Source organism: Acipenser ruthenus, chromosome 18 (assembly GCF_902713425.1).
Source record: "Acipenser ruthenus chromosome 18, fAciRut3.2 maternal haplotype, whole genome shotgun sequence".
Lineage (NCBI taxonomy): Eukaryota > Metazoa > Chordata > Actinopteri > Acipenseriformes > Acipenseridae > Acipenser > Acipenser ruthenus.
This window is the reverse complement of record NC_081206.1, coordinates 22518579-22590667: the sequence shown is the minus strand read 5'-3', so window position 1 is coordinate 22590667 and position 72089 is coordinate 22518579. Positions and strand designations below refer to the sequence as shown.

Below are 72089 nucleotides of genomic sequence, written 5' to 3'. Positions count from 1 at the left end.
AGTGTGTCGATCGATGGCTTCAGAATGTGCAAGACGTTAGGTGACTGAAGGTAAAGTTCAGATACCAAAAACATTTTGACTTTCATGGACCAGACTATGAACTAGCTTTAACTTAACTAGCCTGTTTGTAATTAAACTTGTCCTGACAACAATAATGATAAGAAATGGGATCCATGGGAAATATTTCACACTAGTACGTAACCAAATAATTATTGCATTTTTAATTTTACTTCTCCAACCAGTAAATTGTATGCTGTCACATAAAAGTCTATGGGAACTAAAGCTGATATTTACTGCATCTAAATTTTAAAACAGGCTTGGATACATAAAAAATGAAACAAAATAACCGCTGATTTTAAGCTATAAAAAAAAATGTATGCAAACCTTAGATGTTTAAGCAATTCTAAATTAGCAAAAAAGCTCGATCAAACTTTCTTTATGGATATTGCTATGCAGAGAACAAGGAAGAGATTTATTTGGTTTCACCTTGCAGGGGTGAAACGGGCAAAATTTACTTGAAAATTCCACTTCCTCTGAAAATGTTACATTTGAAAATAGGAGACAGTTAAATACCATGTTGCCATGGTATTTCATGTTGGTGTTTTTTTTTTTTTTTTTTTTTCCCCCATTAACTTTACTGAGAATTAACACATTGCATAGATTTTGGTTCAATGTGCTAGCAGTGTTATGGAAATAAATATCTGTTTTTGGTATTCCTTACTTTTCTTTGTCCATTACACAGAAGGAAAATGGGAAGCTAGCAGCAATCTTCTCAAAGTCCTCTTGAGAAATGTAGCCATTCTGGTCATGGTCATAATTTTTAAACACTGACTGCAAAATAATAAAAATAGAGAGCTTTAAAAAGACCCAATTCCCTCATTATAAAGAGGCCCTTTATACTGCAGAACCAGTTCTCAGGTGGTACGGTCAGAGCTCCTATTTGCCCCATTATGGATTTCAACTGGCATCTTGCACCCAAAATATTGCATGGCTTCAAAATAGGTTTCTTTTCTTAATTTTTTTTCAGTATAACTATGGCTCCTGACCACAGCGTTATGGGAGAGGGAGCACTGTATCTTATTTATATGTCTGTAGCATTATTATAAAATGGTTCTGAGGAATAGTAATACATTTCATACTAAGGTGTACAGTATTGAAAAAACCTAAAACTATATATTTCCTAGATGTTAAATATATATATATATATATATATATATATATATATATATATATATATAATATATATATTATCATTTTGTTTTTTTAAAAAGGGACGCACAACAGAAAGCAGGTGCTATTTAATGGAAACACAATATATTGTAAAGTATAAAGAAAGTGAAAAACTAAAATGGTGAAAAACATACATCCACCATCCTCTGGACATGTTTACTGATGGTCTTCGGATCCGGTTTGGGTGCCACCCCAGGTGCCCAGTCTGACACTACTGGGGGCCTGGCTGGAGTCCCTGGCTGTAGAAAACATGTAAAAAATGTCATTTGCTCAGTAAGTCTTGTCATTAATGAAAAAAGGGCTTGTTTAGGCACCAGATAGCCTTTTAAGAGAGCAAGCCTTAAATGCAAACAATAAACTTCTTGTCACAGTTTTAAAATAGTAAGAAAGTTTTTTTTATTATTATTATTATTATTCTGGATTAGCCGAGCAATTAAGAAAAAAATAAGAAAAAATAATGATTAAACACATCCAGCTCAGTGCTAGAGTAGATTAATGGTTTCATCTACTCTATCAATTGTATTATTAATTGTACTGTGATACTTGAAGTGTATTTGCTTTTGATTGTAAGTCGCCCTGGATAAGGGCGTCTGCTAAGAAATAAATAATAACAATAATAATAATTTCACAAAGTTGTTTTCAATGGGAAGTATATTAGTAAGATAATATGTTGATAAAAGCTATAAACGTACACACACCTTATTCTTTTTGGATTATCTATATATATATATATATATATATTGGTGTACACAGTTTTAGGAATGCAGAAATCACACAGGCAATGATCTTTACACTGTTGTTTCTCTACACCAGAAATCGATTACTTGGAAGAAGTATTTAGAACGGATTAACTTGCAGTAAATGGCTCGAATACTCAAGTTTGATATTTAAACAGCTCAATGTCAGTCTTGGTGGATTAGATATTCTACATATGCTTGAAGATCTTGAAAAGAAAATATACACTTAAATTATCCTATTTAACAGAATAATTAAAATATGTTGCTAAAATCTGCAACCAGCAGCCATGCAGTACTCAAGTACACCCTAAAAGATGCAATCTGAATTTTAAACACTTAAGATAAATTTGTTAAAGTTTGTGTATATATTTGTATGTACTGTTTGTTGGAAAGTTTATTTTTAGACATGCTTTTTGCTGCTAACATGCAAGTCATTTAAAGTGTTACTCATTCTAAGATTGCTCACGTAGACTGCTTAAATTGATCCGAAACCACTTTTTCCTAGCAATTCAATCATCAACAGCAGTTCTGTACAGTTTAAGTGGTTTGCTGTGTTGTTTATTATTTAGCTAAGCAAAAACAAGTTATGTTAAAACCTACCTTTTTGTCTTTTAAATATCCATTAAAGCACATTCAATGTCAATTGAGTACCATGCCTCTTGCTTGTAAACCTGTGTTTACTAGAACATTACAAAACAGATCAGCTAGATCATTCACTAGAGTGAATGCTTAAACACTCACATGTATCCTGTGGAGGACTGATAAGATTACTGATAAAAACTTAAACCTTAAAGTTCCCCACCTCGGTACCCTTGAGATAAAATTCAAGCTCTAAAGACTGATAAACGGAATAGTTTGACCAAAGCATACGATAGAATCAAAAGAATGTCTGGGTAACTAAAAATAAAAACACATCTGCAGAATTCTTATTTTTACAATCCCAAATCAAGTTAAATTAAAGTACAGTATTGTTATCTTTTTTTTTTTTTTTTTTTATTGTACACCTGCATGTAAACATTTACCCTGGCATTCAGTTTCCCTCATCTGTGTTGCTGGGCCTATTTCCTGCTTGTGAGATATATGGCCAGTTTAATTGGTTTAATCTGACATGTTGAAACAGCAAAGTGACGGTTTTGTTAACCTTGAGTTCAGCTGTTTCGTGGTGGTATTTCTAAGCAGTAATGAACCAATGAACCCCCCTACCCCAGAGCACAGGTGTGAAATGTCTTCCACTCAGCAAAATGAAAGCGAGAGAGACTATTTTAACATAGACAATATATACAGGTAAAATATATTGTAGTAACCTTTTGAATACAATGAAAAGATGAATGAACTACCGGACTGGATATATATATTTTTTTTAATGTATGTAAAGATTTAAAAAGAGTCATAAACCACTAGATTGCCCATCAATATATGTGTGTGTTTGTGGCTCTGAGAACAGAGGCTGAGATGAATTCTCACCGGTGCTTTGCTGTTTCTTGGCTCACGCCCGTAGGACAGCTCGTAAATCTCATCTTCGCTGTAGTAAAGGTCCAGTGACAGCTACAGGTAAAAAGAAAGTGAAATCACACATGCATGTTTTAATTTGGTAAACTTAACACATTAACAAGGAACTGAGTAACAAAATGTGAAATCTGTGCACAGCAGTGCTCAGGTTTAAGGTACGCAAGTGGCATACCGTATTAGCACATAACATTGACTGTGGTCTGTTTTTCTGTTAAAGCCAAGATACTAGTGGTTTTCAAGGGATTTAGTTCACCAGTTCTTATCAGTTTATAAATGCATGCACCACAGCTGCTATTTTTAGCCATTTTACTCGGTGGAGTAGCAGTTGACTGCAACAATTGTGGGTTACGTGTTCTGTTCTGATGCCTGCCTTTAGACACAGACAACATACAGTACCATACTTGTGCAATATGGGCTTTTTTATGTGTCCGAGTTAGGTAATAGTGTTTGTTTGCTTTTTTTCCTTAACAACCAATAGTCACATTTTATTCCTTGCAAAATGACCTGGAATGTGGTGAATATGCCCAATCAAGAAAAATAAATAAAATGAACAGGCCACCAGATTAGAATCTCATGGAGATTCATGTACCCGGTGATAAAGGGCCACCACCACACGTTGTACTATTGAGATTCTTTCAATGGAAACAGACAGTATCCTTGACAAAAGGCAACAAGCCACAAAGCTTCTGTATTGGTAATTTTCCACTCACCGTTAGCAAATGGACAAGGTCCTTGTTAGCATCCAGGCGAGGGGCCAGCTGCTGCAGCACTATCAGTTCATGGATATGGTTATAAAGTGTCTGAAGTTTCTGTACATTAATCTTCTTGTCTTCCACATAATCTGGCATCGCCTCATGCACTGAGATGAGGTCCTTCAGGTGAACCCCCAGGATGGGGATCTTAAAGCCTGTGCACTCACTGTACACACGCCTGTAGTTGTCATAGTTTCTACAGGAGGAGAGCAGCTCCGTCATCTCATTCAGTACCTGTGGGAGACCAAGCACAACAAAAAACAGTTTTCTACATTCAGAAATATATATTTTTAAAACATTTAAATATGACTCAATTTTTCAGCCAGTACAGTGCATATTCAGTTCACATACACAATTTAAAATGAGAGAAACTGAAGAATCTGCTCCCCGACTATCTAGGTATTCTCAAGTGTCCTGCTCACTCTTTTGAATTCTCTTCTGATCAGTGTTCCTTTAGCAAACAGACAGCATTTCAATTCCATAAAAGGGCATGTATTCATTGTATGATATTTTATTAAAAATATGAATTCTTCCTTAGTCAGAACCATCCAAACGTCAGGAGGTTACATATTTAATATGTTCTTTGTATTTTGTGAGTAACACATAGGAACAGATTGACCTGCAAAAGCAACTGTCATACACAAGTAAAGTGTGTCTCTTCCAGTACTTTATTTACTGAAACAAACAGACTCCATTCAATAACTGAAGGCCTGGATTAGAATGGACAAAGACCAAGTGAGTTCCACTGTACTAGTGGACCAGGATTACATCACCTTCCATACATGCTCGGAGGGCTGCCTGAATACATTTTACACATAAAAGATGCTAAAGTTGAAAATGTGTTTAATGTTACCTTGTTGACCTCATTTGGTACATGTGAACTGGTTTCCTTGAGTCTGGAGATTGAGCTGTGGCATAAACCCCCAACCACCGCCATTAGTGTGTTAAAGTTCTGGACTTCATGGAGTTTCTGTAAAAAGAGAATGGAAAACATACAAGATGTGAGACATTAAGAGCACAGCTGTATTTCAGGGATGGTTACTGTATTGGGTCTGACTGCAACGCATGCTCCTCAACAAGTCAATGTCAGTAACCTGAATATAAAAGCATGTGGTGCTGGTGGTGTTCTTAATCAGCTTGACTCAGCAAGAGAATGATTGTGAAGTTATGCTAGACCGGAAGGTCTTCCAGTATTCTGGAGAGCTAAACAATTGGAGACGCGTCATCATGATACAACCAAAGTAATAGGCAAATAATAATTTAAATATTTCTTAATATGAACAGAATTTTAAAGATGAATATGGGGATATAAATAGCACCCAGGGCTCTTACCTGAGCTACATTAATGAACTTGGTGAAGACCTCTGCCCGCAGCTGTGCTGTGGGTCTGCTCAGCACCATCAGCTGAACCCATTGGGAGATGCCATTGCACAGCGCTATGGAGCGTTCCATTGCTGGGTTTTCCTTCACACAGCCATTGACAACATAATTCTGGTAGTCTGCAAACTGATCGAATGAAAGTGTAAGTACACCACAAACAAAAAAAAATCATCTGTTTCTATTTATAGAGAATATCTAAGCTATAGGAATTTTGATTTAAAAAAAAATAGAACCAAACTGTTCTGTGGTTTTATCATATGGGGCTGAGGTTTAGTTTAGAATGAACATAATATGACTATCATATTTACTCTAGAGTATGTGGGCCTTATCAACAGTGTATCATCCACACTATTTAATGATTAAGATTCGATTAGGTTGAGGTTAAATATCTGGGGCATCACACCATGATAAGATACCACCCATTTATTAATATTATTTATTTATTTTTAAACAAAATTATGTTAAAAAGTTCCAAATAAATAACTCTGAAGGTTAAGAGCTCCTACATTTACATTAGTCATGTCTTGCTAGTTCTGGAAAATCAGCAGTTAGTTTTTAATTTTTACAAAAAATGGTGCAAACTGAACATAGTGGTAAATGTTTTGTGAATATTGGCCCTGGACAGTTTTGGTCAACCAGTACTTTTCTGTGGACTTACTGTTATCCTACGGAAGGACTTGAACTCCAGATAGGTGAGGTGCTCTGCCAACTCCTCAGGCTCCAGGTGATCAAACAGCAGGGAAACTTTTCTCTTCTTACTGCTGTTAGCTTTTATTCTCTGGGTGATCTTCCGGGACCATTCTCTGGCATTTCTAAAAACAAGCAACCCAACAGGGGTGTGCAAGACGCACATTAAACCATTTGGTTGATTTAGCTTGCGGTACATTAAATGTTTTTTGATTAGCATGCAGTAACAACCAGTGGTCAAAAATGGACTGTACAACATAAAGAGAAATGTCCTTTTTAGGTTACTTCTGGGCTTTTCTGGTGCTTGAAAAAACTTTATAATGCAAAGTTAAATGTTCAATTTCATATGCAGAAGCGCAGTATTTTTCAGCACCTAGACCTTGAAACACTGTAAAGCCATACGTAAGAAAAAAAAATGTTGATGACTCACAGTGATGACTATTCACAATCTCTAATTACTGCCTCTGAATGCGTCTGACAGCCCATGCTAGTGTGATATCACAAAAGGCTGTTATCTAAATGGCCAGCTTTTTTTGTAGGAACATATTTCAAGTGGGTAAAGTGGGTTCCATTGTAACATTTTACTTTGACAAGCTAATAGAGTAAAACAAAAGAAAAGCCCTCTATTAGCGGATGTCTGTCTGTAAACCTAAAATGCACTGTGATTTCCACGGAATGGTAGGCTCCCCGCCTCCAAAATCGGAGGCGTACATTTTCAATTTCTCCATGACTCATTCCAAGTGGTACATTGTTAAAAGTGCTGTTACAAATCCTCAAATGTTCCTTTAAGTACAAAGTTGAAAAATGTAGTTGTGCTAGTGCAGATGAAACCAGAGTTGAGTCTCAAACTATGCCTAGTAATCAGGATTCTAGACAACACTGCTTTAAAACTACAGAGACTAGTTAAACTTATTAGAAACTAAAAACCCTCAAACGACTGCAAGCATTATAGGTAACAGAATGTTATTTAAGCAATAACATCCTGATTAGAGGGCATTGCTGTCTGGTAGTTGACCACGTTGGGAAGGTTAACATACAGACAAGGAAATTGCCAAGGTAATAACCAGGGTTTTATTGTGTTTAGAAACTGGTAAACAGTGTCTTTATTGGTATTTTAAACATATTCAGTCTTTCATTTACTGATTTATTTTACGGTGTGGTAGTGCCCTGCAATGGAGCTTGCTAGATGAAAAACCTTGTCAGTCTGTCCCCCAAACCTTTTTCTATTAAATGATCAAAAATAAAACTATGACCTCAAATGATTTCAAATACATCGTCACATCACATATCCCTGGAGAAGTGGGCATATCAAGGCAATTTGTTATTCTATATATACTGTACATGGGGGAGTGAAATTTGGCAGTATGAAATTTAAATCTGCATTCGGCTCAATGAGTCACTTCATGACAACCAAGTGAACAAAGTCTTGAAACTGAGATACTTACATCTGCGTTGTATCAATCAACCGGCAGTGTCTTTCCTCCCTGTTTTCCCTGACCAGTTCTTGAAACTGCTCCATCGTGTCAGTTAGGTTGGAATCCAATTGAAACATTATCCAAAACTCAGTGATCCAATACCTAAACCAAATTTAAAATAAACAAAAAAATAAACCCTTTGTTCTCGTGCTTTTAATTGTGTTTTCGTGCTTTTAATATTAGCTTACCTGATCACATAACAGATTTTTAGACAATCTGTGGGGCTCTGACTTCCAAAAGCATTTTTATAAGTAGAACGCTGTTAAGAAAAACCCTTTGATTGGCAAACCAAGCTCCTACAAAATACAAGTGGCTGAGATGTTAATTAGCTGAGATTTTCTTCGAGAGCTTTGATGGAGATTCTTCTTTATCAACATAATTATAACTAATTATTATTCCTGTTTTTTCCATTTCTATGTCTCTAAAAAGTTACTTAGTTTACATATTAGACACATCTTAATACAATTCTACTGTTTTTTGTTCCATCTCTAAAGGCTGCATTCATAAATGCCACATATACACATGGTGCTAAAAGGCTGATACTAACGACTCTGTAGATAATCATAAAACTAATTATCGGGGCAATGCACGTTAGTTTTGCTGTGCATCAAGACCCACAACAAATGATGTATTGTTACCACTTGTCTTGCTCACATATACTGTAGTACTGAATGTTTTTTGCTTCACATTTTTAGATTTTGGTCACATTTGACTAGAATAAGGGGCTAGATTCTCAAAGCTATTAATTCTAAATTGTTATAAACACAGTTGTTTTGGGTATGGCAACTTTATTGTGTTGGTTTTTCGCTTCTGATAATATTGTGTTTGTTACAATTCCGTGTAATCTGAAACTGCTCTGAGGCTATACAGAGGCTATTGTAGGGAGGAAGAGGATGTTAAATCTGGGACCAGGAAGATACAGCAGCAGTACCCACCTCTGAAAACTTTCCTCGGAAGAAAAAATGTATAAAGGGGGATTTCCAAAAAGAAAAAACAAAAACAAATAGCCGTAGGATGCAAATAAAGTCGTGGGAGGAAACAGACAAAAATAAACTATGCGGATAAGAATTGCTAACTGTTTATCAGGCGGGTTTGTCATTACAGCAGTGGGGACACTGCTGCTGTACCCTTGAGCAAGGTACTTTACCTAGATTACTCCAGTTAAAACCCCAACTGTATAAATGGGTAATTGTATGTGAAAATAATGTGATATCTTGTAAAAATTGTAAGTCGCCCTGGATAAGGGCGTCTGTTACGAAATAAATAATAGAGGTATTCACCAAACAGACATCTTAATTTGAGGCCTGTGAATCTCTCAAACACAAAGTGTTGTTGTATGTTTTTGTCATTTTTGGAAAACCTTTGGTATGTTAGTAAATTGTAAACAACATTACACAGGGTGTTGCTTGAACATATTTTATTATGAAGTGATCCACTACTTGTAGTTACAAGTACTTTGTTTTTGTACATATCAGGGTTTATTAATTTCTGAGCTATTAATAGCACTTTATAAAAAAAAACTACAACCCCACAGCCTGCCACTATAGTATTAAAAATGTAGAATGGAAAATATTCCCAGCAGATAACAGAGAACTTGAAAGGGACATGTTTTGAGTTCACATTAGGAGTAGGTCACTATACAAATGCAAATCCGATCCTTTTCTTAAATATAACTCCTCTTTCTATTCTCAACAAAGACATGCTGCTAAATAAAGTTGCCCACAGATAGAAGAAAGGCGTCATATAGGCTGAAGTGGCTCCAGCCCACAGAAGCCAGGGGAACCTGGTATTAATAACTGCAAGGTATTAATGAATATGCTGTTCTGTTGACCATATTTTACATTGTTTGATGTGCCACTTAATTTATAAGCAAGATTCAAAATAGTCAAAGGAGACTAAAATAAGAAGGACATATCTAGTGTACTGTGTAACCTGCAGTCCTAGTAAATGCCTCATTAGCACATGGCATATATTTATTTAAAACCGAAGACCTTTTTTACAGCAGAGGATAATTAACACCTTGAGTTTTTCCTGAAAGGAATACACATACATGGATTACATTGGTGAACTGTTAAACTATTTCTTTCCACATACAGAGACGGATACCACTTCCACATAAAACATTCTGCACAGGCAGTACTGTATATGCCCAGATTTGGCAAACGCCATCATTATGAATGATTCTGTAATGTCAATGTTAGCTCCTCTCTTTAGATGCAAAGCAGTTAAAGGATATAGAGTGACAAGTTTCTCCAGCAGGTCAGATGATGACATGATCAGCCGGTGCATTGTCAATGTTATCTGCAGCAGGTGACCACTTCGACACAAGCTTCCATCTGCATCTGAAATGAAACAGCAAAGCTTTAAGGCAAATATAAATATCAAGCATTTTGTTTTTCCTTTTAAATATAAACTTAACACAGTAGTTGTAATACAATAATATTGACACTACTGGCGCAGGTGCTAGCATTCCATGCTGTTACTAAAGGAAAAGCTAAGCCCTTCAGGTCTTTAATGGTGAGTCTAGCTTCTTAAACCCACCAAGCAAGAATTCCAAATAAGATATTTTAGTGATCAAAAATAGATTTGAATCAAAGTTTGTACTGCACTTGGTGACATTAGTGAGGAGGTCAATATATCAAGCCTAGAAAACAACAATTGAGGGTACTGCGATACATTCTGGGACCTCATACTGCTTATTTATTTATGGTGGTTTACTTATCAAAATTAATTGATTGACAGTGAAGAATCATATTACACACAGTGTCTGAACCTTGTAACATCTTTTCAGTACGGTGCAGTACCACCCTGAATCTAGACTGGATGACCTCTGTTCAAAAATCTCTTCTTATGACCCTGGTGTTGGTGACTTACACTGCATCTGTGCAATGGGATTAATTAGAATGCAACCAGTTACTGCAATTCATCCCATGATTAGATTTTGAGCTTTTTATAACAGTATTATCAACGCCGTTTCGTGCATGTAACATAACAATCCATTTACTGTCCTACTATCTACATACAACATATTATCATTGCTTTGTGACCTACTTTATCTATGTATCTCAGATCTTAATCTCTTAAAAATTAAACTGCACCAACTTAAACAAAAGAACAAGGTTCAGCTTCCTGCTTCCTCCAAACTGTTTTGCATAATGTCTTGTGTGGTATTTTTCTAGGTATTCTTGGTATGTGATGTGACAGTATATATTTTTTTATTGAATAAGGTTAATTAAGTTGTAGGGGTAGTACTGATTTACTATAGAATAGCTAAAACTGGCTCTTATGGCAGCCTTTCTTATATCATTATTTTGCTGTAACTCTCTCTCTCTCTCTCTCTCTCTCTCTCTCTCTCTCTCTCTCTCTCTCTCTCTCTCTCTCTCTCTCTCTCTCTCTCTCTCTCTCTCTCTCATTATGATATTTGTACAACCTGGAGGGAATGGATCTGTGCACTCCAGATCTAAGGATTTAGAAACCAATACAGGCTCCCCACAAGCAAATGTTTTTCTTAGATATGTTTCAGTCAGTTAAGATAACTGCACTAATGAGGCTGACAACACCACAGTGAAGTTTCAAACTCACGTTTCTAATCCAGTATTTGAGTCTGTCTACCCAGTCTTTGAATCTGCCAGGCTAACATGCATACTGTAACCTAGGATACTTCACGATCACATAAACAGGCACCAGGTAGAGCATTTCAAACTTTGTGGAATTCTCCCACTGCCCGGCTTCTTTCATGCTTCTAAGTGCTTCAGAGAAGCACTTTTCATGTTAATTGTTGCTAAGGCTCCCGTCATACTGGTGTGAGAGCTTCATTTGCTATATGTTCTTACAGTGGTTTTGTCAACATTAATAGGAGGTGGCTACTACTGTTTAGATGGATATGATGGGTTTAGAGCAGATAGTATCACACATTGATTTGGCTTATCTAAAAGGTCAAGGGTTTCTGAATAAAACCAAATGTTTATCAGTCAAATCAAGCTGTGCATCCTCTCTTGTGGTTTAGTGATGATGACTTGCTAAACGGTTCTGCTTTACACTTTTGGAGGTTTTGAGGAAGCAGGAAGTTGTTGTTTTGACCTATATATATATATATATATATATATATATATATATATATATATATATATATATATATATATATATATATATTTTTTTTTTTGTACTGTCCCCTTACTGTATCCAAGTGCCAGTCCAGTACCATCTACTTCACAGCACTGGCTCTAACCACACCACTAACCCTACTGGGGCTGCCACCACAGACAAAAAGGACTAATATCAAATGCAGATAAATGGATGCTATTCACTCATGTTATAAGCTATTAATTATTTTTAATTAATTAAATTAAGTTTTATATTCTTTAAAAAGTGTTCTAGATTGTTGCTTTTTTATGTAATATATATAACCAAATATTGTAAGAAAACTCACAAGTTAAATCTTTATGAATGTATAGTATGTATGTGATATGGACTACCCCCAATCACAGTAATATGTGATGCTTATACTCCAAATAGATACATTATTCCTTGTGTGTGAAATAAATACTATTTTTGATACATGCTTTATTCATGTTTTCTTGTAGTCACTATCATACAGTTTATCATACATCATCTGTCCTTAACGAGCAGGTAACATTGATTATACTTCTAAACAAAGGAAGGAATTAAAATCCACGTATCATACATAGACTGAGATATTGGCCAACCACAAAACTTAATTAGTATTTATGGCATTAAAAAAACATTAACCACACATCATTACCAATAAGCTGAGCTAAGCTGATTTTGAAAATAGATTTTTCAATGGCTAAAGTATTTCTGGAGTTTTCAAAGCACAAGCATAAAATCAGTTCTGAAAAGACATAAACCTATGCTGATCCCATGTCTACTTTGAAAAACATACTAATGAGAAGAGAATTGTTAAAATGTGATGAGCGTGAATGCTGTCACAGTTGTTCATCAAACTTCAACAAAGTGCTCAAAACCTACTAAGAATGTGAAGGGTCAGACCAGACTGCCTTGGGTTGTTCTTAATAAATGTTTTAAACTTCCATATTGTAACCATATGATTGCATCTCATAAGCAGATGTTTGTAATATTAAAGTTTAAAGGGTGAAAAAGACCTAGGAGTTTATGTTGACTAAGAAATGTCTTCATCTAGACAATGTGGGGAAGCTATAAAAAAGACCAACAAGATGCTCGGATATATTGTGAAAAGTGTCGAATTTAAATCAAGGGAAGTAATGTTAAAACTTTACAATGCATTAGTAAGACCTTGTCTAGAATATTGTGTTCAGTTCTGGTCACCTCGTTACAAAAAGGATATTGCTGCTCTAGAAAGAGTGCAAAGAAGAATGACCAGAATTATCCCAGGTTTAAAAGGCATGTTGTATGCAGACAGGCTAAAAGAATTTAATCTATTCAGTCTTGAACAAAGAAGACTACAAAATTCAAAAAGGTATTGACAATGTCGACCCAGGGGACATTTTCGTCCTGAAAAAAGAAACAAGGACCAGGGGTCACAAATGGAGATGAGATCATGGGGCATTCAGAACAGAAAATAGGAGGCACTTTTTTACACAGAGAATTGAGGGTCTGGAACCAACTCCCCAGTAATGTTGTTGAAGCTGACACCCTGGGATCCTTCAAGAAGCTGCCTGATGAGATTCTGGGATCAATAAGCTACTAACAACCAAATGAGCAAGATGGGCCGACTGGCCTCCTCTCGTTTGTAAACTTTCTTATGTTCTTATGTTCTTATATGTGTTCTTGATACAGCAGGGTAGTAACACCATACATTCTTAGTAAAGAGGGATATTGCATATTGTGGGAGTTTAAATGTTAAAAAAGGCGTACACTGACCTGCACTGTTAGTGGTTGGGGAAAATTGCAGACTCATATTTCCTACCGTCTTACATTTTGAAATCTCCTTTAAAGATTTACGGAACTTCATTCAGAAGGTCTCACAATATGACAAGCGTCATTTTTTTTTTAAAGACTTAATCAAATACATTTTGACTCGCAGAGCAAATTAAAATCCGTTTTTCTTACCTCCTCAAAAAATATGAAATGTGAATAGGTCTGGGTCCCATTAGTATTTGTGGTGAAACAACCTTTTTTATTCTTCACACACTGGCAATGTGTCTCCCGAGAGAATATTATCAGATACAGTAATATAATAACTTCCTCTTGTATGCAGTCTACTGTAAGTAAATCTATCCTGAGCTATAACCAGGTTGGGATTTAATCAGATTTAGATCCATAGGCTGTAAATAAGAGTAACCTTTACTTTAAATCCAAGACATAGAACAAGCCGAGTTTGGAGTCTGGTGTTGTCCATACTATGGACATACTTGTCCATATTAAAAGTGTGCATTATAAAATACATTAGATTCCCTCCAAACTAACCAATGTTGCAGTCATAAGCATTCTGAGAGTAAAGGAGCATCTTGGTATGGGTGGGAAATATGTTACCTTAACTAATGTAAGGCTTATGAATCCAGACCATTGTTGGCTACACCTTGCTGTTCCAGACACATACTTGAGTTACGATAGGTGCGTTATTTGACTCCGTCTATATATTTTGCATATTTCCTTTTAAGTGTAGTGTTTTGAATTGCTGCTGTTTCTTGTTTGCTGTCATCTTTGCACATTCCTGGGAAGTCCCTGCAGTGTTTTCATAAACACACCTGGCTTCCAGGAAGAAAAGTGAATGTGGGGTGCTATGAAATGTTGCTTGTACTTCACAATGCTGAATGCTTTCAGTCCTGGCAGGAGCTCAAGGTCCTGCATTATCTTAGTGCCGTTTAGAGTTCTTACAGTATTGACGAGACTTTAAAGTTCCATTTACCAAAATATATGTAAAAATATTTTTTTGGTCCTGCTCTCATGTATCTAATAAAGGAGTTCCTTTTTTTAATTGGATAACTTAATTTCGCATTCTTCAGCTGGACAAAAATATTCAGGACTGAAAGGGTTAAACGCCTCATCATGCTTTTTGCACCCTGTGGCAAAGTGCCCCGCCCCTGTGTGCATTTGTGTGTTGTGTGTATGTTGCGTGTGTAAATGTTGGTGTATAGTCATTGGTACACGGGATATAAACGGGTCTGTGTTTCACGTGTATTTAAATAGTGTATATTTGTATTTAGGCACGGGATTGCACATCACGCACGTGCATTTAAAATATAATATGTGAACACGGGGTTTCACGTAATGAATTCACGTGCTGGGATTCAAGTGAGTAATTAATTAGTAATTGAATCCCAGCACAACAGTATATATAGATGCACGTTTCTTGCACTAGGGGTTAGGTGTTCAGAGAGTGGAGAACGGGTGAGAGAGAAGGAGAGTTAAAAGCGTAATTATAAATATAATAAAGTGTTTTGTTTGTACTCACCGTGTTTGTTTGTCTCCGTGCACCGTTTGTGTTTAGTGCGTTTTGTTTGTCTTTTTACTTTGGCGTATAGTGCCGTGTCCCGTGTTTTGTGCTGTTTTCAACCCTTTTATTTGTTAATAAACGCTGAGTGCAGCCATTGCACTCAGCTCATCATCAACCACTGTCTTTGTTTTGAATTCCTGTCTGGTCTGACGCCACCCACTCTGGCCGTCTTTGTGACAACCCCTATATTGAATCCTAACTATTGCGACAAAAACTGAGCCATGAAGTTATTTTAGAAATGTTGTTGTTGTGTTTCGAAATATAAAATCGGATACATCATGGAAGCATGCTATTTGAGACCTAACGTATTTCCAAATAGTGTGTGAATGTGTGAGTGTGCAAAGAGACTGGGGAACAGTACAATATATAGGCAGGTATCTGTTTCTGCCTTGAACCTTAAGAACACAAGCTTTCTTTTTGCTCAGTGACACAGACTCATATGCGTTCCCGGTATTATAGCGGTAGGTTAGTGTGTGCCTTTTCATTTTATACATTATTCCTTGTGTGTGAAAAGTAAATACATATATATAAACCACCTTTTATTCATGTACAATTATTTTAGGTAATTTCACTTTACATGGCTGCTAATAGCAGACATTGAAAACAAAAGCCTGGGGATTCACAGTATAAAATACTTTCAGGTTTGTGTTTGCTTCTCTGGTGCTCTAGTCTGTGCTATAACTTTAAAACCTGAAACTGTAAAATCTTTGATTGGTACACCAGGGGCAAATGACAATGATAGAAAATGATAAATGAACAGACAATCTAGAATGAAATGTAGTGGAGCAGTGCATACGCAATTTAATTCAACAGAAGTATCTTATAACCCTTGTTGTGCAAACACTATTATTCTGCCTAGTTTGTCAGTGTCTATGTGTTAGCAGTGCGGTGATCATCCTGTACACCAAAGTCCCTGTTAGAGTAAGGCAAGCCCTGCCAAGGGCTGTTTTGCAAATTTAGCTAGAACACACCCTTCCCGTTTTCACACGAGATGTATAAATATACCAAGTGCAGTGCTAAGGGAGACAGCAGTAAAAAAAAAAAAGTTAATTAAATAATGTATTATTTTTTGCAGGAAATTCTATCTTATGCAGTAAAATGGTGAGCTGAGAAACAAAAAAAAATTATAAGGCTGAAAATATTTGTGGTGACAATTTAGAATCAGCCAGTACTGTATGAGCTTACACTGTTTACACTGAATTAAAATAGTTACAAATGGAACTTGAACAAGTGCAGTTAAAAATGAAATAATGCTTTGCCATCATCTTTGCTATTTATATCACCAATAAGTATCTATAATGGGAGCTTCGATAATGTACAGTCATTTATGATTGTTTTTTGTGACTTAGGTAACAGTCTTCGGTTTAGCCAGCGGTGCTCATAATGATTCAGTTTCTGTCAGTCCATCTGTTTTCTCATAGCAGAGGTCTCGGCAGTATTTCACATGCTCAGTTACTCCAGGAAAACTATAAATTGGTGCCATCTCATTGCCAACAGAAAGAATGGCAGCCTGATCTCTGGGCACCCAGCTTCCAAATAATACTCGCCTAAAAACTGCATTAGGACTGACTCGTCATCCTTGACCAAAGTAAAATGTGAAACATGACAACCCCTGCCACTCCAAAAAAAGTCTAAACATTTGCCATTGAATTTCAGTTACTTTTAGTATTTACTAAATATAGTACATGTGTTTTCTTGAAGTCATCTTCATTCCTCCACCTGGTGTGCACCACATTCTCTGCAAAGTAAAAACCACCATCCTGCTTAGAATAAAAAACATGTGCATGTGTGGTTTAAATTTGATCTCTCTTTCTCTCTCTTAAACAAACTTTAATATTCTCTGTACAACACTCTGAGAAACCATATTTTACTGATGATGTTTTTTCATCTTATAATTTGAGCTACAAATACAATTCCTATGATAAAGTAGTTCCTTAAACTAAAGGTGAAGACTTTGTATGTACCATTGAATTTTGATGTATTACCTCTAATGGTAAATGTTGGGATTTGCAGTTATATGGAATTTATATTACTTGTCACTGTAAGAAGCCTCTGCATATCCAAGTCTAGTAAAAGTAAAGCATTTTTATATTGGAATTCTCATGAACAACAAGATATTGCATTTTTAAAAGAAATGACGCTAACATGTAAGCCAATGTTATAGCCAAGGTGAGAAAGATCAGAACAGCAGCAGTGATGGCTTGTGATGTCACACTATATTGATCCACACCTCAGAGAATTTCACATTTCAAAGAGGAGCAATCTACTGAGATACCTCATTTGGAGACATGACATTTTAGCTCTGCATGTATCGAACTAGGCACTGGATAATCCTTCAAATAGACTCTGCGCACATTTTAACATTTAAAAGCAACAAAACCACAGGACCTCTGTGGTACATCTCTGATGTACTGGACAGAAGATGGAGCGCTCTCCCTTTGCAGTCGTTTCATTGCTCAGGTTCACTGACTAGGGTTCCATAATGCAGTCTTGTAATGATACCTGTATCTTTATGGCTTCATCAGTGAAGATGGTCATATGGGACCAAAGTCATAACACTTAGGCAAGACAATCCGTAAAAATAATAAAGGTCATTTAACCTTTATGCATGGGACCCATTTCACCAACATTCTGTAAAACGGTACAATGCACACTGTAATGGCTTAAATATGCAATAAACAAACAATATGAATTTAAAGTGCCCGTGTTACTACAGAATATCACAACACCAGAGCAAGACACCCTTAATTATCTTGATGTGTGGAGTGGCAGCGTGATATTACTGTATGTTCTGAAAATAATTTTCTATGCTTGGATTTTGCCTGCATTTTTACTCTACAACACTCTACAAAACTCTACAACATGTTTAATGATAAAACACTTAGTAATGTCTTCAAACACATTTCTAATACCCAATCTAATCTTTTTTTTGGTTTTGTTCAAAAAGTGCTGTTAACACTGAAGAGAAACGGGGAGGTGAAGCATCTGCAAGCCTGATAACACATACTTGCAGTCATAAACAGATTCCACTTCTATCTATCCAACGATAGATAATCAAATCAATCAATCAATTCCACTTCACTACTGGTATGTACACACTTAAATATTGCAATGCATTGTCACTTCATTTTATTTGATCTTACCCTCTACATTTTATACATCCACACTCAGATAAGTCATTGTGAATAACATCCATAGCAGCATGGTAAAGACACCTTTTAAGTTGAATGAGAAAAAGTAATGATGTGAGCTAATTCTAAGAAGTGCAAGACTGGTAAACTCTCATTAGTAATACTTATTTCTTTCCCATCTGAATAGACAGCCATTATCAGTATATTGTCCACTATAAATTAGGGTAATTATAAAAGATTATTGTAAATCCACAGTGCATTAAACCTGTATCTTTTGTGTTACTTTTTCATCTGTGTCTTTGCTCCATTTCTGTCTCCTAGCAACAGAAAACTTAATGCATCTCTTTTGAAAGACTTAATCACGCTAAGTTTCAGAGCATTCTTAACACTTCAGAAGATACATAATAGGCCCCTAAATAATACATTTGTCATTTATCCACTCTTCTTCCTCATAGTGTAAAATGGTTCTATGTAATGCTACTTTTTTTATTGGTGCGCCAAAAGCACACAGATTTTTACGCCCGGTTTTGGAGCCCTATGAAAAATTCAGTTTATCATTTGTTTTGGGGGTTTTTTTACCCTCCCTTTCTTCCCCCCCACAGGGACCAAACTTATCAACAGAAACATGCAAACACACGATGTTTCCTGCAGTAAACTTGTAAAATTGATATGTCAGTCACAGTTATATGTGCACAAAGCAATTAAAGCAATAGCCTATTAAATAACAATAAGGTGACAGCCTTTTTATAACTGTGTATCATATAATATAACAAACACCCTTAAGAGCCGTCTATACTGGTTGCTTCCAGAACAGACAGGAGTTATTATAGACTAAATTACAGGGGGTTTTAAAACACCTCTAATATGTAGTCTCTATGGGCTTCCGGGTCAAAGTCATAACTGTTGGTCTTGCTTAAAATAGCTTTGAATGAGCCTTGCTATTTAACAACCAAATGTATATCTTCATGACATCACAACATTTGTAAATCCTGTAAGGCAAGGCACTGTATAGTCACATCAATTGTTGAAGCCTTTCCTACATTAACACAGGTGCAATTTTAAACAGAACCTTTGTAGTACCAGGGTGTATTAAGCCTGCATTTTACTAAACATGAAGTGCTAGGTTTGTTTTCTCTTCATTGTTCAAACAGAAACCAGCAGATGTACAAGCATATGAAAATTGCAAACTAGTCTTATCAACTTAAAAATGGAAACAGTATGTGGAACAGGGAGTAAATTCAGTAGCATTTGAATGAATACTGTACATGCTTTAATATATGCACAACTTAAAATATTGTGACTTCCTACTGCTCTATACCTCTACTGTATGTGTAAGTCACAACACCTTACTAGATTATAACAACAATACTTTCTTACTACAGGAAATATGTAGGTGTTTTATTGTTTTTTTCCTCTAGAGTGGTAAAATTGGACTAAAAAACATAATTTAGGTTGTTACTAATTTATAATAGACATCGTAACATATAGAATGGCTAGTACAGAATATTACTTGCATAACGGCAGCATTTCCAAGCACCACAAATTATAACATTTTGTCTTACACAGTAAATACATTGTAAATGTTAGTCATTTTTATAATACCGTATAGACTAACTTAAATGTCATAAAATGTACTTGAGTATATATTTCTCTTCAGCGGCCAAAAACGGAGAAAAAATTCAACAGATAAATACAAATGTGTACAGTACCTTAACGTTGATGTCACAAAATAAGTATGCTGAACCTTACAAAGTTCAATTTTGACACTGCAATGCTTCATACCACGTACTATATTTCTATGCAACAGAATAAAAAAAGCTGACTTACCAAATGACTGAATGCAAGCCTCGATGAGCTCGTCCAAACTGGCCCCCTTGGCTAAATGTCCAAGAGACATCATTACTTTCACCTGAGTGATCTGGGCAAGGCTCGGCCTATTGATCCGGTGTCGGTTTGGCCTCTGAATAGGTGAAAATCTAGGGATAGCAGGGCATCCTTGCGAGAGCCTCCTGAAAGAGCAGCAGAAGGCAGGTCAGGGGACAGAGCACTTCTTCATCTAAATCTCAGTGCATCAGCGGGTCAGCATGAGGAGGGGGAGAGAGAGATGAAAGACAGCAGGGCTGTGAGAGCTGGACTTGTGGGAGACATCACCCTCCCACTGCCAAATGAACCAAACAAGACCGTCACTGATGGAAGGACATTTCATATGCAAATTCAAACTGCAGGGAAAGTTCACAACCCCTATAAAGGGTAAAGTGAGTTAGTTATGTGACCACAAGGTGCATTATCGTCACATACACACACACACATAGTGGTTACTGGAATCATATTTAACACTGGTGTTGCCTGTAAATGTTAATATAGCACTACTACTATACAATATATACTGTCAGGAGCCGCAACAGAACCCTGAAGTCTGTTACCAATATGCCAAAAATATTATAGCTAAATATAAAGCATGTATACATTGGGAAGTTTCTTATACTTTTTTCATATGGGACATGTTATCTGGGCAATTCTTGTCTTCAATTTAAATAAACAGGTGTCAACATTTGCAACCTGTCTATTTGAGTGAATTAAAACTATATTTACTGTCTGAAAGAGTGAATGTTTATATGAAGTATTATGATGAAACCCTCCGTTATGACTTCTCATACCAAATTGTGCAGTGGGAATTAGCTCAAATATACCTGTCCTATAAATTTAACCATATGAGGCCATTTTCTTTCCTGACCCCCAAGTACCTGTATACTGGTGCTTTAAACTAAATCCAATCTTGCCATGCCAGAGTATTCAAAAGCCTGTTTAACTGAACACAACACTGTAAAAATAGAAAAAATCTGCCTTGGACAGAAGCGAGTACTGCTGCTGCCCAGTGTTGCTTCATAAGTGCTGTTCCTCCCAAAACTCGACTTGTGGCGCTTATTATTAGTTTAACAGTGCTTCCAAGAATACATCTGAATTTAACGCAGAGACCAGAGTGGACCTTGTGTATTAGTTTCCACTGCACCATTCTCAGGAGCTGTCTGCATGCAGCCATCAAGGGGAAGGTACGTTACCTGTAGATCAACACATCTGTGTCGCAACAACTTCGGTTTAGCTCTTTACCAGTTTTGAATCCTGTTACTGATATGGTATTTTAACTGAATTTAAGTGTTTTGGTCTGTTTTTATCTATGATTTTTACTGATGTTTGTTACATTGGCAATGCAGGACTGTTCCTGCTACCGCCAAATATCAACAAACTCCTGTCGTATCCATAGTTCCAAAGCACACACAAAAATATTTTTGACATGGAGAATTAAGAATGGGTATATTAATAGATTTACTAAATCAACACATACACATTGACTGAAACTTACCATAATGCAGTGTGATCCATGTATTAATGTGCTCTTTCTTCTCTCCATCCACAAGTGTATGTTTTAAACTGTATTAAAGCTACAGCAGCTGAACTTTACAGCAGCGTTTTTTCTATTATCAGTAGTCCTGGTAGTAGTTTTTTTTTTTTTTTGGCATAAACTATTCTCTCAAATACTATTGAAATTATATTTTAAATGATTTATTGTATATGTGACAAAAGTGAAACAGCCACTGAACGTCAAAAGTATTAATATGCTTCAATATGCTTTCCCTTTGGAAAAAGTCTCACTCTTTGAGATCATCCAACCTTTGCATCGTGCAATTCCCTGATGTTTGTCTGAATAGTTTGCTTTTCACATTACAGTTCCTCACATCACAGTTCCTCTTCACATTATTGCCAAGTTCCATTAGGTCACAACAATGTCTGATTACTAATGGGAAGATGACCAACTTCCTTGACCTTTTCATGTACCCATGAGACATGTCCTCTGTTTATCAAAGCTGTTAACAACAGACAGCACCATGTTTAATCTAAAAAGGAACTTTTCAGTTGTTTCTACAGCAGTGTGAAATGCCATTGTAACCACCAGTGCACCCTGCTTTGAAACTGTATTGTATAACTCCACCAATATCACCTAGCATCTTGTCTTTATTTTTTTTTTCTTTTACTGCCGATGTAAGCCTAACTCTCCAGTGATTTGCATTTCCAATGTATTTTGACAAACTTAAAAACCTCCTGTCTGATTAGGAGGACACTGCCTTATTGTCACATTATATGTCCTCACATTGCTGTTCCTAGCCTTGCCATACATCCATTACACTAAACTGCACCCAACATCTACAGTACAAATCCAGCTATCTAAAATCAGTAATCACTATTATATTGACAGTATTAGTTTGGCAGGTTTAAGACCCACATACTGATGTACTACAGAAAACAAGACCTACATATTGTACATATTATCAGGTAATAAAAAAATGTTAATTGATGCCTGTCAAACAGCCAATAAGTAAATGGCCTGTATCTTTGTTTTTGTCCTTGGTCAGCATTTTGAAGGACCTTGTGATAGGAACTTGTGATATTAAGCTATATTAGGCATTTTGTTTTTAAGTATCTACGTCATGTTAAACGTTTTCAGCAAATGCAATTGATGCGCTTCGGTTTGCTACAGTGTTCATGGCACCTTCTCTGATGGCAATACAAATATGTTGCAGCTGTAAGATAAACTTGGAACATCAACTGTGTATGTATTACTCATCCTTTTAATCATTACAACTGGAGTATACATACTGTACCTGGTGTATTGCCAACTTCAAACCGAAACTCGAAAAAACAACAGGTTTAAAAAGCATTTTTTCTGGTTCTTTATTTTGATATTTATTTGTAATATAATATTAAAGTATGGGCTCACTCTAATTACAAACTGAACTGGAACGGTTTATGTGAGTTTTTTTGTTTGTATAATTATTTAATTGTTAGAATATACAATCAAGCAAAACTGGACTTAATTACATTTAAAAAATCAAAATAATACATAAAATGAAGACTAAAACACATTTGAAATGAAAACCAATTCTCCCACTAAAAATGTTTCCAGGGATCTTTCAAACAGTGTCTTTGGTGCGATTCTTGACTCTAGCCCACTGCAGAAGGGGCTATATCGTTCACTTGTTCTATGCGGTTTATACTAGTCAATGTGTTAAAATAATGCTGATGTCCAAAAAGAACATCATAACGAATATGCATTGTAAATAATAATAATAATAATAATAATAATAATAATAATAATAATAATAATAATAATAATAATTACATGTTTATTTTATTTAACATGTAAAAAAATAAATAAACAAATAAAACAGCATGAACCCTACTTTGCCACAACAGAGCCAATATTACTAAAATGCCGCATTCTTTAGTAATTTTAGAAGTCTAAGGGCTACACTATTATTTCAGTTATTGTCCTCTGCTTGTTATATTTACTTACAAAACACGTTTTATTACCAGACGTTACAACAAACCAAACTTTGTGTGTGTGTGTGTGTGTGTGTGTGTGTGCTGATGCGATGTACTGTAAAACTAACTATAAACAAAAGCAAATTGTGAACTTACGTATTTTCTTTTTCTTTTCCAACTGTACCCATGTTGTTTACATTAAACTGGCTTGTCCCTTTTGTTTTGTATCCCATAGTGAAATACTGAGCTCCCAGTGGCCCAGCAAGACTGTTCATTTCAGCACTGCCTGGCCCATTTCCTAGCAGCACATCACATCATACTCTTGTACTCGGACGCTGTCTGTACAATATTCTTTGTTGACTGTGGGTGAAATCATTGAGACTTCAGAGCTTAGTCGTGAGACACACGAGGAGCTGCAAGGAAGTGGGTGGATCTTATCATGAAGGCATTTCTTTTTATAATCATTATTTTCTGAATCTGAAACTGAAATGTTGCAGGTAGAGGCTGTCGTCATGTGTTGTTTTCAGAAGTTGAAAAAACAGTTCTGTTAAAAGGCATGCAATTGATGAACAAAAAAATACTTAGTCTAAGTATTTAAACGGTTAAACTTTAATCTAGTTTATTTAGTACACTTATTGTATCTATGGATTTTTGTATTATGCTTATTTTTTGGGTTACATTAAAATAAACATTAAGAGACACATTTAGCTGAATATAAACTAGTGTGTTGTCATAATGTCCTCACATTCAGTTGGAAATCTAGATTATTCCAGAAAACAATATATTAAAAAAAACGTGTTTGTTTTTCTTTCTTGTTAGCACTCTATAACCTTAGAGGATGTTTGAAAAAATATTATAACAACCAAAAACAATAAGCAAATTAAAATGAACAGCGAGTTGAATTTTCACATTTAGGACCAAAATGTAAAATATATGCTTTTGTTGAAAGTCCTAATGTATTGCTAGTAAGATAATGGCAGTCTGCCTACATACTTATGACTAATAAGGAGGATGTGCAAACCTCTCCAGGGCTTTCTTCTCAACCTATTATGCTAATGCAGAATGTACAGTATAAAAGCATAACAATGAGCCTATCAAAATGCCACTGTTTGAAGTCTGCACTTTAGTTTAAAAATTCAGTAAAGTAAAATGTATTTTAATTGAAGGTACCAGTAATTGAAATGCAGCACATTTTAGAAATTAAACTGCCTATAATGTGTCTCATAGCATTCTGTAAATCTGCCTCTAGCAGGCAGCTCTGCTTGCTATCTTTGACATGGAGCCTGTTAGACCAGCGGGTATGGACCAGTTCCAGTCAGTTATTATCAGTCCTATCATCACCAACCTTTCACGTTGCTTAGACTTCAGGCCAGGAAAGGTGGAGTTTTCCCCTTACAAATCTGAGCTCCATGGGACTTGCAGTGATGTTTTTATGAGCTTCACCCAGGCTGTATATCACAATTCCAGAACATGTACAGATACGAGCCTACAAGATACTGGTGTCTCTGTTGTGCAGACAGGACGTGTTCCAACACGAGGGCCTTAGTATGCCGCCTCTTATAATGACAGGTCTTGAAACCTTAGGGTAAATGTGCATGATAATGGAACAGTGTAGTATGCCTCAGGCTAGATGGCACCACCCCTCCCTCCCCAAACAAAGAAATGACTCACTCTGTCTGGCTACTGTAGCCTTTCACCACTGTTATCAAGAACTACATTCCCAGCATCAGTCTTACTTTTGCCTATTTCCTGGCAAGATTCAGGAAGGGAAGATCTTTGATCAATGAACATGTTTTTCACATGAAAAGGATAACCGCTTTTATGGACTGAACTGGACAAAACATCTCATTTTCTAGAGATTATGTCTATTCATTATGAAATGTTATTATGGACTTCTATGGCACCATATTAGCAGTGATACAGGACTTTTGCAGCAACAGTCCCTACATGGATTAATAAAAATATTATGGCAGTACAGTAGGTAAGGATGAATGGAAGATACAGTATTTGTGAACTGTATATCTCATTTGTAAGACACATTTTGTATGGCCTTGATTGTGCACTTGACCCAATAAATAACACAAGGAATTGTTATAGTTTCTTAACGCTAGTGCTTAAAAACATTTCCTATCCTTCCTTACCTACTGCCTACGTGTATTACATGGAATCAGACGGTACTCCGTATAAACTGTACTGAATAGTATTCAAAAGTACCTCTTCTAACATGGTGGCCTATGAGACTGAATATTACAACTTCTCACTGAACGACTGCCATGTGGTTTTCAGGACTGGGACATCATTCTTGTGTTGCACAGACAAACTCTACAATTTGAGACTTTTTTTAGTCAGATACCTTATGTGCCAACTCTGTAAAAACATAACCGATTTAAAATAATCCACATAATTTATTGATCTTTAGCATGGCATAGCAGCCTGTGGAGGAGTGTCCCGCCCCTTTGTTTATTATTTATTTATATTATGAGTTATATGTTTATATGATGGCGAAAGTCGATTATTGTGTGTTATTGTTTTGTATATATATTTTTAAAAACCTCGTGAGGATGCGTGACTGATCAGCTAGTAATTTATTTAACTATCTGACAGTCACGCATCCTTATTAAACTCATGCAGACTATGGCCGAGGGGTAATAGGATAATTAATTAACAGCTAGTTAAGCCCTCGGCCAGAATATAAAAGAACCACTCTCGACTCAGAAAGGGGGAGTGTGTCAGAGGAGAGACGTAAGGCTGTGGGAGAGTGAGAGTGAGAGTGAGAGTGAGAGTGAGAGTGAGAGTGAGAGTGAGAGTAAAACTAAAACTAAAACAATTGCTAGACGTGCTGGCTAAAAATCCGCACGATACTTGTTTGTTTGGCCAACGAGCCTTTTTGTTTTGTGTTTGTTTAAACCTTTTGTTTGTTTATTATTTAATAAAACACTGCGCCATTGCACTTCAGTTTCACCCGTCATTCATTGTTTTGGTTTCTGTTCCTGGTCCATGACGTCACCACCCATACGCCACTCAACAACTCGGTCACACAGCCATACAGTACCATATCACACATGGCTCACAAAGGTTGTACAAGGAGCTGCGAATACACCTGCTGGCAGTCTCTGTTCTGACCTTAGAATTGTGCTCTGCCCAGTGGAACAGTTGTGCAAAGAAATACTGCACCACTACTGCAAGCATATTGAATACATTTAAGCATAACTACAAAGCCTAACACATACTGTACCACTTCCATTTCATTAATATTCTAGGTACGCTCTAAGGGAGAAAAGTGGTGAACACTTAAAGCATAACAAAGCGAGTCTCTTTTCTTTAATGGATTAGGAAGGAAATAGGAGTTTAGAGAGACTGTTGAAACGATGCATAATGAACTATTTTTTCAGGAAACAAGGCCATGCAGAATTGCTTCTGTTATAGGTGTCTGAGTCGTTTGTTAAATAACTGTTTAGTCCTGTTTACTCTTGCAGCGCTACAGACCTGTGCACAGGTCTAGGAAACATAACCGCAGAATGCTTTTGCAGTATATGAAACATGACCTTACTCAAAACAGCAGAATAGAAAACTAATCAAGTGTCTGACTGTTTTGTTCAGTTAAAGCCCATACAGTTTGCATAAATAAACAGTACTTAAAAATGAAAAAAGGTTCCTACCTTGTTAGCCCTTCAACATTGTGGCTTGCTTCCTGACCTCAAAGCAGTGGCATAACTTTGGTTTCAAAAGTGGGGGGGACAGTTTCTGCAACTGGGGCATGCATGAAGATTATTCTATCTGAAATAATAAAATATATTACAAACAAGTGTAACAAAGCATTGCATCCCTTCTATGTCTATTTAAAAGATCCAAAGACATTCCCGCGGCTATCATTCAAAAACAATAAATTGTTGGCACAATGTTGTCATGAGTGTGGCAAATTGCTATATTATTCAGTCGCTTCTGAGTCATGGAATTATGAAGCCACGGCTTTAGTCTTGGAAGAGCACTGCAGCGCCGCTCAGATCCGAGCCTGGATCCAGGATCAGATCCCTTTACTACAACCGACCCCTGAGGCAGCGTTGAACGCTAGAGCGAGTGTGGCATCCTGCAGATTTAATGAGAGACGTGAGAATTGCCTTTGATGCATATCTCTAGAAACGCTGAGCTTTCCCCACAATTGAAATACTTTAGATAAATACAGGTTTTGCTATTAAAATGATGCTAGTACTGTATTGCCATAAGAAATGTTTTATATACGATCATTTTTGTAAAGGTAATTGTGTATTTATTAGTTTATTTCTTTAGTAAAATATGACCAGGAGTGCGAAGTATTTAAACACGCAGAATAATTTAGAATCACTACTATATCGTTATGATTAATTTGGTATAATAATTGTGTAAAAAGTGTTAATGTATTTAGTTTTTATTGATGTATATATTTATTTTCACAAGACACAAATGTCATTTTGCTGTATGTAGAACGAAACCTCAGTGTGATAACATTAGTAAATAACACGAGCTATGGTGAATTACAAACATACCATTTTCCTGTGTTTTGGCTACAGCAACATAGTGCATCCTCCTCTATCTTTGTCCATCTGTTTGCAATGTGAGGATAACATTTCCCCATCATTGTCCCCCGCGTAAATTACGGCTATGTCTCAAAGCAGCGGTCTCCAACACTGGTCCTGGAGAGCTACTGTGGCTGCTGGTTTTCATTTCAACCAATCTCTCAGTTACTTAATTGAACCAATTATTGTCTTAATTAGTCTGGATTAACAGGTTTTCCAGATCTTTAGCCACTGACGATGTAAAGAGACCTATAAAACCTGCTGGATAGGGGCTCTCCTGGACCAGGGTTGGAGTCCTCTGCCTCAAAGAGTAACAGAGCTTGAAGCTGCGTGCAATTGCATAAGGAGCGAGCCTCTTTAAAGGGAGCGGTAGTTTCTATAGCACAAACAGCCTTTGGAAAATACAACATAGTAAACACGCCAATGGGTTTGTGTTTCGAATAAAATAGAACATTGCTGTGGGGGATGCGTAAGTGTAACGCTAACACCTATAAAATCTTAAAATGTGTCCCATAATTTAGATACATCTCCTTTAAAGATGTTCTGACCCTGTTAGTGATTGAGCTTTGATGCATTGGCTTTCACAGCAGATACCCAATCAAACCATTTGATGACGTAGAGACTGCTTTTGCTGTGATTGTCTAAAGACAAAGACCAACCCACATAATATAACTGGGGGCGAGATTATTATTCAGTTGTAACGAACATTCTTTATATTCAGGAAGATTGAGGTGGATATGTTCTGCTCGAAGGAAGTTAGATGCATGTATACTCCATAATAAAAGACAGTGGGCAAGGACAATGACTAAGATTCAGTAATTGACCCAAGAAATTATATGAAGCAGAACAAGGACCAAATAACCCATGCAGTCCCATTTAGCCCTTGACTGCAGGTTGCCAATAGTCCTTGGGAGATGGGTGTTAATAACAAGTGTAAGCTTGTAAGACCTTGGTGGCTAATCAATATTATTGTAACAGGTTTTGCTTTACAAGGATACAAAAATTTGCAATCACCCATTGGTATTGATTCAATTGCGGCAGACCTAAATACAACCCATATTAAAATAGAAACAGACCTGGGATTTTACATACTTGTCTAAAATACACTAAAAGATTTGCACATGAGAATGTGGACTCCAATGGACAGAGATCTGCAGTAAGTAGTGTTTGAAATGATATTATTTATTGTATGATGTCTGTGGTCTAATTAAACCGTCTGCTAATGCTAGTTAAACGTTTTAGCTGAGCATCACTCAAGACCTGTACGTGTGTGGGAGAGAGCACTTTTGTGGTTCAGACACAAAGCCTCATAATAAAAGCATTAACCTTGTCCTTTTCACTAGCCATCAAATGTGGAACATTTTAATGACCTTTTGAGCCACAGGTAATGGAAAAGCAAAGGTTCTTCTTAAATATGCAAAGCAGATGAACACATTTTGATAACTGTAGGACACCATACAACCAAGCAGTAAGGCTTCGAATAACACAATGTTTCCACTTTCTATTGTATTGCTCTGTTCTTCGTTATGTCAACCGTGGGGAGTTTCCATGTATCACATTTTTTAAAGAATGTTTTGCCATATCTATGCAAATTATAACTGTGTCTAAACAAAATCGCATACTGTATGAAAGTCAAAACCAAGTTATAACTGCAGGTTTTTATTTATTTATGTATTTATTTATTTATTTATTACAAATAATTCCGTACTTATAATCAGAGAAACAGAAGACTCAAATTAAAAAATATGTGCGTTGTAAGAATTTTGCGCATTTAGTAATGTTAACAGTAGCATACAACAACTACATCTAGGACCTAGCTGGAATTGCACAGCATACTGCAGAATGATACATATGTAAATATCACATCCCTGCCTCACTTGAATACAAATAATACTACATTATGTACTATGTTAGATCAGACTAAGGTAAATCAAACATATGTCGTTTTTATAGTTGTAATTCTATTACATAGACCTGGTGGGAATACGTCATTATAATAAACAGGTTGTTATCAGAATTGTGATGAATGAGATTTAAATCTGAAAAGAATAATTTACCTTACAATTAAAATTATATCGACAATAAAATTAATATTGTGGATTACTCAGGATAGTAATCCACAGACATCTGGTACGTGTTTATACAAATGAGATGCACAGCAATTAGGGTAAATTTATTTGATTTTACAAAGCCCTAGTTGAAGCGCCACAAGTAATATACATATATGCAGTGTGTGGAGTAGTGGTTAGGGCTCTGGACTATATGCAGCAGTGTGGAGTAGTGGTTAGGGCTCTGGACTCTTGACCGGAGGGTGTGGGTTCAATCCCCAGTGGGGGACACTGCTGTTGTACCCTTGGGCAAGGTACTTTACCTAGATTACTCCAGTAAAAACTCAACTGTATAAATGGGTAATTGTATGTAAAATAATGTGATATCTGTATAATGTGAAATAATGTATAAGGTGATATCTTGTAACAATTGTAAGTCGCCCTGGATAAGGGCGTCTGCTAAGAAATAAATAATAATAATATACAGTCGTATATTTTACCTAAATACTGCCCTCTTCTGGTGAATATGTATACTACAGTATTATTTAAGTAACTGTAACTGTACAGCAATATCTCATTGGTTCAAACAAGAAGAAATACACCTGCGGCTGTTCTGAGGTCTATGCAATTTCATCAATAGCAAAAACAAAATGTGCCTGAACAAATAGAGCTTGGAAGAGTTTGCATGAATTATAAATATCTAGCACCTGCCATATTGTACTAAACAAACACTTTTCCAGGATAGGACTTCATCCAGAGGAAGTGGTAATATCCACAGAAGAGTACCAAAAGTAGAGAACAGTTGCCAATGCACTATTTCACATGATAGCAATAATGTTTGTAGCAAACATAAAACTGTTTAACAAATTATGGAATTCGGTGTTTCTCTGGGCACACCAGTAACACCCAGTAGCCCCAGGTGGATTTACAGCCATACAGGTGATTGTTTAATCCTTAGCAGGAAATCATCAACTTAGTCCTACAGTTTAAAACAACTGAATCAACTTTTCATAGATTTGATGTTCTTTATATATTATACTGTATAACTGCTGTCAATCGTACCAGTATTTTGCTAAAAAGTAAGTTATATAGCAAGTAAACTTACTTTATTTAAAATAAGTACTTTCAATAATGGTTTCAGGCGAAGTGTGGTGGCTGTTTGTGACACTAATGGCTGTAGGGGTGATGTCAGACCAGGAAATGAAACCACAACACAGGCAATTGCAGGGGCAGCACAAAGGAATATCCACTAGAAAGTGTCCTGAGGGCATCAGATGATTTTTAACAGTTAGGGTTAGGTATTCGGTTAGGGTTAGCTTTTAGGGCTGGGGTTGTTTAAGGTTAGGGTTGGGGTTGGGTCAGGGTCAGGGTGAGCTGATTTCGTAGAGTTGCCAACCTCTGGAAGTGAAAGGAGGGAGTGCTTGGCAAATGCCCTAGAACAGGGGTCTCCAATCCTGGTCCTGGAGGGCCGGTGCCCCTCCTGGTTTTTGTTCCAACTGTACCCTAAATTATTTAATTGGACCAGTCAAGCTTCTAGTAAGTACTTAATTGGTGCATTTAAGTAATTTAGGGTACAGTTGGAACCAAAACCAGGAGGGACACCAGCCATCCAGGACCAGGATTGGAGAGCCCTACCCTTCGAATCATCTGAAGCCCTCAGGACACTTTCTAGCTGATATTCCTTTACGCTGCATTGCGGGGCGTAACTGAGACGCAATGAAGCTCAGCTTTTATTTAACAAAAGACTTTTAAACAAACACAAAATAAATGGCACGTGGGCCAAAATAAACAAACACGGACTACAAATAGTAACAAGCAGTATGCTGGTTGCAAAACCAGCACACGTAGCAATTGTTATATCCTGTAGTAATAGTTTTCACAACTCACGTTTCGTTCCGCTTGTACACACTCCCCTGTGCAGCCAAAGCTGCAGGTCATTTATATTATGACAGACGGATTAACTGGCTATTAATTATCTTATTAACCTCTCGGCCATAGTCTGCACGAGTTTAGTAAGTATGCGTGACTTTCATCTAATTCAATAATTACTAGCCAACAGTCACACTATTGCTTTTATTTTATTACACTTTCAAAGTCTTTATAAAAAAAAAAATGTTAAACTCTCTGCTCCTTAAACTCACCTGTGATGTATAAAAGCAGGTACATTAAAATACATATATCTGGTATGAACTTATCTCAGACTCTAACCCTGCACTTTCCACAAACGTTTAATTGTGTAGTAAAAAAAAAAATGTATCCATTTTGCGGTACTACTGCCAGTGTGAGACAGATTGCTGAACAGATTATTTAGTAAGCATTAATAAATATGACTGTACTTTTGTAAATGCCTTAATCCTGAGATTTAAATATATAGGATAAGTTGTTGCACCCATCAGCAACACAGAAAGCACTGGAGACAGAATGGACCTCCATTCACCCTTCTGAAAGATCTCAGTCCAGATCCTGCTCCATGATTTCTTAATAAAAGCTTCATTAGCTTACCAAAGTGCCTATTAAATAATTCACGAGGCAACTCTTTTGCAACGCAGTCCAGTTGTTGTCATGACAGAACTATATGTGCACTGTCACTTCTTGTATTGTGCTGGGATTACCCACACAGAAACAGCTAACACACTATCCACAGGAAATGTTGATGTCATGCACTTTCATTGCATTCATGTGAGAACATTGCAGTACCATAACACAAGCTGGCCTAGAAGTGTCTCTTAAGCTTTTTAGGACTTGGTCTTTCATACCTGAGATAAGATTGCATTAAAGCTACATTCACTTGGTTATTGTGACCATTTTCTACCACACAGGTGAGGAGATTATATCTGTGGGAAACATTTATTCAGAAGGTTATAGTTTCTGTATTCATCTCATGGTGTGACCAAATCATACTAGCACAAGACCTGCAAAATGCCCAATGGAGGTGTCATTAAAATGATATTACAAACTATGATATAATCAGCTGGTGGACATTGAGTACCTGATTCGCCAAGCATTGATATCAGAGTTATGTTGGTACAAATAAACTACACACAAACTGGTAATATTACAGCACTGGGGCACACTAGATTGATTCTTTGCTGGAGATCCTGACATTCATTCCATGATATGACTACAAATGCAGCAATCAGTAACATTAAAAAGTAGATCAACATGTCCTATAACCACTGTATCCACATGTATTCATGTACATATGACACACAAACAGTCAGACTGATGCATCTGTATAGATCCCCTCAATATCTTGTGCTAAAGATTGTCTCTACCAAGTTGTGAATAAGTGCTTCTCTACACGTATTAAAACAGAAGGCAATATACTCAATAGCCTTAACATAATATACTCAAAAGAATAACTTAATCACAGCTAAGTGGTTCTATAGTTAATGTAATTGTAAGTGTAACATACAGACAAAAGATTGCAGACACCCAGCCACAAATACTCACTGCATGCTGAAGACACAGACCTACTGTATTTAGAATAACAACAACCTGTGACATTGATGATGTATATAACAGTTATTAAATAAACATGTTAAATCTTTCTAAAATAGATACATTTGGAATTACCAAATTGAATGCATAGGTATTTAATCTGTGCCAAGTTAAAAAATGATCATTTTAAAACAAATCCATTTTGCAAACGTACACATTGCATTTGAAATAGACAAGGAAGTTTAACTTAAAGAACAGTGTAGGGTTCTCTTTAAATCAGTGACAACAAAGATAAACAATTCCATTTCCATATGATAAGAGAGGAACTGGTAAGATTTATAGTAACCCATTTATATCACTAAAGCTAGTACTGGTGGTAAAGCTGTAAAAGTCTTACCTTTACGATCCTTTAGCTTTCTCTCTCTGTTGGATATAATTGCACACACAGTACTTTCACAATCGAGTGAATTAAGTGAACCTGATGCTTGTGGTTAAGAACAGTTCAGTTTGGTGGTTGTAGGCTTGTGGCTCTTAGACTACCGTACTGAAACTGAATAGTTCCCTAGTGCTAGTTCCCCTAGCCTGTCCGGTTCTATACAGTAATCATACAAGTATTCTTTAACAGCCAAAGCTGATTGGTGCTCTATTTCATAAACCCATGCTGCGTGGCATAACAATTAAAGGCTCAAATGATCTTATTGAAATATTTGTGTATGTTGTTAAAAGTGCTGCTGAGATACAAAGTCTGCCCTCCTGATCTAAATATAAACCTGTGCGCAAACAGAGGAGCTGGACAGTTAAGAAACAGTCACAGCATAACAAAAACAATGTTACATTTTAAACAGATACGTTATACGATCTGTAACAGAATACTGTAAGAAATGAAACAGTATGGTATGACTATACCACACATTGACCCCTGGTCTATAGTGAATAAAGATCAACTACTAAGTGGTCATAATAGAGGGATACCACTGTACATGACCACTAATCCCTGTTACTTACAGCAATTTGGTCTGCACAGTACCTTCTATACAGAATATTACTATGAACACAGCAACAAGACTCATAATTTATTACAATCCACAAAACAAAGCTGAAATTAGGAAGTGCGGTCATTCGCTGGCAATAATTACTACAGGTATGCTTGGTTAATTCCATGTAGCTGAGCAGCTGCAGCCATTTCCTGTAAAATGTTTTTATATCTGGGGGATTTTAAACCTAAGTTATTATTTGCATACAAGAATATGTTGATGTAAAAGAATGTGGCATTGAGCAAAGGTGCTTTGTCCTTTAGGTTCAGAAACTAACATTCAAAATAAATGTATAGCTACATAAATATTGAAGGGTGTGCTATCTTTTGAAGATATATTATAAATGTTTTTTTTATATAAATGTTTTTCAGGTTGGCTACGATTGAACTGGAGCACCGAGGGGACCTTTATAAAAGTATGTGAATAGCATTCTGTTTATAATGGCCTGTTTAATTATATGTTTTCATGTTAAGTTATTGGTTCCCACAGACAGTGTTTCCATAAACACCTCCTTGCAAAATGGCAATCTTGCAATTCCCATAGCCTACTTCCAATAACACAGAGTATGCTGCGAAGAAGGGTCACCCAGCTTGATATGATATGATATTGTGGTTAGTGCTGGACTGCAGAGCTGGAGCTTGTGGATTGGAGTGACCAGGTGACCAACACCACCACAAACGGACAAGGGTGTGAATGAGCTACAGTTACCGTATATACTGTAGCAGCAATCAGTTCATTGGACAGAGCTGAGAAATGGTAACTGGAATACAACGGGAGTTCAACTGCTACATTCACTATTCAAAAATTGCTTTTTCAGGACAAGAGGGATTTGTTTGGGTGGAAGAATGACATCTCACATCTAAAATTTGTTTTGGGGAGACAGTTACCATCAGACCATTACTGTGATACTAATAATTATAAGGGAATCGTATGTATTATGTGAATAAGACATCTCTAGCTTGATCAGAGAAAGAAATGAGAATTAAAATTTGAAGAACAAACCATCGAGACTGTAACATTGACATTTTTGCAAAGGCGGTTCATTTTGAGATTCTGTGCATCTAACTTTAAATTCCATCAAATCTTCCCCACCCTACCTGGAACCCAACATGCAAAACTTTCCCGTCATAGTAGTACAGAGCATTAAGCTGAAAAGCTAGTTTGACTAAAGCTGAAATACTCAGGAAACTGAAGACGAGAAGGTCTCAACTGACTTACCACAACTAGCAAAAAGCCTTTGTAATTCTAATGGGTCTAAAAATGCACACATGTATTGCACACAACCCTGCATCACCTTTGTTTCCTTATTTAGCTCCTGCAACGCTCGTATTGTCAGTGAGACTGTAGCATAAGCACAAGCGGTTTTTAGCATTATGTTGCACTACTAAATTGAATGATAAGTTTAAAAGATAGTGTTAAATACTTTGCTCACATTTAAATTATGTAGCATTTGAAAGAAAAAGCTGTGGTATACATAAAAAAAAGGCCATTGTCTGTTTTAGCTTTGACTACCACAACCAAACTGATGAACATTTCTGAAGTACCCTAAGTACCAGGTTGTCATTGGAAAATGTGTAAATACATGTTATGACTAATAACAGGTGCAGAAACATCAGCTAGTCAGAGAGGTGGGGTATTATCCATCAGCATAACCTGTTGCGGATACACTAGCCTTGGTGAAACTTTGTATTAAGATTTTTTATCATATGTTATTGGGAGTATCAGATTGTGGGGATAAATGGAGGTCTCTCTGTCTGTACATCAGTCTTTCTGAATGTCACGCTTACATTTTTACATATATCTTCTTGGGAACACAAAAGGTTATTCCACATACTGTAAATCTGTGATTTTAATATACTTTTTACGAACACCTGATTTGTTTACCTAATTACTTCTTAAATATCACTATTTACCACTTAAATACCACAGTCCCATATTCATTAAGCTATTCTTTGCCATTATTTATGCTATACCATTCAGTACATACTAACAGTCAATGTACAGTTGTAGCAGGTGATGTACATTGCTGACATGCTTCATATGTTTACTGTAAATAAGAACATAAGAAAAGCTATGAATGAGAGGATGTGAATAATACTCAACCGGATCTTAATGGCTCACTGTTTCCAGACCCCTATGCAGATGGCTATAGAAGGATACCAACCCATTCACCACTCAGTGTAAAAAAAAAAGCCCTCTGTCTCTACTTTTCAGTGTGTCCTCTGGTCCTCATCTTTGTAGTTGTTTAAATGAATGACTGGGTTGACTTTGTTCATTCATTTTAGTATTTTAAAAACTACCTAACAGGCAAGCCCAGATATTAGGCTGTGTTTGTAATGTATGTCGTGTGTATCAAGTTATATACTGTCCTGTATAATTTATTAATGACGAATGAGTTTCATGAATGACCTTTGTTTACCATCCTCATTACTATTTGTCTTGCCAAGGTGGTTATTACACAAAATAAATCATGTGGCTCATCACTGCAATAAAGAGCTTAAATCAGACAGGAAGCCATTTTATGTTTCTTTAGATAAAATGGTTACTCTAACTGAAATAAACAGAAATACATATACAACAGCCCCAGACACATCCAGATAGTTACCCTAAATTTTATATATTATTATACCACCTTACATTTTTCTTTCAATTAAACATGTACAATGTACACATATTCAAATACCCTTAAACCAATGCTTTTCCTGTGGAATATACCCTGAGGAAATATTTTAATTAGTTCAAAGAAGAACAAAAATGTGGATACGTAAAATTTGGCCTTAAAAAAGTCCCTAGCTTTTGTAATAATATTTTCTCGATTTGCACAATTTTAAACCTAGAGAAGTTCAGCATTCTTACATTCTGCTTACCTAATTACAAAACTCTGAAGTCACCACTGGTGCAACTTACTTCTCCTTGTTCATTATGTTTCCCAGATTATCTTCATAGCTGGTGATTTAACCATAAAATATTTCAAAATATGTCTACGTGTATAGATATTTACTGAAGTACATTTTAATGTTTCAAAATAAGTTGCCAAAGCCTGGGGTGAAAAAGTATACATTCTAATGGTTTGTGAACTAAAGCATTTTACACAATAAGAGAATAGTGTTGTATACCTCTATACAATGCTTTTTTGTTGAATAGCTACAGTGCTCCATGAACCTTCATGTAGTGTTCTCTTCTTAAACACATCAGTGAATAACTTTTTGTTGTAGTGTCTCGTGTTGGAATTGATCTAGATTGCATTTTATGCCCTCAGAAGATGTAACCCCTGAGGTTTGAGGGTAATACCACTATGAAACTAGCCCAGGGTGACCTACTTTCCTGTAGGTCCATTCCACTCCAGGTTTAACAGGAAAAATTACATATTTAACCACTGAGAACCAGGTTTAGTTGGAACAAAGAGTTGGACCTTGGGATAACATTGCCCAACTGTTATGTAGTCAAACCGTACCCATTAAAATAAGTGTACTTTACATAGTTTAAAATACAGCACAGCCCCTTTCACACTGGCATGCTCTACCCGGGTCAGAACCTACCTGGGTGAGGACCCGGTGTCATGCGGGTCGGGTATGAGATTTCACACTGCTTTTGATAAAGCAGGGTTGACCTGGGTGACAGATGCAAGTACACAATGCGTGTATCAATACCCGGAAGCAGCTTGTTATGGACACTTCCACTCAATCCGGGTCAAAGCATGTCGACCCACATCCTAAGGTGGGTCGCTGGAAACCGGGTCAACCCTTGTATGACCCAGGCACATGGCTTCGCCCTATGCAGGATTGTGACCCGGATATCCAGACCCAGGTAGGAGTGCCAGTGTGAAAGGGGCTTTAGGCCCACATTGCACTTGCTTGAACCATTTGCATGAACCTTTAGTTGCTCTGATGTCTGTTTATTAAAGTCTGCTAATCATGCCTTCCCTCCACTCTCCATCCTCCCGTGTCCACTCTTTCTCTTCCCTAGCCCCTCTGTGGTGGAACCAGCTACCAAAGAACCTCAAGACTGCCTTCTGCAGCCTCCTGAAGACCCACCTGTTTAGACTGTACTTGTAGATCGCTTGACCTACCCCTCTTACCATGCACTGGGCTTGCCTGACCTAAGCACCATGCCCTGGACCCTCACCTAATGCACTATCTTTGCATTACTATGATGTAATTGTAGATATAACCTGTTGTAATCCTAACTTATTGCTTCCTAGTTCATTATTGTATTTTAGTCGTACTATTGCACTTATTGTAAACTACACTGTATTTAAATATTAAGCTTGCATTGTAACCCTGTACTGCCCTGTAACACCAGGAAGTCGCCTTGGATAAAGGCCAAATAAATAAAAAATAAATAAATAAAAATGAAAGTGTTAAAGATGTAATTTTACAAAAACGAAATGCCACCCTGTGGTATCATACTGTAACTACAGTGTATCTGTGCTATTTCAACATGACAGGAAAGAGAAACGCACACAATTATTCTGTCTGTGCGTGGTGAAGTTTTCATGATCCCTGCAATGAAATGATTTATCACTCATGAGATAAGCAAGCATACTTTGAACACAGACATATTTAAATAGTTATTCCAGATATTTAATACAATTGTACATAATACAATTGATGTTGCACCTAAAACAGTTTCCTTATTGTAATGAGGCAATTCAGTTTCCCTTCCCCTGTGTGGAGGAGTCTCTCCATCTACAGAGGACAGTTCTTTTTCCATTACTGAAGCCTTGAAATCTGGTGTGTTTTCCAGAATTTCAAAATATGTATATCAGCAAGGGAAGTATATTAATCTATAACGTTCAAATACACATTAAAATAATAATAATAATACAAAAAAAACCCCAATAAAACATGTTTTCATTTTATTGGTTCTTAAATATATTTTCTATAAAGCTATAGGTATAATTTTTATAATTGCAAGATCTTTTAAAATCTATAACATATCATGACACCAATGAATGAGGGTGGATACTACCTCTGTCTTTGGCTGGACAGCAGTTTGGGGAATGTAAATATAAAGATCTTATGTGTGAGGATTGACTATCTCCCATCTGCAGGTTATTAGGATTAAGCTTAAATAGTCCTGTAATTTAGTCTTGTCAATTCAAATAAAACAAAACCTGCATAGACCAGCATAGCAGTTCTGCACCCAATAGGGAGTGCATGTACTGTATGCTAATTTAAACCCAATGCTTATTGCAAAACAATCCATTAGATTCTAAAACAAATCCAGAAATGACAAAGAACTGAACAGACTAGATGAGTAGAATGTGCTCTCCAATCAGTTTCCGGCTAGTATAAGCATGTTGCCCTTTGTATTGCAAATTCACCTTCAGTTAGCATTCAGTGTTTGCATCTGTGAAAAAATACGTATTTCTTTTGGTTTTGTTGCTTTTACAAAGCGGAATCATTTGCATTTTTACACCCCATGCATTCTCTTAAAAATCTAAGTGGTAGAGGGCAGGGCATCAAACAAGCAGCAGAAACACCTTGTTATACAGTAGATGTATAGAAATACTTGATATACAGTACATCTAAATCCTACTGAAGTTGATGCTAAAGATTAAGCTTTTTTTGCCACAATGGTTTTCATTGAAATAATTGCAACATTGACAGCTAATGGATGTATTACCTGTTTGGTTCTTATTGAGACCATCTTCATCATTGTCAGTAACATGAATCTTAGACAGAATGGAAGGAATCTGCAGACCAGCGACATCATTGTGAACAGCATTGCTACTTTAAGCTTGATTTTGGATATAGCTGTGTCTTTGTATTTGTGCTTCAACATTCTGGATTATTTTTGCGACCTTCCTGTGTATGCTCAAAAAACCATCACTTTTCTGATCGTGACTTTAACTGCCACAGAGTTCTGGTTCACAGCTTGGCTGTGCGTTTTTTACTGCATGAAAATTGTCAACATGGACTCAAAACTTTTCGTCTGACTTAAGCAAAAGATCCCTGATCGCATTCTTCCCTGCCTCATCATTTCTATGGTGCTTTGCATTTTGAATGGTTGGCCGCTGTTTCTGTTTGCTTGTACCCATCATGAACAATCATTTACTGCCAACTACACTGCCAGGTGTGAGGTAATAAATGAACTACCAATGGAGACAATAACTTGGTTCTTTGTGTTTATGCTTTTCTTTTTGTTTTGTGTCCCGATGATTCTGCTGCTGTCTGCTTGCCTGGTGACTGTGTTTTACCTGCGGCAACACTTGCGTCACATGAAAGGGAATATGAGTGGGTTCAGTCCTGGTCCCAATCTGAAGAATCAGATTCTTGTCTGCAGGATGATCATGTCTCTAGCGGTTCTGTACACACTCTGCTCCATGCTGTTGTTTATTAACAATATTATCTATTTTGAGCAACAAAATTTTAATTTCATTATTGCTTCTTGCTTTACTTTTCATATATTCTGCCTTGGAAACTCTCTTATACTCATATTTAGTAATGTGCACCTCAGACAGAAGCTAATGTCTTTGTGTAGAAGAACTGGGTCCAGTTCTTAGGTCAGTACCTACTGCCTGTGAGTGTCTACCTATACATATTCCAGTCGGCTTGACAGGTGATCTGCCTATCTTACTGTAATTTATATCAGGGGTTCCTAAACTTTTTTTTTTTTTTACCTGAGGCCTACCTGTTCATCTGCATTAGGCACTGTGGCCCACTATTAGCACTTCTTAAGAAAACATTTTTAAGCCTGTTACACTGTAAATAAACTTAATCTAAATTGTTCTTTTTTCATTTGAATCTTATTTTTTCTTCATTAGTATTTTGTTGTTGCTGTTCGTTACTATACATATATGAAATACATAGAATGCTGTTGCTCCCGTGCCCACTCCGGACTGCGTTGCAGCTCACCTTTGTGCCGTGGCGCAGTTTGGGAACCCCTGCTTTATACCAACATACATTCTATCTGTTAGTGAGTTGCACTAAGTTGTCCTGCACTTATTAAGGACCCAAATACACTGGTTCCAGGCATCATTATTGCTGCCTGAATCCTAGTTACAATCTGTGCCAGGGAGCAGCTTGCAGCTTCCCTGGTTTGCGTGAATCCCTTTCCTAATTCATAGGGCAACAGAATCTATGTTTCTATAGGGTCCTTATTAAGCACATTATTGTAACATGGCTTTACTTTTCTGATACAATTATACTATAAATGAAGACTTAAAGGTTGTCTGTTTTTGAATGTTAATTTTCTTTTTGTAAGATTAGATCATGTATTGTTCAAATAACTTCTATCAACTAGTCAAATAATGCACTGTTTATTAAAGTCTTAGACAGTTTCATTTTCATTATGGCTAAAATAATATGTAACAGTTTTATTCAATTATACTCAATATATAATTATGGTGAATGTATTGGACAATAAATAAATCATTAACATAGCAGAAGTGTGATGAGTTTTCTTTCTTTCTTTCTTTTTTTTTTTTTACTGCATTGCATTTTGTGAAACTATTAGAAAAACTACTAGAGAAAGACACCTGTTACTTGGAAGTGTTGATGTCTATTGAGAAGCCTGAAGAAACTGACAGCAAATTTAGCAGCTGACCTGGGTGTTGATACAGCCCCAACATATCCCCAAAGACTGTTTGATTTTAAAATGCAGACGCATAGATTAGTGATTTGTTGGGAGTAGGGCCTACTGATCACCATCTGTATCATTAAAAATGCAGCGACTACTAGTCCTTGTTTTTCGTTTTTAAATACATATGTTCCATTAAAACTCAGTATCTCTTAGATTACAAATTGAGACAGGTGTTATCTACAGCTGCTATGCGCATGCATTTCATTATTTGCATCCAAAATACACGCTAATTAGAAACACACAGTGAAAAAACAAAACATATAAATAATTTATCACTTTGAATCAGAGTTTTGAAAACAACAATTGCATCAATTTTTAACTAACATGTCCTGTATTAAAACTAATATAAAAAAACTTTTGTCTCGATTTAACCGGGCATGAGTCACTCATGAAACTAATGCGCGTGGATGTCTCAATAAGTAAAATAAGCAAATCATTTAAATCACGGCCTGGTGATAATATTGCAAAAAGTGACCTTTGTAATCAATTAGATTCTTCGTTCCACCACGCCGCCAGATGTGCAACACCGACACCAAACATGCGTGCAACCTACTTAGCTTTCGCCTACTATTAATTGACTGACGTAACCTCAAACGTTAAACTAAAGCGCGGTCTTTGACGGTGTTTACTGCGAAAGTAGCACAGTCCGGAATAGAAGTTAATCGATTTTTAAACATCAGGTACTAGAATCAGGGAAATGGATTCGACACATGATTATCACTTTTTGGATTATTTTAAGAAGAAGAGGGTTAAATTAACTTTGACAAACTGCTCTTCGTATTTTGGGACAGTGCAGCGAATAAACCTTAACAGAACAGTCATTTTGGAAGAAGGTGACAAAATATATATCGGGTAGTTTATTTGTTGTTAAGTAGTAAGGTACAAGCTTTAGTTAAATTAAACGAGTCGGTTGTTTTTTGTTTGCTTAAAACAAACGTTTTAAGTGGGAGAAAGACGTAGGGTTAAATAATTGTGTCATGTTTTCTTTCTCTCTTTTTTTTTTTGGCAATGCTTACAGTTTTTGGGTCCAAAATCCTTTGACAAATGTAATACAACTCATTCACTAGTTATCTCACGGTTCATTGTCTCTTAAATTAAATACTTTATTCTGTCCATAGTTGTAGATGCTGAATCTGGAAGGAACCTGCAAGGAGTTAAACTTTTTTTTGGACATGAAATCCAAAATGGTGTGTTTTTAATTTACCATGAAAGTTTTCAACACGTCTCAAACAGCAGATGAGGACGAGGTTTAGTGGTACAGGATAACTGGTCATGTGATTCCATCTGTTAATGATCAGTTTCTAAAAAAATAACATAAGAAACAAATATTGCTACATAATAATAATAATAATAATAATAATAATAATAATTATTATTATTATTATTATTATTATTATTATTATTATTATTATTATTATTATTATTATTATTATTTATTTCTTAGCAGACGCCCTTATCCAGGGCGACTTACAATCGTAAGCAAATACATTTCAAGTGTTACAATACAAGTAATACAATAAGAGCAAGAAATACAATAACTTTTGTTCAAGCAAAGTACAAGTGTGACAAACCACAATTCAATAATACAGCAGATAATAGTGATAGTTACATCAGGATATGATTAAATAGTGATAGTTACATCAGGATGTGATTAAATACAAAGTACTACAGGTTAAACACTTGGCAGATTACAGTATTCTGAAGTACAGGATTAAATGCAGTAAAATAGGGGGCAGATAAGAGCAAAATAAAGCACATTTAAATGAAGGGTGATAGTGTCCCAGGATACAAACAGAGGAGTTCTACAGGTGCTGTTTGAAGAGGTGAGTCTTAAGGAGGCGCCGGAATGTGGTCAGGGACTGGGCAGTCCTGACATCTGTAGTGGCACAATAAATGGCCATTGTAAGTAAAATGAAATGTCACAACATCAAATGATCACTCAAGCACAATGAATCAGAATACTTTCATTAAAGTACTTTATTTCTGGGTAGTTAAATTTCACAATGTGTCTGCATGACTTTTGGTAGTTCCTGTATTTGCAGTGGAGTTCCCTTTTACCAAGGACCACAGTGGAAGGAGGTGCTCCACATCTGGTGATTATCGGTATGTAATGAAAAAAACTCCCTAAGTCAGTGGAAGGCGTAAATGGGTGCAAATGCACCCCACATCCTAAACAGTTAACTTTAAAAAAAAAAAAAGTGCTAGCAACAGGAAATGCCTTTTAAAACACAACATGTACACTACAAAAACAAATATTATATTGTAACTCAGCCTAACTCCAGTCTTTTCGTCCAAATATATATATAAACTTGTATACATAATAAAAAAAGAATGTCAGTCCAATACCACCGTTATTAAAGCTTCAAAGTCCTGTAGATGGAGACACATTTACTCCATCTACAGCCACACAATCGTGGTAGTCTAGTATTTGAAAGACATATTCATATTTTTTCACAAATGTCCAGTCTTCAAATATGAAAAATGTGTGACGGGACTGTTAGAATTCAGATTCAGAAATAAATGTGTATGTACCCTGTTTATTCTGCAGAGTCAGCCCAGCAGAGCGAGACTCGGACGTGCCCTGCAGAATCAAGGAGGGGCAGCTGACCGTAGCTGAGTTTCAGCCCTACAGAAAGAGTATGGGTGCGTTCACGGAGATCATTCTTAAAAGATCATCAGCTAAATTGGTCCGGTTCTGCACAGAATCTGTGCAGAATGATTTCTGTGATCGCACCCTATATGTGAGTCTAATTTTTAAATGGCGGCTAGAATACAGGGCAAGGTGTTTGTTACATTCTTATATTAAGGGGACTGTATTACAAATTTACATTAACTTTCCCTGTTATTATGTTCCCACCTTGCTTGGTACTATAAAGAGATACATATAATCTATGGAATGAAAATGCACTTGAATGCAATTGTGATTTATGGTTCTTTCAATAAATTGGCTAATAATACCAGTGTATTAATTCTCTGATTATAAACGACTACTGACGTCTGTACTAGCCTGCAATCACTATTATGACGATAGATCGCGCCTGATATTTCTGATTACAGACGCGATCTGACGTCTGTGGAATGAGAATGTTCAGTCTTTTTAAAAATATCTGCCGGTTTCAAAGTGCTCTGACGGTTTCAAGTAGGCAATGCAGTGAAAGCTTATTTGTTAAAAAATGTCCATTCGATTTACCGTTCTGTCAGAGGCTGAAAGGCAGAACTTAATAGCGCAGCAGCAAAATGCCAACTCTATGAGCAAAACCATCTCTGATCTTGCCATCCTCATATCATACTTGGCAGAGATCAAAGAAAACAACAGCACAGTCTGTGCTGCAGCATCACCTAAAGGCCATTCACAGGAAACACAGTTACAGCCTACAGAGCATTTTTGGGCATAACTGTATTCATAATTAGTCAGCGTTCCATTTTATGAACGCTCTGATTTTAGCCAAATGAAAAAGCCAAGACGAATTGTAGTTGATTCTGACAGCGACTAATTATTATAAAAAAGTAATTTTTGTTTGCTATGTGATTTTTAGTAAAGACAAATGTAGTTTAATTTTATTTGTGTGTGTCTTTTTTAGTGCTGGTATTATATAAAATAAAATACAAGGTACTGTACATAATTCAGATTATAAAAAGCCACCTCAGAGTTCCGTGACATCTCCGAGGTCTCTGCCCGCATCCTTGCCCTTTGTGATGTCACGAAACTCCTTGGTGGCGTTTTACAATCTGATTATGTACAGTACCTTGTACTTTATTCTCTATTTAGCAAAATAACAAACCCTGGGATTAAACTTGAATTATAGTGTAGTTTTAAAAAAATACCAAATAACTAAAACTATGATAACTGTTCGCAATTGTTGTATGCTAACGCTTCAGTTATCAGATATCTTTAGTCATTTTTTTTTAAAATTATCTTTTATTTATTAAATATTCAGTAATTCCAATTTAATCTTAGGGTGAAATAGTTTCTCTGTTTTTCAGATGACGAAGAGGAAAATGTCGACTTTGTGGTTATAGATCAGTTTCAAGAGAAATTTGGACCTGCCGTAAGTACTGCTTGTTTGCCAATAAATCGGTGAAATAAAATATATTTTGTAATTATAGGAAACCTATCCAGGATTTAAAATAATCAAAAACAATTAGCTAAAAAAATCTATTTTATTGGAATTATTATTAGTTAAAAAAAAAAAAAGTAAGAATAAAATAAATGTTGATATTTATGAAACAGTTTCATAAGGATTGCAATGAGGTGCCAAAATAATTCATTGGTTAATTTATAAACAGTATGGTTAATTAATTTTTAAAATGGTTAATTTATTTTTAAGATGATTCATTTATAAACAGTGTGGTTGGGACATTAAATGGAACTGTGAAGGCCCCCTTGGGCTCCTCCTTACTGGCATTCCATATAGACGTATAAATAAACACATAGTGTGATTGGATGCTCGTCCTTTTCCAAGAAAATGACTACTTTAGTATCTCACATTTGCCATCTGAGTATTAGCATAAACTTTCCATAAAAAGGCTAAAATGATGAGGCATTATTTTAAAACTACTTAACACCGGTAATAATAATAATAATAATAATAATAATAATAATAATAATAATAATAATAATAATAATAAAGCATGTCTAATACTGTAATTATTTTGCTCATATACTCTAAAACATCCCCCAATCCATTACAAGCCTTTCTACTGGAGCACAAGCCTCCCTATACTTACACATGGCGCTTATATGTACGATTATAAAGTAGCTTGAAATCATTTTGAAGGGCTTGCTTCAAACTTGCTGGCGAATCCTGATGTGAAAAAGGCAATGTCAGATGCATTGGACAACAATTTTAACATCGTAAAATTAAATGAATCATCCTGTTTATAAATGAACCATACTGTTTATAAATGAACCACACTGTTCGTAAATGAACCATACTGTTTATAAATTGACCATACTGTTCGTAAATTAACCATCTTAAAAATAAATTACCATAGTGTTCGGAAATTAACCAATGAATTATTTCCTGAACAACACCTCATAGATTGCACTCCTTTAATATTCTGCAGTCATCTTTGGGGAACATATCAAGATAAGTTTTGTGTGGAGTTCAAGCTTTTTTAATCTGTCCGCTCCCTGTAGATCATTCACATTCAGAATCAGCGAGTGATTGGAGTTGGGGTTGATGGGGTTGGCTTCTCTCAACATGAAAGGGTCTGCTGGATGCAGGTACTGTAAGTCAAAAGGATAGTTAGTTAAGCCATTCATTCCATTGAGGAACATGAGCCATCGACAACACATCACTCGACTTTGGGCATGCACCATCAGTTGTTTCCATGTGTAGCCTGCTGCCTCCATCTCTGATACTGTGTCTGTCCGCCAGGTGATTCCTGGTCTCCCTCTTTCCCTGGGGATGCCACTGGAGAACCTGCTTTGTGATGCTGGTTGCTGGTTTCCTCAATGTGTGTCCGATCCATCACCACTTTCTTTTTCTGATCTGCTGTTTCATTGGTTTTTCTTGTACTCTCTGCCATAGTTCTTTGTTTGATATCTTTTCTGGCCACCATATTCTGAGTAACTCTTCACAGGCATCTATTTACAAATGTTTGGATGTTGTTGAGCATGGCCTTAGCTGTTCTCCAGGTCTCTGCACCATATAACAGTACTGCTTTTACATTGGAATTGAATATGCAGAGTTTTGTAGTTGTTGAAATGTCTCTCGATTTCCAGATCTTGTTTAGCATGATGAAGGCTGCCCTACTTTGCCGATTCTTGCTTTGACATCTGTATCTGTACCACCTGTTGTGTCAACAATGCTGCCCATGTATGTGAATGAATCTAGTTCTTCTATGTATTGCCTTGTATTATCACTGGATTGGTACTTCTTGTCTTAATTTTCATGATTTTCGTTTTGTTACTGTGAATTTTAAGTCCTGTTTTTGCAGATGTTGTTTCTAGAAGGATGCGATTCTGCAACCTTGTGGCTGTCAAGCATTCTAAAGCTTTTTCTCATAAATATTTTTAGATCTCTACAAAGAATCAGATTTATCTGTTTGACATTCTGCTGCTCGGGGCACGAGCATTTAAGAATGGGCTGACAAGGATTCTGGAAGATAGCAACATATTAAAGGTTTGCAAGACATTTTATAAAACCTTAATACAAACATTAATAAAATAATGCTACTAAAATAATTAATACAAATGAAGGGAGAAAAAATTGTCAAGTGAAACATGTAAAATATTGTAAAAGTCACAGATGAAAATAGTGGTCTCAGTAAATTTGCTTGTTGCTGATGTTTAGTGGGACACAAGTCAAGATGACAAACACTAGGGTTCTAATTGTTAATCTGTTTTTTTTCCTGTGTAGGTGATCCATGATTGTCGAGGTATCTCAGGCTGTTTGTACCATCAATACGCAGTTAACCTGGCCAACATCTTTGATACACAGGTTAAAAAAAAAAATTGTATCCAAATCTTTTAACATGTCCAACACTGCCTACCTGTATGGAGGTCTAGGTAAGATAGCTTGAGTCAAAACTGCACAGCTGCATTGGTCAGAAAGCGATGTGCTGTCTGATTCAGTTATCTTTCATTGTGGGAAGTTGTTGATTCCTGAGGACAACCATGGTAGCAGATTGAGTTATGAGTTGTTTGGTAGCCTGATTGCGCAGCAGTCACTGTGTCACTGGCCTAAATAGGGCTCTGAGACAGTTTGTCTCGCAGGTGTCAAAAATTGATGGGCAGTGTATATCAACACTGTTTGAAAGGTTTTCCATTTCATGTGTCTGTCAGTCAGTGCAAAGGACCCTCAATATTTTTTGGAGATCATGTTTATTTCAAAATGGTGCTCTTGATAGCAGTCTTGCTTTACTGCAAATATAGGGATGTCTACAGGGCTACAGCCTGTGCTGAATTGCAGATAGACACTTATTTTATAAGCTGTCAGTCAGCCGACTAGCCAGTTGTAGTTTTTTTTTGCCAAGGATTATCAGAAAACAGCAAACCTGAGGAGTCCTCATATTGTCTGTTGTCTCCCCAGGTTGCAGACGTGATGCTCTTCCACATGGAAACGGGTGGCTTCCTACCAGAGCGGGTCAGCACTCTTGAGGAGTGCATTATCCGCCACCTGAAAATAGCCTCGTTCCGCCTCTCATCCTTAAAGCTGAAAGCACAGCTAGCTGAGGTACGCAATCTGACATTGTTTCAAATCAAAAAATAGTTGAGATGGGTTCTAGTGGGGCTAGACCTAGGCAAATTCACTCCCTCCTCCAGAGGCCTGGGTTTGAAGCTGGCAAGTTAAATTAGTTTGATTATCTCATCTTTGCCCCCAGTGGAAATTAGTCCACATCAAAAAACCTTCACACAATTGGGCACAATTCAGCACAATCAGCTTTGAGGAAAAGCTGTCATAATGCATACTGGCACCGTGCCTGATTGTAGCCAGTGCTGTTGTCGTTCAACTTTCATAAGCACTAAATTCACAATTTGTTTGTGTTTTTTGTTGGTAAAAACAAAAACTGATTATTATTCTAGTGTAGCGATGAATACAATTCTTATGATTTTCAGCAACAATAGTGTAGTACTCCCTTGCTTACAGTGCAATCTGTGCCTGTCCTTTACTACTAAATCTGGAGAGCTTTGATCAGGCACATTTAGTTCCTGTCTGCCATCTCCACACTTCCAGGACCCTGCTCTACTACACATCTCTTGTTAATGTTGGTGCTAAACTGCAGCCCGATCACTCTGGTCTGGGTTTGCTTCATATTCAGGAGAACAGTGAGGTGTGGTACATGCGTCCTTCCCCGGTCTCTCTGCTGAGAGCGATGGCCTTGTCAGTGATTCATCTGCAGCCCCTGCGCCTGGTCCTGCTGGACGCACTGATGTCCGACTACATCAGCCTGGTGGACACCTACCTGAGCGTGTTTCGGGAGGAACCTGTTGATATCCAAACAGGCAGTCAGGTAGTAAACACTTCAAAATACATTAGAAATCTGACAAACTTCAGCAATGTATTGACACATTACCCCTGCCTTGTGTTGTCAGCACTGCATGAGTAGTATTCTTAGAAACCTTTTGTGTTACAGTGACAGGTTTGCTGCCTATTGTAACCCACCCAGACTGGCACCCCACTCCTGTTTTTTACTAAATATCTTTGGATCCCTGAATAATTGTCTTCTCTCAAAAATAGGTCAAATACTTTAATCAGCAAGACCTTCCACAGCTACAGTAGAAACACACATATTTCCATTTACTACCAAAGCAGAATGAATAGATGGGATGTTTATATCGCAGAAAATGTGTCTCTGCAACAGTGACCCCCAGACAGGTGTTGCTTTGTATGTTTTTCTAATCTTGGCAGTCACCATTGCAAAAAATATATGCAAACAAGTGACATGCAAAAAATGATATGCAGATTATATATATATTTTTTTAAGTACAGTCAAGAGTCATTAACTACAGAAATCGTTTTTCCAGTCGTGTCAAAAAATCGTGTAAGCATGGTAGCTTCATAGAATTGGAAACTAGCCTCTTTCAAACTGTAAAATGTTGTTTTTTGCACAGAATACCAGCCTTGAACTTCCCAAAGAGCTTCAGGAGCTGGAGTTCATGCAGAAACAACGGCGAGAGTGGGCTCTGGAACACTACAAAGTGAACGAAGATGGTCTCCTTGTCAGGTCTGACCCCAAACCTCTTAAGAAATCTCCAGGGGGCAGTGCACAGCCTCTTAGTGTAGATAGACCACAAAGCCATGAACCCCCTGTTGTGGAAGCAGACGCAGATGCTGAAAGCATTGCAAGTCTGGCGGAGAAGGACCCAACTGAAATACACAAGCCCATGACGCAAAAGAAAAATGAGCCCTCTGACCAGGATCAGGGCGTTAGTTGTGTCTCCAAGAAATCTGAGCAACCTGAAGTTGAGATCAGTGAAGCTGCAGATGAATTTAAGGGGGCTACTGAAGCAAGCGGGTGGGATTACGTCAACCTGGAACAGAGCTCCACTCATACCCTAAAATCAGGGATTTCTGAAGGATCCCCGAAAAGCAAAAAATTCCAGTCTCCTGTGAAAGATCCACTGACAGATGCCCATTTCATCTCAAGAAGATAGCAGACCATTGGAGATAGTATGCTCTGGGATTGCTGAGATTTCTGAAGAGTCCCATGGAGATAAGAAACCCCAGGTCACCAGGGAGGATGCACAGGCAGGGTTAACAGTTTCTTCTCTAGAAGAAAGCAGTTCAGAGGTGGTTGTGAGTCCAGGCATTGCAAAAGCTCATGGCGTAGCTGAAGAAGACCGTGCTTCACAACCAGCAGGAAGAGGACTCTTTTTTCAGAAACCAGCATGCAGCTCACTCCCTCTGAATTTATCCTTTGGACATTGAGAGCTGAGCCTTGGTCTTCCTTCAGAAAGCAGTCTGCATTTGTAGACCTGTACTTGCAGTTCAATGTGTTGGTTGTTATGAGAGGAGACACTGGTCTAGCATTGGCGGCCAATATTGTTGAATTAAGTTTGGTTGTTTTAAAAAGAAAAACCCTCAGCTCAGTGGGTTTTTAAATGTTAGGGTCAGCATTCCTTTAGTATGTTTATATAAATGTGTTTGTTGTCACCAGTTTAATCCCATTTGCTGATTGGCAGTGTCTTATTTTTGAGCAAGAATTGTCTTGCAGTAAACAGAAAGGCAGTCTAAGTTTGACTCTTGCAGTGTAACATTTGTTACATGTTCCAAATTATTATTATTTTTTTTCAGAAGCATTTCTTCAGTGATATTGCCCTAAAGTCTAAGATTATCATTCATACAGTTAAAATGTAAAATGCATTATAATCTTGTTATGGCTGTTTGTAAACAAATTGATTATATGCTAGGGGTTTTGTAAGAGTGGCATCTTACAGGATAGTTATTTTTCTTGAATTGTAAGTGCCTGTTGAACACATAGTGGCAAACTATCCTGCAATGTGCTAAATATTTCTACATTTTTGACCAGTGAATGCTACTTTCATTGGAACCCATGAACAGTTTAATGGCATTGAACAGGAGGTGGCAGCAGATTGCTGAGAGGGAAAAAATCTAAAATTATTTTCAAGGATCACTTTTGGTACTCGCAATTATATGTTACTGTTACCAAAGCAACTGAAGCTAAAACAGATTTCATTTGGTAAGATAGCAACATTTTGATGGTAAACAAAAAGATTGAAATTTTCATTTTGGGAAGAAAAAAAAAATCTGCTATTTTGTAATAGAAACTTTTTCAAAACACAGAATGTAAAATACCTGAAAGGAGCGGTATTTAAATTAGACTGAAAAGCAGTTTCAAGTGTATACTTTATGCAGTGGCTTGTTCTTTATTTGAGTAATTGTATTATTTGCATTATGTGTGGTTCACTTTGTATGAAGTCAGATATGATTTAGAATATTGTTCAAATGTTGCAAGAAATCCTTTATTAAACAGTTGTTATCTTTTGTCGCTCTGTAAATACTTGCTTGAAAAGGTCTTTGTCTATGTTGAGTGCTATGGTGAGACACTGAGGATAAATAACTACTCATTAGGTAGCTTTCTATTTATCTTTCTATTTGCTTTCTATTTATCGTTTATGTGATCAGTAATACATTGCAGAAAATGCATAGATTGGAGAATATCTTGATGTGAGTAAAAATGTGGACATGTTCTTTTGCATCTTACTTTGATTGCAGTTGAATCAATATTGGGTTTATTATAGCTTCTTGTGGTCACCCAAAGCTTTTTCTTCCCCCCAATAGTAAAATCAACAGAAACAGAGCTTTAAATGGTACACAGAAAGGTTAAGGGGGGCTTTAGAAATGCTCAAGCTGCCTTGAATCTAAATTGACTGCACTAGAAAAGTATTTCCAGCTGTCAAAACTAGCGGATTTTATGTAAACATGCTGTAAATTTCAAGACACAGGTCGTTAATAATGTATGGCAGATTGGTTAAAATGGGTATACTGACAAATAATCTAAAGATTATATATTGTTTTATGGTTCACCAGTGCTGTTGATATATGTTACCTTCTGTGAAGAATTCCACCTATATATGTAGAGAGAGAGAGCTAACAGTTTGGCTGAGGGAATTCATGATTTCAACAAAATATAACTCAACTTGCTGTTTATTTTTGTGATAATATCAATGTGCGTCATGCATCTTACAGCAAGAGTGAAGCCAGACACCATGGCATTTAAAAGCATTTACATTTAAAAAAATAAAATAAAAAAGAACCATCTATGGATGTGATTTGGAGCTGAGATTTTCATTTTTCTTGCCTTGTTCTGGTACCAAACTGTTTTCTTAAGCTTTCATCTTACAGGGTTATTTAACATGAAGTCAGTTCATTCCTGTAGAATATGAAAGGCTGCTTCTTTTCCTTTTGTTATTAAACAAACCTGAGAACCTACAATATGTAGGCCACACTTTTGTGCAACCAGGCAGTCCCTCACACCACTCATGTAATTTGTTGTTTCCTTCCATGATGCCTCACAGGAACGACACCCTTGTATACAATGTTTTTTCTTGGTAGAAGATTTTATCTGCCGTCACACAAATTGCCTTCCTATCAGTAGCATTAAATGGGTCATTTCTGGAGGATAACCTGATGTTTAAAGTATATTTTCTGAGTGAATTCAGAACAGTGGTTCTGGATAATTGAAATGGCTTATGAAAGCTAAAAGCATGGCTGTGTTTGTGATAATTTCAGCTTGTTGACAGATGCTAAGTAGGTCTCTTCTTGAAGGTCCTGCCTTTCCTTTCAGCCACAATAACACTTAGCAAGCCTGGCTTCCTGTTTCTCAGTGCGCCAGGCTGGTGAGGAAGGATCTGAGCGATGGTCACACGATAGTCTCAGTTTCCTACCTTCCCAAGCTCACAAACTCCATGTGTCTCATTTTGTGGGAAGCTTACCTTTCCATTCATGCTGCAGAAGAGGGGGTGTAGATCTGTTGCCTGTACAGTAGCTGCACAGTATGTTACTTTTTTGTGGCTAATTCTCAAAACTTTATTTTTAACTTTAATTAGAACATTTTTGGCTTATATGGAAAAACGTGAAGTAACTTTGTGAAGCTTTTTCAAACCAATCTATTTTAATGCTTTGTGTAGGGCCCAAGTGTTCCTTGAGCCATCGGAATGTATTTTCACTGCCCCAAATCAGCTACCACGTCTGCAAATACAAGTCCCTCTCCACCAATTTACTGTTTCTCTGTTTCCAAACTTGCAGTAATTGAGAGAGACTTTTATTACACAATAGCTCGCAGCCATTTGACATTCAGGTGTCATAACAGAGGTTTGTTACAGGTAGTTAAATGACTTCCGGAACATTTCTTTATTTGATTACTGACCCAGTACATCATGGTTTTAACATTTTTCTTAACCCCTTCTGAAGATTTTTTTTGAACAATACTCCATAAGCAGCAACACTATACAGTAAAGTAGATTGCTTGTGGCATGTGCTATATTAATGTAACAGGATACAACTTTTTTGCAGTACTGGTGAAATAATGAATATTCAATATAGGCTATGAGTTAGATTTAACATCACCTTTGATGCCAATGTTAAAGAAGCCAAGCAAGTAGTGAGAGGAGAGTTGCTGCATTATTAACAAGCTGTGCGTGTATCCCCCTCCCCTCCCCCCCTTTGTGATTTAATGCTACACAAATGTTATTATATGATCCCATTTTATTTACTTTCTAAAACAATAACTTATTCTGACTCCAAATGCGGTCATTTTAGTTACTATGTATGGAACTAGAGGCAGGAGTGCTTTTAAAATGGGTCATGGTTCCTTAGCAACCAGAAAGTTACTTGACCAGTATTAGGTTACAGATCAGTTTATAATTAATGGCATGTTATGAATTATTTATTAAAGGGTAGGATGGCTTACACTACAGTGTTCCCTCCCTTACTTATGAGGAGTGTCAATTGCAATCGGTTTCATGGTTTTCCAATTCTGCACATTTAACGTTATTACCACCTTTACAGTTCATGCTCTTTTAAGACATGCACTAGAACACGTAGGTCGTAATGAAAGTAATTGATGTGAAGAATAAAAAAAAATGCATGATGGCTTTATTTACATTTGCAAATCATCTCCAATGATAGCGGCCAAAAATGTAGATGAGCCTCATTCCTAAGTGCTGTTCTGAAGTCCTGCTTCCCACAGTGAGGGGATAGTTTATTTATTTCAGTAATAAGCAGGAAACTGTGTATTACTAGCATTTCAACTTGGAACTGGTAACTCTCGGTCACAAAGATTTGATTAAAAGAAGTCTGTGTGTATCGTCACAGTGAAAAAGGCACAGAACACTGTCGACTTGACTTAGTTTCTTAAGTTTTACCTTAGGATTTTGATTGACTGTTGTAAAGTTATGGGCAATGTTTGCTTCCCTCAAGCTTTCCCTAGAGGGACCCTTTTAAGGGTTTAGGGAGCAGTTCCGTCTTTCAAAAATGACCTGCTTTAACCACCACGTTTAACTGGTAAAACATTGCTAATGTAATGTGAAGGGACCTGTACTAGTACCTTAGTAAACACAAAGTAAAATAAGCATTTGTTAGACTCAAAATTGTTGCAGCCAATATTTAAAATTAGTAAAAGTAATAAAAGAAAATGCTATATGACCTACTTATATAAACACTACTGCTCTATAGGTTTTACTCAAGGGACTGCATGGGGATTGCTAAAGAAAGATGAGTGGGGGATGAGTGCCATCCTGACTCGGTGTATGTGTTTCTGCCAGATTGGATTTCTGCAGTTTACAAGGAAGATGAAATTTTAATAACAGTGAGCTTCATTATTGTTGCATGAGCTTGCTTCAGGAATCTTTATTTTTGCTCCTTTTCTACCAGCAGGGGGCAGCAGCTACCACCATCCTGCTAGCAGGAAATAATTAATTTCCAGGATGGCCTCAGTGAAGGTGAGATGCCTGGAAATAACTCATTTTGATGGTGAACTTAAGTAAGTCATTCACACAGGATGCCAGTGGCTCAGTCGGTACATCTGTGTTACTTAGCGAAGCACAGGGATACTACAAATCTGTGCATTGTTGGATGCCAAGTCAGAAATCTGAAGTAAGGTCATGGTCCTCGGATACGCAGTGCCTATTCAATTTAAATATCCTCTTGGTTTATTTCCTTCCTATCTGATTCCTTAAAGTAGCTTCAAAGAAGGGGTGTATGCACAGGTTGGTTGTTGACAGCACAGGACTGTAGTGTTAAGGTGGTGAGATTGATTCCTTGCACTCCCTTTTCCTGCTCACCAGTTAACGCAAAATCTCCATCGTAAAATCTTCAGGAGTACTAATTATCATCAGGTGTATCAAAAAAAGAACATTTGTCACAATTTGTCTACCTAAACATTTTTTTCTTCAGTATTACTTTTAAGGGGTACTATCGTAGAAAGGCTTACTGATTAACCTCAGGTCTGTTTAAAATGATCAGTAGAAAGCAACAACCACCTTTCTCTGATACCAAAATCTAAGCTCAGAAAAAAAAGAAAAAGATGCAGTTTATACCAATAACCTTGCCACTGATTCATGACATACATCAACCTCCAGCAGCATGAAGTTCCTTGCTGTTGCCCAATTCCTATTGAATAAATTAATTAATGATACTGGGACTTTATTAATAATAAGCATTAATAAAATGTGTTTTATCAAGGGGCGACGACTTAACATCTTCCTTTGTTGTCTACACAATAACCATAGTTTGGGGATTTTTAATATTTAATGACTGGTACACACTGTGGTATTGAATAATACAGGCAGCAGCAAAGGGGCCTCTCAGTAGCATTTAGGGAGAGCTAAACGGGGGGAATAGTAATGGTCCCAACTTCCCCCATCTCCCATCTGTTTTCCGTAGGCTATAAATTACTGCGTTGCTGTCGTCTTGTCTATGTCCAACTCTCCTGTCCCTTCAGTATAATAAGATTAGTGTTTGATACGCTGCTTGTCATAATCAGCAGGGTATTAATATTTAATATGGGAACAAGACTCACAGGTCCAGATGGCCCCATTCAGGTAGCGAAAAAATGAGCACAAAACACAGCCATGAATATTTGACGAGGCTGGAGTAAAGGTATGCTTGTTTCGAACTCGGATGACAAGGGTTGGGTTTCATGCACTAGAAAAGAAAAGGACAAGTCTGATGAATAAGGACAGGGCTTTCAGTAAAATGAGATGGCTGTCATCCCTGCTTATTGAATGCTATTTTTAGTTAATAATTTAGGAAAATGGAAAAATGGAAGACAGGAATATCATTTCAGATGCTATTTAAGATTTTATGTATTTATTTGGCTGATTTTTTTTTTTTTTTATGATTAATTGAAAGGGAACATTTTACAGTAAAAGAAATATATAACCTGCTATTCTCCAGCATTGAAATAAACTGATAATATGTGTGCTAGTGTTTTTGTTTTTATGAAATGTGAGTCTCCTATGTCTGTCATTATTGGAGGCATTAGCACACAGAAGGTAGTACTGAGATGACCTGCACCTCAGATGTGTGGTGATAGCCAAGTGACAATTGCCTGTGGTTGAAATTAATTTGAGTGCTCAATTTTTCCAGGCCATTTTATTGGGTTCACTGGGCACCACCATCCTCGTTTACAAGATAAAGTGTACGTATTTGCAATCCCCCAGACACTCATGGGACTCTTTACTTGAAGGTTGTGATTTAAAATATACCACAAATAATTTATGCTCAGGCATATACTGTACATTGCAGTACAATTTCCCCAGAGCCTGTTATAAATGTGGATAATTATGTATTTCTTTTTATTCTCTGACACCTCTATACCACCCCACCGGTTTCTTACTGATTTATTGCAATACAGTAAAGACTGGAGAATTTGAACCACCCATATACATTTTGAAGTGTTCATTCGTGTTGTTTTGCAATTAATAGTTTTTATTCCCCTAGCATTCAGAAACAAATCTGTATTTAAAATGATAAGCTGTGTTAGAGGTTAAACATTATCCAGACAGTTATAATTTTGTCTTAAGTGTTTAGGCATTATAACATGCATGCAGAATGTGCTTCTTGTTAGGGGTTATCTAAGTGGTTACCAACCTTCCAAATATGGTTTACAATTAGCTAATACATTATTTGTAAAGAATATAATTTACATCTAGAGCTATAAAAAAAAAATACAATAAAAAACGAGCAGTAAGAAGTGGATGAAAACGTGAGCGATTGTAAATTGTTACCCACCTTGTAACACAACTAACAATAGTGAAACTGGTGAAAATGAAGAGTACGTGCAGAGGGATTCAAGGAGAGAAGATGGTGATTATTCACCAGGTCCACAGGCACATACATACTGTATCAATGAGTGAGTTAAAGCATGCCAGTAGAGATCCCCCTCTAAACTCAAACAGAATGCTGTTACATGCACACAATTAAAAATCATAGTTTTCAATAACGTAATTCTAAGTTCAAGTCATGTACATTTCTAAAAAACATATCTAAACATTGTTAGTGGGTTAACTGTTCCAAGTCCTATAATGACTGTATTCAGAGACAGCACTTTGCTCATTTACATGCACTGGATTACACCACGCATTTGTGCTTCTGCTTGATGAATTGAACATTATCTGTTTGTGTTTTAATAAACAGTTGTTCAAACGGGAGTCCTTCTGTTGAAAAGTCAGTGACATAATTGGAAGTGCAATGCCATTCATTCAATAACTGTCATGCTTTTGTTTACACTGTAAACCTAATAAGAATGTGTGCCACTATTCACTTCACAGTATGGTTGGAACAGTAAATGTTGTATTATTGATATTTTTAGTTTTGAGTAATAATAGTTTTGAGTACACTCATTCTTCCACTATATGGCATTTAGCTAGTATTTCATTGATGTTTCTTTGATCCCTACACTTTTTTTTTTTTTTAATATATAAATTTAGAGTGACCAATTATTTAATTTATTTTCCCCCAATTAGAAATGTCCCCACACAGCACGGACGTTCTGATAGCATAAGATCTCACAAGACAGAATCCCTTTTATGCCGAGCAATCCAGAGCAGAGGTGGGCGGGCTACTGATCCTGGAAGACAGAGATCAGCCCTGTTTCTTATCCACTCTGAGTATGCTCGGTGTCTGGCCAGTAGGGGTCACTGTTGCATGATGAGGAGAATAAGTCCCTGCTGGTTTCCCATCCCCACCCCTGGGAGCGTCCGAGCCAATGCGATGCCCCCTTCGGAGTCCCCAGCAAAGTTTGGCCTTTTTGCACAGCCTGGACGTGAACTGGCACTGTCCAAGCTTTATGACTCACCTTGCGCTCCCCACGGCAGCGCTTTAACTGGATGAGCCACTCGAGGACCACCTCTCAACTTTTTTTTTTTTTAATTACTGTGTGTGCGCCAAAATATATTTTCTTTTGCCTTCCTGTTCTTTCCTTTGTCTCCTCTCCTTTTTCTAATCTGTTTTGTCCCTGGGAGGTGCTTCCATGTTGCTACAATGAGATCATGACTGTGCCTTCAGCTCTACATTGGTACATATTTAAAACGTCACTGTCCACTTTCTTAACACACTGTACGGTGTCTAAATGAGGATAATGTAACAGGCCGGAAAGTTACTGACTTTTATAAAGTCGATGAAATGGCCACTCCTGCAATAATCTGTCTCAGGCTGATTTACTAGCTGGTGACCTGATGAAGGAAATACCTGAATAAACAACCACTTAGTGCTGTAGTAGAAAATGGCAGGGCAAGGTGAAGTCTGCATGGGGAGCAGTGAACAGAAATAGGCAGCCTTGAGGGATATGATCTCATCTGGTTAGGTGTGGTGATTTCAGTGGATGGTGTATAACACACCATCTTTCTATTCTCCTCTAGGAATAGGAGCCAGTAGGTTGGGCAGGCCTGCAGCACCTGCTTGCATAAGGGTCACTAAAAACCCTAGACTCACAAGAAAGACTACTGTAGCTGGAGCAAAATAAAATACACTCTACACTGTATATTTGTATTTCCATGTATTTAATCATTGACATCTGCATTAAATTACTTCTGCTTTGAGGCTAGAGTAGTACAATACATTCTCCTTAGAATGGAGGGTACAAACTAGCCCCGTGCCCTGCTGGACAACACCACCTATCAAAGGTAGCATTGATTATTTAAAAGATTGACACTTAATATCTCAGCCAATGAGAGCAGGAGCATGGTAATCAAAGTATCATAGTCAGAAATGGTGTCGGAAGCTTGATGGGTACACATTACAGCCACCTGTTAACGACTGAACACATGGTTGGTTGGTTGTTTGTTTTTTGTTGATGACGTCAGTGCCTTCTGATGTAAAGCTTGCAAACTGAGGACTTTCTGTAACCAAGTACGGTACAAATACCATCTCCAATGAAATGACATGTTTCTACAGTTACAGTAGCTATAACCACTTTAACCACTTTAACTACTGAAATATCAAATTACCAGGAGAATGAAAATAGCCTGTATCACCCATTACACATATGTGTCATATAAAAATAAGCTTACATGAATACCTTTTTCCAGCAGTGTTTACCTTATTTAATGTATTATAATATATCCTGATGAAAATCTTTGGTCAAGAGCTTTGTATTCATGTAAGTAGCTCCACATGTCATTGACTTGCTTTGTTATGTTTCCTTTACCATGTTATGGTGTCTGCGATCATTCGGAGTGGTTCTGGGTTCTGTTGCTCCCACATCAAGTTATTATCATTGTTCTGTAAATCTGCCTTTCCTGGCGTTAACTTGCTTTGAGCTTGTCTGGAGAGTCCTAAGTGTCAGGACTGAACAGCCCCAGCTTAATCTACATTTCTGTAGACAAAGAGAGTAGGTGTGTTGTCAGAGTTGAAAGGTAACATTATCACAGGATTTGAATATAATGAGCAAGGCTGTTCAGTCCTGGGTCTTAGGATTCTCCAGGTAAAGACAGATTTAGAGAAAAATAATAACTCCTCACTGAAGCAACAATCCAGATCCACCTAGAATGAATGCAAACACCATAGCATACCGGTAGTAAGGGGCATTTTAAAATGAAATTAAAATTACATTTGAAGCTACTCTGGAAAGTATTGGTTATCACTGTTTTAACCAAGCTATTTGAACAGACAAATATAAATACAACTGGCTGATATCTAGGTAGTGCCAGAGCCTGATGTCATAGCAAACACTTGCAGCCAACTTTAATATAAATCCAAAGGATTTATAAAACATGCTGGCAACTGAAGCCTTACAACAGATGGATGACAGCTTTTTGTAGTTTCTACTGTATGAAAACAATGCTTGCCCTTGTTGTTTCAATATGGAAAAACTGTACACTCAATATAAATTGAAATAGATATCAGATCCTTCTCTTATAAAAAACACACACCTGTAATACCTTAAGAATTAGTTTTAGGTGTGTTTGAGGTCTGGGAAACCTGGCCATATAGCTTCTAAACTCTTTCAGTGATCATACATGCTGTACTTGGTGTGCATATAATCAATCTGTGAATCAGAACAGTCACTGTCTGTGATAACTTCCTGTGGTTTAGTGTAATGCTGTCACTATGAAGAGCATGCAGAGTGGGGGTTTCTCTGGGACCTTATCGCAGCTTTAGGAATGTATGCTTTGATCATAGTGTTGTTATGTACTTGTATGATACTGTAGGTCTATGTGTTTTTTGTTACAGAGTTTTTTATTATTATTTTTTTTAATCATCCTTATCATTTCCTGCATTATGGAGGTGCCTCCACCGGCACAGTTCTCTGGCTTATGGGAAAAGACCAGCAGGGACTTGTTAAAGGAATGCTTGGAAGATAAGAGGAGAGATACAGGATGAGTGCAGACATGGACATCATATTCTAGTCTTCACTTCGTGATTTAAAAGCTGGTAGTAATGTAAAAAAAAAACATTTAAAATGTGAGGTCATCCCAGCCCTTTATTACATTAGCATTCACCATGCCTCGTATTGTTGTAAACCATTGTCAATGGTGCTATTAATTCCCTTTTGTCATTTTGTGGGAGTTGCGCTTCTGCAAAAATGAATAATGAATCCTTTTCTGTGCTAATTCAAGTGTACAACAATGGGATTTGAAATGAAAATCGAGGAACCAGTGCTGAAGTGACAGCATGTTGGCTGGTATGTGTGTACTGGTTTATTACTTGTAAAATCACAGGTCAAACTGAGGTTTTGAACTGTATATATTATTGAAAAATGGCAGGATGTGTATGATAATATATGATGGGAAAAGTTAAAAATTGATGACACTGTCTACTTTTGCAGCGTATTGCAGTTGAGATATATCTTATTCTCATCTTAATGAACACTTCAAACCTTTTTGATGCTTATTTATCCCAAGACAGTTTGATCAAAGTCAAGCAGACAACAGAAAAAGTGGTAGAGTATTGAAATGCAGTATCTTTGAGATACGAGTACCCATATATGTAATGTCACCATTCCAAGATAAAAGAATAGCAGAATATATAGTAAAGCTTTGATTAAAAAAAAAAAAAAAAAAAAAAAAACATAGCTATAGTAAAGCCTCCATAGTGTAAATGTAGGAGAATAAGTAGAAATAAAACTAGCTGCCACCAAGCCTGAATAGCAATAAAAAAATGCAGTTGTGTTGTTCTGGCTGGGGTGCTAGTAAACGTAGAATTCCTAATCAACTATTAATCTACTGGATGAATATTTGTTACCTTGAAACCGACAGATGGTACAAAGCACTTGAGGTAATGAGCGCAAAAGATAACATCTCTCCATTTGCATATTAAACAGCAGTCAAACAGGTTTGATAGTGCAAGCCTCCGATCAGCAGCCCAGCAGCATGCGTAGCATCTGGAAGCAGTGAGCAGCTGAGTGACACACTGAACTCAACATTTAGAAGGGGAATGGTTCAACACAATTCCTGCCTTGCGTTACTCACAAAGCTAGGCTAACTTTAGTTTTTTTCAATATTGTTTTGGTTAATCCCCCCGCCTCCCCCGGACGCAGAATAACCCCTAGCATACCTGTGCAGTTGCCACTTGAGAGATAGCAAGAGAGATTGGGTTAGTACAATCTCCTGTAATAAAACACATTGGTAGCCCATTATAGCATCATGGTAATGTATGCTGCAGTAGCAGAACCACTTTGAAATATTGCATTGCCTTTGCTGTTAATTCTGAAGGTAAAACTGTGAAAACCACTCAAGCTACATACATGTCATGGCTAATACACTGGGATTGTAATGGTATTCCAATGGTATTTATATGTACTACGAGTAACAATAGATACTGGCAGGGGCTTATTCTGTCACTGCTAATATACAGTAAAGTATCTGTCGTGTCCCATGCATAAACCCGATATTCCACAATTCATAACATTTTTATTTAACACTGTACATTAAATTAATATCTCAGTATTCTCTAAAGTCACAGATTAGTTGTGCATCTAGCATATGGCTAGGGAAGTGATGGTTCATGTTTAGTTTTCTAATGGGTGTACCGACACATTTATATTGTACAAAAAAGAATTGCGCTTTAAACAGAGCTCCATAATTTGCATAAATGGCCTCAAAGTGGCAATTGACATGAACCCATTATTTAATTCATTTTACTTTCCTGTGGAATTGTTGCCAAAAAAATCTTTCAATTTGAATTGGAAATGAAAAAAACAGGAACTCAAGAGCCTATAAGCAGGGTGTGCTTTTCAATTAAAACAAGCATGTCAGTGAAATTTAAAAATTCAGAATTAGGGCTATCGGTAACATGAAAAAGTAATTCACCACGACTTATAGCCACTGTATGCACATGTACAAAGTTTGACGTCCTGACCACGCTTCATTACATTTAAATAAGCACTTCTCCAAATATATGTCCAAACATGATACACTCAGTTTGTGCTAAAGAAGGAGAAATGAGGTTCTCTAGATATATGAAAATCTCAAAAATTACATACAGAAAGACAGTCAGACAGAGAAAAACAACCTCTGCATGCCCCGAGATTATGATATGTCCATAGCACGCTTTGTCGTAAATGGACAATATATATATATATATATGCAACAACTCTAAAGTATAATATTCATATGTCATGGAAAAAATGCTTACGTTATCACCTCACTGTAGAGAGAAGCCTTGAGTGTGCTGGTGCTCCCAATTCATACTGAGTACTGTATAGGGCTCACATTGCACTGGAGTGTGATGCTTACAATGAATTTAACACGCTGTTATGGGATCACTCCACAGCTGTGGGCTATTACAAAACAAAGCAAACAACACTGGCTTACAGCTGATTGCTGTTTCAATGATCTGTTTTAGCACCATCACTTTTGTATGGCACATTAACTATCAAATAACTTCAAACTCTATAACATAGAGGCAATTGGAACAGCAGAAGTAAGGCTTTTTAAAGCAGTTAAGCACAGCATTCACGGCCCATTACCCAGTCATTTCAGATACAGTCTAGACGGAAAGTTCTTACTTTTTAAAAGTGACTAAATACGCTTCCAGGGACCCTGATAACTTTCCACCCTCTAATCGCTATTATTAATTATTTCAAAGAGGACATTGCAATGGGTTTAATAATGTTTTGTACATTTTTATAATAGCTGTCTACAGCTGTACATTATTATGTCCTGTATAAGCTTACATATACTCATGTGATACTGTACTATTTAAACATAGTGTTGTTTGTCTATCATGCTCTGTGGTATGTTTGGGACTGCATGTCTGGAAATTTTATTGAATAGCATACCAGGGAAATAATGTTTAGATTGCAGCTACAGTACCTTTGCAGATCATGAAACTAGTTTGGTTACATAATTTAATTGTGAAAAATGTTACTGGTAAGTTAAATTTTATGCCAATTCATTGGAGCAACGTGACTTAAGAAACATGCACAAACAATCACAGCACACTAAAGCATATTGCAGTAATGCTGTGATTATCTTGTGTATGGTAGATATTAGACTCCTTTGGAGTAACATGTTATATATGAAAAACTCTGCTATCAATTCTAGCTGTTCCAAGCAACCAATGTTGGTTATTCGTTGATTTTCAGGGAGTGGCATAAAGGAGGTAGTGCATCTAAGGCACTACTTGAGATCTGTAACTGCTTGTCCAAACTAGCCGGTCTTATTTGTATAGTAGTTAACATCTTGGCTGGCAAGGTACAGAGACATATTGTAACGTGTGGTCTGTTGTTACTCTTGTGATTTCAAATAATCAGACCTGCCTATATCAAAGCCGCTGGAAACAGTAAAACAGAATATTTTATAGATATACTTTGAATATCCATTTTAAATGACTTGCAATGACAGACTGGGTGACAAGTGATGGACAGAACTATGCGAGAAAACAACTGTTGGGTAAAAACAGACAAGTAATTGTCCTAATCTACATGTGTGATGCTTGGCTCATACAACAAGATAGCACACAAACATGACTGTAATAATAGAACAGTGTGCTATTTTGTACGGAACCCCTAAAGGGACATGGTGTGAATTAAAAAAAAAGGTGGTTAGTATCGAGATAGTGCTAATACTAGTAAGAGATTGTGGTAGCCTCATTTGATTTTCTCTTCTTTTGTAATGTCTTCAGTCTTTGCATTACTGTCTCTTTGTTAGATGAGCCATCATTCTGCATTGCAGTTGCACCCACTTTCTGAAAACAAAAGCACGATCGGGCTCGATCATCAATGTGCCCAATAATAAAGCGCAAATCACTGAGACACACGTGACTCAATTTACTCCTAATCCTAATCATGAAGATTTTCGTAGGGTAAAATAGCTTTCTCTTGCGAGTTAGTCTTCAGGAGCTGTGAACTGTTGCATGATGTTAAGTTAAAATAGCATGAGTCTAAAAGCACACCAGTTTTGCATAGTTGTCATGCTATGAGGAAAATACGTGATTGTCTCCTAACCTATCCACAAGAACACCCAGTGTCTGCTGCAGTCAGCAAGATTGTATCTGGTGCGCACAAGATAGTATCTGGGCAGCACGAGATAGTACATCATTTTCTGAAGAAAGAAGCCAGACAATATCTTTTCTCTTCTTATAAAATTAAAATAAATAAATAATAACAAACTTGTGTTGGAGCAAAACTTGATGGATATGCAGGTCTTGATATCACTTTATTTTGTACAATGGAGACAGCTGTTAGTGAGTAAACACATTTCCAATTTCATTCTGAAGCTTTGGGAAGCACCACACTGCTCTCACAGCCTGCCACATTAATGGGAGAAACTGGGGTGAAGTTACCAGCAGGCCCCGTGGCAGCAGACCAACACTTTGCTTTCCAAATGCTCAAGGACAAGCGGTACCCTTCCAACAATGAAGGGGAGCAAGGCATGGTTTCATTATGCAAATCAGATTAAAGACAGTTTGATCCAAGGTAACTTGCCAGCTGAGAATTTTATCGTTTTTTACACATTTGTGTGCCCTAATCCATCTATTATTGTCCCTTAGCGATCTGTCTTTTCTTTTAGATATCCTATCATTCCTCCCTTGGTGCAGCCATATTACTAAATTATTCATTCTGTCAGTTCCAATGCAACAGAGAAAAATGAGTTGTGTTTTTATACTTCTACTTATATTACAGCCATTATATTCAAATTACACCCTTATGACAAGAATTGCTGTGGAAATGTTATAAATTAGAACAAATAGTGCCGTCAAAGCAGGTGTTGATGTGATTAGTGACATCGGCAGGAGGTGGGTAAATGTGAAGTTCAATTAAGTGGGAAGCAACCTTCTGGTGGTGCTATTGCTTATCTGTTCATGCATCTTACTATAGATGCATCTAATGGCCCCAAAATTCCCGCTAGGTTGGATAACGTATATTACCAATTGATGGGTTATTCTTTCTTCAGAATTATCTAACACACACTTCCACAGGGTATTGTCTAAATAAAACGTTATACCATGACATAGCCTGATCAGTCTAATCTTCACAAAAAGGGTCAGAAGCCTGCAAAGTCTCGTCCAATCATGCTTATTTCCTTCATAAACAAGCATTAGTGTCAAGAGCCACTAAACATACTGGTGTAGAACTGGATTCCTTTCCTAAAACGTGACAGCAAACGTTCTCTTTCAGACTTACAGACATACACACCTCATAAAGAGAATGGAAAGCCACCCACCCACCATATACATGTACCAAAATATATTTCTTACAAGCTAACCACACCTTGATCTAAGCGTTAGCCTCATTTATTGTATGGTATCTCCCATATTGCATTTTATCAGACACTGTACATGATCGAATAATCCCTCAAAGCACTGAGAAATGAACTAAACAGAGTAATGTCATGATTATTATTATTATTATTTATTTCTTAGCAGACGCCCTTATCCAGGGCGACTTACAATTTTTACAAGATATCACATTATTTTTACATACAATTACCCATTTATACAGTTGGGTTTTTACTGGAGCAATTTAGGTAAAGTACCTTACTCAAGGGTACAGCAGCAGTGTCCCCTACCAGGAATTGAACCCACAACCCTCCAGTCAAGAGTCCAGAACCCTAACCACTACGCCACACTGCTGCTATTGAGGTATAACAGTAGAATGAGGGAGCTGGAGTTACATTCCTGCAGGTAAACAGGGGAAAATCTGCCCAGTGATACAGGAGAAGCGATTGTTTTTTGTTATACTTTTGCTATACAGACTTTGTATGTGTCTAGGCTACTACCCAATGAAGGTCCAACTGAAACGCATCAAAGTTAATGAGAAAAGATACCGCTTGCTGTCTTTCTTCATTTCTTTTAATTAGCTGATGAACTTGAGAGACATAAGTGTTACTTGATGTGGAAAATTGGAAAACATGCATAAATTAATCAATGCATTAACAACTTTGTATTGTGTACTGTACAAGAGAGTTAAATACTGCTGAGGTATAATGAACAAAATGAGTTGCTCTCAGGCATATCAGTATAATTAATCCACCTGGAACATTCTAGCAAGGTGCTGTGGATCAGGGAGACTGTGCTAATGTGAAATGTGTCTCAAAGCGACAGAACCATCACTGTCAGCATTTCACTGATAATGGTAAGAACCAATTAGCACCATGAAGTGGCTAGAAGTGCCAGTGATAGACTTGTCACATTGAATGGTCTGCTGTCATGGTTTACATTATTCATCAGCAGATATTTTTTAATGGAATTACAAAGGTTCCCCATTATTTTGGTTGGAGAGCATACAAAACTAAACATTTTTACACCATGTTGGCGAAATGTAATCTTTCGGTATTGTTTTTGAATGATTGAATTGTATGAGTATGTAGTAGATATTCTGTAGAGATATGAGGGGTGTATTTCAGGTAGGTAACAGAAATGGAATATATAAATTGAGTAAAACAAAAGTATGATTTACAGTTTAATTGGTAATGTGCCTGGTAGATTACAGTAACAAGGTATATAAATTAGGTATTCAATGTAATGCTGACTACCAATTGTATGGGCATCTACTAGGTTATGGGAATCAAAAATGAAACCATATTATTACCTGATTATTTTAGTATAATTGTCATTTTTATGGGTTCTGAGTAACATAAATCATATAAACATTGTGACTGAGTGTTTATGGTTTCCGATGACAATCTTTTTTTTATTTGTGTGTTTTTTTTAAATCTCATGATCTATGAAAATGAATTCTCATTTCATTGCTGTGGCTATTACTCATAATTTAAGGCTATTGAAGTAATAAAGTGCCAGTTATACTAAAATATGAAAACAGGTGTTATATCTGGACTTGATCTAGGTTATAATGGTATATTATTTCATGATACTGATACATTTACATGTTTGTTGAAAGCGACCTGTGACTATTAAAACTTCATCATTGAAAGCATTCCTTTTATGTGAGAATATTTTTATTTTATTTTGCATGACATGTAGCTTTGTTACTAATCTTCACCTCCTCCAAACCCTTTTGGAGTATGCATTTAAAAAATGGATTTGGTTTTGTAATACTGTTCGAAATAAAGAAACTTCTCACTTCATCAATTTCTTTCACGGTTAAAAAAATATATATACAAATACGTCTTTAACTATGTTAGTAAGAAGTAAAACTGGCAATGATGCCTTTGTTTTCCATGCAAGAGTTCAGGGAGTTGTGAAAGGGTTACGGTGATAAAAAGGGCGCAAAGGTGTTTTTTCACTAGCATGTTTGATAATTAGTAACCTCAGTGCTGGCATCATCTTCTATTACAAATTTGTTTGATTAAAAAACGGTAGATTAGGTTCTGGCCAGAGCCTGCAGATTGAGTTTGTATAATTAGAGTGCCTGTTTTGTGCAAGCGGAGAGCTGTGAGGGAAAGGGGGTGCCAACTGCATGCTGCAGATGGGTGAATTAGAGCCTGCTGTTGTGGACTGGCAGCCAAATCTCAGGCCTGGCACTCTGACAGAGGAGAGGGAAGGAGCCAGAAGTACCTAGGCCATCTTCATTGTGTTTCTGTGGGGCAGGATGTGACACAGAAATCTGATTTACATCCATTCTGTTTGCTGTTGCTGTGTTGTGTCTTTTCTGTACCATACTGTTGAAAATGAAAAGTGTGCTGGATTGAGTTCAAGGAAGGTACAAATGTAGGTAAATATAAATTATTGTATATGCCTTCATAAAGATACTACCTCAGTACATTCTCAGCATAGGGTGTTATTTTAAAACAAATGACTGTGCTCTGTTTAAGCCTTGTGCAGCATATTGTATTGTTTTGTACATATGTAACTACAATGTTATAGCATAGTAATTACACATGTGGTTGTGTAGTTACAAGGCAAAAGCAGGTTTAATTACAAAATATTTGCAACTGAAAGCGTGTATTGTAATTGCACTGCATTGTTATGAATTTACAATGTAATTACTATTTTAGAAAGGTTTTTGATTTAATTTGTATTTTAAACTGTGTGTGCCTGTGTTTTATGACAGTAGTTTGGGGCTAAATATGTATAGTGCCTTGAGGTGTCTTGGTACAAAAAACATTTTAAAAGTTGAAATAGTTGTTGGTATTTTCAGTATGACTCAGGTAACATAAATATTTCCTTCCACAGCAATATCCATTAAGTTCCTGTGGTACTGGTAATAAGGCCCCACATTACCCCACAAGTGCTACATACAACATGGTTGTTCAGGTGGGGTCCTGTTACCAGGAAGTTCACTTTTTTGTGTTGAGGGAGGATAAATGGGTTGCACCTGTTTCAAATGAAACCTAAGGTCAGAAAAACAAAAAAGATCTCCAGCAAGAACAAAGTTATTTAAATGAAGAGACAAAAATAAAAACATGAAGGTGATTATTAGCCCATTATTGGACAAAGGGTTGTCATCCACACCCAAGTAAAAGAATTTTCAAGTTTTGTAAATGAGATGGTTTCTTCCAACTCTGCATGTGCGTTCTTTTTTACACAATCTCTTCCTGACTCTCTGGGGACTCAGGTCCCTTTCCCCTCTTCTCTGATTAAGTCTTTGACCTTCTGCTTGTAAACTGTGCTGGGGGGCTCAATCTAACAGCTCCGAGCATTAGTGAACAGCACTCGCTCTCAGCAGGGCCAGATGCCGGGGCCCATGTCTAGGGACGGCATGAGGGTACCAGCAGGCTGTGCCACACCAGCTGTTCACAGACAGCTGTGCCTGAATATTCATAAAAAGGAGATATTAATGATTGTTTATTTGGTACCCGAGTGCCAATAAACTTTCTTTCTAGACGTTTGATGACAGTTCTGCTGCACAGCTATCAATTTTTGTGTGGTGTCTCTGTCAGTTTTGGGATGCATAATGTAGGCAATCCACCACAGAACTGAAACAATAAGTGTATGCAGACATGGTAGAGTCACATTAGGTGATTTCTAAACCCATCTACACAGAGACGATATTACCTCTATATGCGGGGGCAGGGGGATGTTCATAATTTGAATTTTTATGTTTATGAATTATTCATTGATAGTATTAATATTTCTTTTCTTTTATATCAATATACAGTATATTCTACTTTCTATGTACTTACCTATTGTAATGAGGGTGCAATACATTACAAGTACAGAAGTGCTAAACTACCTGTATTAAATGTAGATAATTTGATATGGCTTCCAAGAGTTATTTATTTTACAGAGTGGGCAGTAATGGATGACATGTTTGGCAGGTGGTATGGGTGTAGCTGCAGTTGCACTACAATAGTTCTGTACCCTGGTATCAGTTAAGTGACTGAAAGAACAGAATTACACTACATAAAATAGCTTACAAATCTGGGATAATATTGGGTAATTAGCTATTTTTTTGTGTTCTACTCCAGAAGTCTGCCAAGTTCAACAGTACATGACAAATAATCCATATGTATTTATTTATTGTGTGGCTTTTAGTCTCTATTCACACTACAGGTGGTTTTGAAAACAGTAGTGATGTTATAGCCTCTACAGTTTGCCTTTCTTTTGTGTTTTGTTTTTGCTGTTTGTCAGGTTTGCAAAGCCACATATCCTGTTGAAATTCGGTCAGCGATGTTCTGATTAGGTGTTAACTAGAATTATCTTAAGAGATTTGTAATTTTTTCGTAATAGGATATAGTGGGGAGGGGACTTTTTCAGTACAATTGAAAAAATCCACTATGGAGTAAAATGCTCAGAAACACTTTATTTTGATTACTGTAGGGATATGGTTTAGTTCCTGTGGTTTGTTGAGGACAGTTTGATTAATTGGGCTGTGAGAGATGTCCACTCCTGAAAGGAAAACCAAAGTGTGGGTGGTGTTTTGCACTGGCCTTCCAAAGGCTGAATCATGTTCAATGCCTGTTTAACCTTCACATCAGTCGCCTTCCTGTTTTATTCTTGCTGGCAGTA

At 36.9% G+C, this 72089-nt stretch overlaps 2 protein-coding genes across 4 annotated transcripts in view; one reads left to right on the top strand and one right to left on the bottom strand.

Annotated features, from left to right (window-relative positions):
• Positions 1-34228, bottom strand: part of LOC131698662 (RAS guanyl-releasing protein 1-like) — a 39557-nt gene extending 5329 nt beyond the window's left edge. Inside the window, exons 1-13 of one of the 3 annotated variants that reach the window (XM_058991568.1) lie at positions 34098-34228; positions 27318-27435; positions 20167-20348; positions 10007-10112; positions 7959-8021; positions 7741-7872; positions 6267-6420; positions 5561-5734; positions 5082-5198; positions 4187-4462; positions 3432-3512; positions 1365-1469; positions 722-831 (exon numbers count right to left, since the gene is read on the bottom strand). In XM_058991568.1, the coding sequence (XP_058847551.1) occupies positions 722-831; positions 1365-1469; positions 3432-3512; positions 4187-4462; positions 5082-5198; positions 5561-5734; positions 6267-6420; positions 7741-7872; positions 7959-8021; positions 10007-10112; positions 20167-20239 (1391 nt within the window). In that variant the 5' untranslated portion in view covers positions 20240-20348; positions 27318-27435; positions 34098-34228. Of the gene's footprint in view, positions 1-721; positions 832-1364; positions 1470-3431; positions 3513-4186; positions 4463-5081; positions 5199-5560; positions 5735-6266; positions 6421-7740; positions 7873-7958; positions 8022-10006; positions 10113-20166; positions 20349-23814; positions 24027-25003; positions 25129-27317; positions 27436-34097 lie in introns of those variants that run through there. The other 2 variants (XM_058991569.1, XM_058991567.1) reach the window with 2 other exon arrangements.
• Positions 34229-43018: 8790 nt separating this feature from the next.
• On the top strand, positions 43019-51578 carry LOC117963948 (piRNA biogenesis protein EXD1-like). The gene is made up of 11 exons (XM_058992179.1): positions 43019-43154; positions 43440-43508; positions 44364-44424; positions 44870-44964; positions 46306-46370; positions 47462-47548; positions 48345-48449; positions 48687-48767; positions 49359-49502; positions 50089-50280; positions 50882-51578. The coding sequence occupies exons 1-11, from the start codon at positions 43019-43021 to the stop codon at positions 51422-51424; spliced, it is 1578 nt and encodes a 525-aa protein (XP_058848162.1). The 3' UTR covers positions 51425-51578.
• The last annotated feature ends 20511 nt before the right edge of the window (positions 51579-72089 follow it).

What these genes read in the sequence shown, in the direction of transcription:
- LOC117963948 (XM_058992179.1), top strand. Translation starts at nt 43,019, where the DNA reads ATGGATTCGACACATGATTATCACTTTTTGGATTATTTTAAGAAGAAG. An exon ending in AAAGGGTCTGCTGGATGCAG is followed by an intron (nt 47,549 to 48,344) that starts GTACTGTAAGTC and finishes AAATATTTTTAG; the next exon opens with ATCTCTACAAAGAATCAGAT. An exon ending in ATATCCAAACAGGCAGTCAG is followed by an intron (nt 50,281 to 50,881) that starts GTAGTAAACACT and finishes TTTTTTGCACAG; the next exon opens with AATACCAGCCTTGAACTTCC.